The sequence below is a fragment of the Panicum hallii genome, chromosome 1 (assembly GCF_002211085.1).
Source record: "Panicum hallii strain FIL2 chromosome 1, PHallii_v3.1, whole genome shotgun sequence".
NCBI classification, from domain to species: Eukaryota; Viridiplantae; Streptophyta; class Magnoliopsida; order Poales; family Poaceae; genus Panicum; species Panicum hallii.
The window spans coordinates 46,612,897-46,684,985 of NC_038042.1; the positions used below are offsets into that span (position 1 = coordinate 46,612,897).

Below are 72,089 nucleotides of genomic sequence, written 5' to 3' on the forward strand. Positions count from 1 at the left end.
CCATTCTGGAAAGAGTAAGAGCATCTTGGTACCTTTGAACCTGGATGGGAAACTTAAGGATCGTAATATACAAATTTTTAAAGTTTATGGACTTGGATAAACAACATGAGACCAAGCGTTCCACTCTTTTCTTTTCTTTTTTTCATCTACGTCGACGATAGGAAAATATATCCCACGGGATTTTTCCGATCTGCGGAATTAGAGGATGCAAGACAACTAGAATTGTAGTTGTCCCCACGCAAGATGATGGGTATGGTAGTTTTGATATCAAAATTTGGTAAGATTCTTATTCGGTCAAGAAAAGAAATCAATCAGCCAATAGAATAGAAATTTATCTAAAAGGATTGAGTTAAATAAGGAATCGTGAAGACCACGGTATGACAGATTAAATTTATCTATTAATTAAGCAGAGTCCGTTGTTTCTTTCCTTTTATCTTTAAGAAAGTTTGTATCGTGTGTAGGATCTAGGATACCGACTAAAGGGGGGTGAATAGGCGGTTTGGACTAAAATCATAAGGGAAATCCTATTTCTATTTAACTCTATTTTAGATGAAGGTTTGCAACGTAGGGTGACAAGTATCAATTCAATCTCTAGTAATATAAATGCTCAAAGTAAACTGCGGTCACCCCTAATCCACGTTGAGGTGGATTCAAAGCTCCAACCGCTCCTGTATCAAGTCACACTTGATGGATGAGCCAACTTGGATCAATGAACCTCTCCAAACCTCAATTCCACTAGAGTTGCCCTTCACCGCTCCGGCAAGGTGAGCACGAGACCTCTCACAAGAATAACCAGGGCTCAACGGTTCCACAGCTCCAAGAGTAACAAGTCGATGACACTTGCTTGAAGACTCCCTAGTGCCACAAAGCTCAAACTCTTGATGCAATGCACTAGGATGCTCTCAATCTCACAAAGATGCAACCTCAAAGCCTAGTGAGTGAGAGCGAGGAGGAAGAATGCTCAAATATGTCAAGGAAGCTTTTCAAAGTGCCAAGGGAGTTCACCCATGGTCGGACATAGGTATATATAGCTCCTTCCCCCATGACTGGCCGTTATATTCAAATCAAGCGAAAACAAGGTATTCGCGGATCATCCGCCTCACAAGGACCGGACGGTCCGTCATTCAAACCAACGGCTATTATCAAAGTCAAACTGTGTCAGAAGTGACTATTATAACCCAGGCGGACCGTCTGCCTCACAAGCCACAGACAGTCCGCAGTTCAACGAAGTTCCAATACAGAACTGTTGAGTTTCTATCGCGATTCAAATTTTACCCGGCGGACCATCCGCCACCTAGGGCCGGACCGTCCGCCGTACATGGTTAAAGAAAACACAGAAACAACAAAGTTGCTGTCGTTGCGCAGCATCAGCCGGCCGATCGTCCGCCCCCTAGGGCCAGACAGTCCGCCGTTCACGGTCAAAACTTAGACAAAAACATTTGAGTTTCTGTCGACACACAGCAAGACCAGGCGGACCGTCCGCCATTCAACGTGAAAAGCCCACCAGAAACTTTGAAGCTTCTGTTGATTCTCTCGCATTAGCCGGTGGACCGTCCGTGCCCCAGAGCCGGACCGTCCATCGTTGAAAACTTCAGCTCGACCAGACAACTCGAATTTTGGCTAAGTCATGGAACGGTCCGCCGTACAAATGGCAGACCGTCCGCCTCTCAAGCGTAGTTACCCATTTCCAACAAGCGTTTCCTCTCTGGTCTTTCCATTTTTTCAAACACGATTTTCCTATATGCGTGCAATGCAATTGTTTGAGCGGAGTGGCACTATAGAACCATCAAGCAAATGAAATTGACCCCTCTTGATATACGGCTATCTAGCCTATTAATCCGGCCAAATATCATCCGCTAATCACCTCTTGACCGGTAAAATGGAAAAGCCCTATCTTATACTTTGCCTTGAGCCATCCGTCATGTATTCATAAAGAATATCTCCATAGCACATATTAAGGCTTAAATCATCTCCGGGGCTAACCTATACTAAATTCTTAAAAGAAATTGTTAGTCCACAACCATTATCAATAATTATCAAAATTCAAATTAGGGACCTAAATGCTTTCATCGTGTCCAATAAGGACTAATATCCATTCATGGGTATAAATATGTGCACCCGGGATCATTGTAAAATTATCTCACGATCAATACAACTTCTGGTGCATCGCCGCCCTCTTTTTCTAAGGTTTTTATCACCGGCGAAACTTGGCACCTGACATGGAGCTGTATCGCTTCGATCTCCGACGAAAGGGTAAGCCCTAAGTTCTGCGGCCCTGGCAATTATATCGGCTATATTAGTATTGTTCAAGGCTGCATTGCTTCGATCTCTTGGATTGCTCCTGTTCGGTTGATATACTTGCCTACCAGTTATCGATTCTTGTCATATCTTGTAAGACTGCATTGTTCGATCTCTTGCTAGACCTAATAGAATCACAATTATTTTTGCCTTGGTTAGACCTATCGGCTTATATCTTTATAACAAATTGATTTCTTTAATAAAAGCATCATATTAGCTCTCGTTAGCCAATAGTCTTTCATCTTGGCTTTATTTAAGATTTTATTGGACTTATATCTTGTAACGACTAGATCATCGGCTTGTAAGCTTTTAATTTATTGCCCTGCTGCCAACTTTATCTCGGTTAGATATGATCCGATTGGTGGTGACGGTAGTATTGTCTTGATGATTCATTTGTGATAAGATAAATGTTCAGAAATTGCTTCATCCTCATTAGATTACTAACCGATAACTTTTATTTGAGTAGCCGATACGTTATGTTTACATCGGGCATACAGCCGATACATGTTTTAACCATCAAACCTACATTTAATATTCTATATCAATATTGCCGAGTGAATTGGATTATCACTTTCATATCATTGTTTATCATAATTCACATAAGATATATAACCGATTGTTTAAAACCGTATTGACATCAGGTGGTATGGATACATCGGCTTATTGGCTGATAGGCTTTTTGATCATCTATTTATTTATCTTGTCAGTTGCAGGTCAAACTGACTGGCACGCCGTGAACCTTAAGATTTAGGATCTGCACTAAAATTAAGCAGGTCTCTCAGGCCAGTGTATCGCATGCGAGAAATCATCATCAGATCGCCACACATAGCAAAAGACTCCGATGTTTCCGATGTTATTGGCCACTGAGGTCTGAATCTCTGATAATAAATCGAAAGTCGCTCGAGGCTTGTGCATGACAGCTTCTACCTTGGCTTCTTGCAGGCTGGAACGGGAAATGCTGTTAGCCAGCACACGCAGCATATGGCAGCATGGCATGCAGTCATGCAATTTAGCCCTTGGCAAGCAGGCAATGCACGTGCATATGATTCACGCATATATATGCCATCAAGTACGGTAAGTGATCCCTATTCTCAAATGACCATGTTTATTTTTCAGTAAACGTGGCTAAACTAAAAGAGGAAGATATTTGTACTATTTTAGAAAAGAAAGAGATTGAGAATTTGCAATACGTCAGCAGATGGATGCTTGTATGCTATGAAATTGTATAAAGTGCAAATAGAACATATGTGTGAAGTATTTTCTCTATCTAAAATATTGGTGACACGTATATATATCTTGATATATTTTATAAAGTGTCCGGTCGGTCCCTTTATTCAAAATTTCTGGTTCCGCCAATGATTATCCTTTACGTTATTAATCGGCCAACTCTATGTCCACCGAGGCTGCGGAGTTTTTTCTGGTGATGTGCTTTACACGATGTGTGTGGCCGAATTGTGCTGCAAGCTAAAGCGTCTTAGTACAAAATTCCACCCTGTCGATGGAGTAGAGTCTAGAGACCCAGACGGAGTATCTAGTACGAGAAGTGTCGCGTGAATCCCGCTGGTTTGTTTGTACTCGAAGGATCCGTCGGGGATCCAGATCCACGGGCTGAATTCCGGACCAAGGAAAGCTCGCTCGCACGATCACAGCTCGAAAGCAAAGAATCCTTCCCTCCCGTGGCGTCCTGCTAGCAGTCGACGACCGGCTGGCCCCGACTAGCCTCGCCGTCGCCGGCTGGCTTCGCGTCGGTCCCTCTGCCAGCGAGCCACAGTGGACGGTAGCATCGGCTGCGCGGTCCACGGCGACCACCGCTTTTTCGGCCCGTCAGTGCGCGGAGAGCGGCGACGAGATGCCAGATGCGGACGGGCACTCCCCTTCCCCGTCGCACGACTTGTTTAACAATGGAAATGGAATAATGGATGGACTAATCCTCGTACGCAAAGCCAGCATCGCCGCCACGTCCGCACCTCACGACGGCCGCGTAGGGCCCCGGCCGGTCCGGCCCTGTTCCCCGGCCCTCGGCGCGCGCATGTTGCAATCATGGGCCAATCTTTGACTCCACAGCAGGGGAGGTCTGGACGGCCGGAGAGGAGACCGGGATGGTGGTGATAATGGAGGTGCGCGCACAGTGGAACGCATCGGAACAGTGGCCTCTTGCTCGGGCCTCAGGTGTCACGCCGGGGGCACCCGGCAATGACGGATCGGGGAGGCCGAGAGGGAGGGGTCGATACGGCGGCCGCGGCTTTATGCTCGCTTTGCCCGGCTGCTCCCCTGCCGGTGGGTAGCACGTAGGTACTGTATTCTTTTTCAGGCAGCCCGGGAGGGAGGGGAGAAGCAAACAACATAGCAGTCCGGTCCAAGTCCACGGCGAGGGTGTGCAGGGGAGGTGGCCGGTCCTGCCTGCTCCTGGCTGGCTGCCTGGCCGGGCGCACTAATGAGTGACGAGCGGCCTCGCGGGCGGAGCGGGTCCGTCACCGGTCGCAGCTCCGCTCGCCAATCCGGTCAAAAGGGGGCGCAGGCGCCGCAGTGGAGGTGCTGCAGCTATTTGCAGCAGCCAGTGGCAGTTGCCCAGCAAGCCCCTGAGCCCTGATGCCATGCTTGTCTATCTCTAGTGTGGGTTTCCGATCCCCGTCCCGTCGCCACTGCTCGTACGGATGCCATGCCGTGCCATGGTCCTCCTTTTCAAACCGCACGATCCGCCCTCTGTTTCACTGCCTGTAGTGTGTGCACAGTCACACGGATCGCGGTACCTAGCCACGATCCGCGTCCCGGCACCGTTCGTTCCAAATTGGGATCGGGATCACCGCGGTACGTACGCCGGGTCGACGCCTGAGACGATACTTGGGACGTCGTAACTTGGGCGAGCGTGCGATGGGCGCTACGAGAGCATGCGGCGGCGGCGTGATTCGCGGAAACTTGGACCAGCCGCGAGCGTGCATAGGGGACCGCGTACCAGCGTCGGACAGCGGCGGCGGCGCGGCTTCCCACTACGGAAGGTGGCGCGAACCGCGGCAGGTGCGAGCGGCGGCGGGCGCCAAGGTAGGAGCGGCGGTGGCGTGGAGGACGGGGCGCGAACGGCGACGGCCGCGGAGGCAAGGGCGCGCGGCAGCAACACGGAGGATGGGGCGGGCGCGGAGGCATGGGCGCGCACGGCGGGGGCAGGCACGAGCAGCAGGGGCATGAGCGACGGAGGCAGGCCCGAGCGACGGAACGGGGAAGAAGAAGAGATAAGGATGGGAGAGAACGGGGGAAGAAAAATGAGTAAATAGAATAAGGATATTTTGGATATTTAACCGTTAGAGGAGCTGTTTTGCTAATTGTACCGGCACCATGCTCCTCGTTCTACGTTCCGGATACGTCGTTCCAGTTCCAATTAACTAGGATGATCCCAATCTCAAACCTACTTACTGAAAATTTTGGGAATGTGAGCGTGTGTCCTCTGTCCTGTCCATTGTGTGTTCATGAGAGAGAAAGAGAGATGGAGAGGACGGAAACAAAAGAAAAACAATGGCGGAGGGGAGGGGATGTGATAATTTCACGGCAACAACATTCCATTCTGCAGAAGCATCCTGCAGCCTGCAGGAGGGGGCAGCCCCACTCCCCCACCGCCACCGGCCAAAGCTCCGCCTCTGCTGCCGCCGCGGCCCAGCCCAGCTTTCAATGCGCAATCTCCCCAGTCCTCTCGTCTGTACTTTCACTGACCCAAACACACACACGCACGCGCGCACGCGCCTGGTGGCAACAAAACAAGCAAGCATTGTTTTTTGCATGCGACCAGGGAAAATGCGAGTGAGAATGAATGCCATGCTACCATTGATCGAATCAAGAACCCATCCTCCTCCCCTCCCTGCCAACATTACATACGTACAAAACTGGACAAACATTAGGGAAAAAAATTCTACCGCGTTCCTCCGCCATTACATACACGCCGCCGGCGCCGGCGCGCCGGACGCCGCGGCCGTTGCGTTGCTCGCACGGCCAGGCCATACAAGCCGGCAGCTTCTCCCTTGCGTTTGCGGCGACTGGCGAGTGAGTGAGTGATCTTTCTCACTTCGCTCTTTGGGAACGCAATCCATCCATCACCGCGATGCAGCCGAGAGATGATGAATTGATGATGGCTGGTGGTGATCAATCAGTACGGTTGCAGGAAGTCGTCGGAGTTGGCGATGCAGTCGGTGGTCGGCCAGGCGGAGCGGAGCAGCTTCAGGAGGTGCTGCGCCTTGCGCTTGGCGCGCTCCGAGCACCCGCCCTGCACCATCAGCAGCAGCTGGCTCATGGCGCCCGCCCGGACCGCCTCCACCTGCAGCGCCTCCGATCCGCCCACCACGGCCACCAGCGCGCCCGCCGCGTGCTCCGCCGCTCGCCCGGACATGGCGCGCACCAGAGCCGTCACCGCCGCCGACCCGCCCCCGGCCCCGGCGACCACCGCGTCGCGCCCGCCCTCGGCGCGGCACAGCCGCTCCACGGCCGCCAGCGCGCGCTCGGGCTCCCCGGCGCCGCCCTCCGCCACGCGCCGGGCCAGCGAGGACGCGGCGCCGGCGGACACCGCGCGGGGCCGGTTCTCCTTGGCCAGGCACAGCGCGAACAGGCCCCGGATCCCGACGCGGACCGCGCGCGCGTGGGCCTTCTCCTCCACCAGCGCCACCAGGCCCTCCATGACCCCCTCGGCGCCGCCCAGCACCGCCCGGGCCTCCGCGCCCGAAGCCGACGCGGCGGCCTCCACGACGGCGCCCGCGTTCACCCTGGCCTCCAGCGGGCCGCCGGCGGCGAGGACCTTGCCGAGCCTGGCCACCCGCTCCTCCCGGCCCACCACCTCGACGGCCTCGGCCTCCCCGAGCCCGACCAGCGCGAGCACCGACATGGCCTCCGCCTGGAGTTCCTCGCTGGCCCCGGAGCCGAACGCGACTTCGACGAGCGCGGCCCTGGTCTCGTGCGTGGCCATGACGAGCCTGTTCTTGTCGGACTCCCTGGCGAGCGCCCTGAGCCTCCGGAGCGCGGGGAGGCCCGGGCCCTGCGCGACGAGGGAGCGGACGAGGTCCGGGTCGGCGGGCTGCTTGGGCGTAGGGATGCGCTCGACGCCCATGGAGCGGTGCGCGACGCACCACTCCTGGATGAGGCGGCGGAGGGTGTGGTTGGGGATGAGCGTGAAGTCGGCGAGCGGCGCGCGGGTGACGGGGCAGGTGGTGTTGCCGGTGGCGACCCAGGACTCGATGCTGGCGCGGTCGTAGGTCTGGCCCGTGGACACCGTGACGGGGTCGGCCATCAGCTCCAGGGAGATGGGGCACCGGAAGTACCAGGGCACCTGCACCCCCGCCGTGTCCAGGCCCAGCGCCAGCGGCACGCTCCCCGGCATTGCAGCCCCGCAGCGCTGGGTGGTGCTTGCTGTTGGCTTTGGATCTGGGCCGATCGAGCTGCGAGCTAGCTCGCGCTGGAGATGGAGGTGCGCGTGGTGGGGGAAGAGAGAGAGAGAGAGAGGAGAGGAGAGGAGAGGTGGTTGAGTGAGTGGTGGGTTGGTGGGTGGAGAGGATGGTGCTGACCGCGGGTGCGGTGGGGAGGGAGAGTGGAGGAGGAGACCGGCCGTTTCGATCGAGGGGGGCGGGACGAATGGCGCCGGGTATAAGTAGGCGGGAGGTGGCCAGCACGTGTGCGGGGTGGGGCTGCTAGTACGTGCGTGCGGGAGGCCTGGAGCTGGAGACTGGTAGTACCAGCACTCGGAGTCCCACGGGCGATGGGGTCCGATTGGGCGCCTGCCGCAGCGGCGTCGCAGCCGTTGAACCGGGTGGCCTAATGGCTGAGCCTGCTCAGCTAGTTCGATGGGCTGGGCCGGGCCGGATTGAAGCAAAGGCTCCACCAACAGTAACCAGCTGGTCCCTGGCACTCGCCGTGGGACCCGCAGCGCAGCGGGCCAGACGAATCTGGGAGTATTGTTGAGATTGCGCGCTTGTTGGCATCCCCCGCAGGCTCTGCCCTCGATCGCCAGGCAAATAATACAAGCCACGGGCGCACGCACCGCGAGCTGCGGCCAGCCAGAGCATGGAGCTCGCGGCACGCGGAGACGCAAGCCTGGGGGGATCGAAACGAGGGGCCGGGCTCCCCCAGCTACGACGTGATCTGCGTAGCGTAGCACGGCACGGCGGCAACACATGGTCACATGCGCCTTGTTCGCTAGCTCGGCCCCCCGTAGAGAATGCCTTCGCCACTAAAGCCCGATCGCCCCCTCCCCGCCTTTGGGTGGCGCTGAAGGAACAACGAACGGAGCCCGGGAAGCGGACGGGCTAGCCTACGCCGTAGGCAGCAGGTGTGAGTAGATGCCCATCGAGTGTCGACCCATGGCAAACGGCGGATTCCTTGAAATGTGGTAGCTCCGCGCTAACTACGGCCCTCACCTCCACGTCTTTTGCCTTTCTGCCTTCGTCGATTTCATCTCACGTCGGCTGCAACACTACCGGCCGGGCGGGAGGTGGACTGTACGCTACTCCAGTTGCTGAATGCAGCTCATCCCGGGGGCCATGGGCTCGCATAGTTCTAATCGCGCCGGGTACGTGCTGCTCGTGTTGTGCTTGTGCCCCTGCCCTGCACGCACGGTGACCACGCGTGGGTCAACGACATGTCCCGGCGCCGGCTCCACCTCCACCTGGTCTTTCTCCGGTCAATGGAGAGCAGCGTCGGTCGCCGCGCTGTCCGGCTCGTCGTTTAAACCTGTCCGCTTCACGCTGGAGGCGCCCACGATCGAGCTACTCCTACTCGGCTACTCCCTTGATTTTGATTTGAGGATGGAGCCTCCATCCATAGGCAGGGGCCAACTAATGACCTGGCGACAACTATTCGATCGGTGAGCGGCACTGCCTATAGAGTAGTTTCTGCACATTTATTATGCTGCATCTGCGGCCAAGCAGACAAATTTTTTATTTTTAGGCCCTGTTCGGAATGGAGGTTTTTCACAGGGATTTCAAAGGAATCGCATTCCTTTGTTTTAGTGACGTCATAAGCTGTTTGGAACGGAGGATTGCAGCTCCCCGTTCCCCTGGAAAGGGTTCCTTTCTTTCCCAAAATGTAGGAATTGACACATCCACTCCACACCATTGTTTTTGCGGCAGCTCGATGCGAAGAAGAGAGAGAAAGCGCGCGTGCAACCAGAAACGAGCAAGAAGCTGGAACAAGCCACTGGATCGAGCTGTCTTCCTGTTCCCTCCGCTCTTCCTGCAGAACCCAGCTCTAGCTAACGCCAACGAGGAGTTGAGGAATGAGAGGACAGAGGAGCTGGAGGAAGACGGAGCCTGGGACAAGCGCGCGTGCCGCTGTGAAAGAGAGACGGGAGGAGATAAGGATTGCTAATTTTCTTTTCTTTTCTTTTCTTTTCTTTCCAATGTAGCTGCTGCGTCGTCCAATTATTTATTTAGTTATTGATTGAGTCAGCGTAGAAAGAAAAAGAAAACTAACTAATTTATCTCTATAAAGATGCTCAGGTTTAGTTGGATGATTACTATCTAGCTGGTAATAGTTAATTCTGTTTGGATCAACTAAAGCTAATATTATTTGAACAATAACTCTAGCTGGAGCAAATCCTAAGACACCACCACTCCTCAAACTAAGTTAGTCGGGAAGACTTTTATCTTCGAAAATTATACTTGTTGCATAGTATTTCACTTGAATATCCGGCCTCATAGTCATACATACTTTACCATTTTTTTTCTAAAATAAATTTGTGTATCTATAAATGCTACGGGTGGCTTCAAGTTTCGAAATGCTTTCAATCTTTTGTTGGTTTTGTATCTATAAATGAGATACTCCTTCCTTTCTGCTATGGTTGCCCATGTTCTCGGGGACAAAACGTTTCAGAATGTGCGGATATAGTCATCTGTAGTGTTTTCCACTCACTACCTCTAAGTAAATGCTTCGAGAAAGAGAAGTGATTGTATCACATTGTTTTAATATGGGGCATGACTTGTCATTCACATTGGAATTTACTATCTCTCTCTCTCTCTTGCACCTTTGGACATTAGGGCCTGTTTGGATCCAGCGGAAAGAGAAAGAGAAAGTGCAAAACTTTTGCTCTTTTGCACTTTTTTTTGCACTTTTGGATCCAAACACCCCAAAGTGCAAAAGGGCAAATGCTATCGTAATTTTGTTAATTATAGATTAATTAGGCTTAATAGATTCGTCTCGTCATTTAGTCCTCATCTATGTAATTAGTTTTTTAATTAAACTATATTTAATACTTCTAATTAGCGTCCAAACATCTGATGTGACAGGAGCAAAAATTTACTATTTACCCTTTTACCATTTAGGGTGGATCCAAGCAGCCCCTTCGTAGCGCTACATATCCTATCCTAGTACCATTTGTTTTCCATCTGTCCGTTCCAAGCAAGTAGCTTTTCCTCACGTTCCCTACTCGTCTGGTGAGCATGGTCGCGCTGTAACCTTCGCTTCTACTGTTACGCGCTGAGCTGCTACAGTGTCGGCACAGGTGGCGTACGGGGGCCTCGCGAGCTTAAAGAAAGGGGTGCAGTTTGACCGTGCTACCCTGCAGGTTCAACGCACACGCGGTGAATGTCTCAAAGTCCATCCGTTCACGGCATCCCCCGCTGTAAATAACGGTTGCCAGAGCCGCCTGCACGCCCTAGTTCCCGCTGTCCTCGCGGTGCCCAAGATTATCCGAACGGCAACGCCTCGGCTCCCGGCCGCCCGCCCCCGGTCCGGTCCATCCCGTCCGCGGACTCCGACGCGCTCTGCCCGCACGGGCGCGTGGGTTTCCGGGCTCCTCGCTGCCCGAGTCGGCGTATTTCCTGCATTTTAGCTTTTTCTATAAGTTTCTTTACATTTAAACTTCAGCGGAGATATTTACGGAAATTGACCCTCTACATGGCGCTAAAGGTCGTGACGCTGTTTGTGTAACAGCACGGAGCTGTGATATGTGACGCCGTGCGTTTCCATATAGATTTCTACGTGGCGAGGGTCATAAGCACGGCGTTAAAGATCACGGCGCCGCGCTATAACAGCACGACGTCAAAGGTCATGACGCCTATCAATCATATATTTTTCGCTACTGTCACAAACATAACTGTAGCTTGGTGGTTCACGTGCATCCTCGGGAGTGGGAGGTTCTTGGTTGAATTTCTGGTGGGAGCATCTTTTTTTCTTTTCTTATTTAGCTTGCTCATAGCTTGCATCTTATTCCAAATATAAATGGCAACAGCTAATCACTGCCAGAAAAAAGATCTTTGCCGAGTGTCAAATATTTTGCCGAGTGTTTTTTTTCGGGCACTCGGTAAAGAGCTCTTTGCCGAGTGCCGGTCTTTGCCGAGCGTCTTTTTTAGACACTCGGCAAAGAAGCTCTTTGCCGAGTGCCTTTTTTAAGACACTTGGTAAAGATAATTTTCAAATCATATTTTAAAGTAGTAAATTAATTCAAATAAAAATATTTTTAACTACAAAGTTGTATAACTCATCAAGATGTACAATTCTTATTTTGTACATTTCTTCATTTGACAAAATAAATGTATATTTGTTCACAAAACATATATCTCTCTCGTAGTTTATGAAACTAGAAGAGAGATATATAAGATTTGTGAATAATATTAGAATTATCATGTCAGATGAAGAAATAACAAAACAACCAAAATAAACTTTGTAGATCTTGAGAAGTTATAAGATTTTACAGTTGGCAACATTTTAATTTGAAGTCATCTTGTCAACAAAAACTACATCTGAATATAGAAAATTTAAAATTCGAATTTTGCAAATGACCTCGAATGGAAAAACCATCAAAATTAAAGTTGTAGATCTCAAAATGTAATAAAAGTTTGTAGTTGATAACTTTTTGATTTGAAATCATTGTGTCATATTAAAATACGTTTGATGTTTTTAAATTTGAAATTCAAATTTTGTAAACGATCTCGGATGAAGAAACTACCAAAATAAAAGTTGTAGATCTCGAAAAGTTATGCCACTTTGTAGTTCATAATATTTTCATTTGAATTTATTTACTATCTCAAATAAATAATTTACACTCGGTTAATTATAATATGTGGAGAATAAAAACGTAATGTTGACACACGTGGTCCAATGGTGCAGTGGTAGAGGGAGTTGTTTGTGTGCAGGAGGTCGTGAGTTCGAAACCTATCATCGACAAATTATAAAAAATTACTGAAAAAAATATGCATTTTGCTGAAAAAATGGGTGACTAGTTGGATGTGCATGCCTCCCCCAATAAATTTGTTTTTTTCTGTTTCATTTTTTTTGATTTTTTTCGATTTATATTTTGCCGAGTGCTTCTCTTTGGCACTCGGCAAAGAAAGGCACTCGGCAAAGACGGTAGTGAATTGCATCTAGCAGGGTGATAAAAATAAAATACTAAAACTAACTACATATGAGGGAGTTAGCGTTAAATTTTACGGCTCCGTGCTGTTATACAGCGGCGCGATAATTTTTAGCGCTGCGCTGAGGGTTCATCTCCACAAATCTTTCCGCCTGTAAAAAATTTTAAAAAGAAAGCTAAAATGTAAAAATATACCCCGTGTCGGCACCCGCGCCCAATCCGGACCGCCCATCCGTCCGCCGGGCGGCGGGGGCCTCGCGAACCCTCGCCGGTCAAACCGGTCAATCCCCGCTCCCGGAGCCGCGGGCCCCGTGCCCCGGCGAGGAGAGGGAGGAGAACTGGAGAAGGAAGCTGGAAGCCTCGCGCCCCGCTTCCGCACGTTGCTGGCAGGATCGCGCGCTCGAGACCCGGTGGCGACGCACGGACGGGCAGGCCGGGGGACCACCGTGCTCCGGGCGCAAATATTCCCGCCGGGCCCCACGCACGCCACGCACCCACGCAGGTCGCAGCCCGTCGTCGTCCGTCACCCCGGTCCGCCCCGCGCCCCCGCCCCTCGCCTACCGATGCCGCCGACACGTCGGAGTCGGATGCCGCCGCGGGCCCCGCGCTCCTCATCCATAGCCGCAGCCACGGGGGGCGACGTGTCGCCAGCTGGGCGCCCGCGCGGGCGTGCGGGACGGGGCGCCGGTCCCTGGCGCGTGGGTCCTCGGGCGCCTATGAGTAGGGCAGGGGGTGTCCCCGGTCAACCGGGCAGCGCGCGGGGTCGGGCCGTCGTGGGGCTGGGGGCCGGGGCGCACGTGCGGGACAGCTGGTGCGAGCGCTCCGAGTTTTGACCGCATCGTGCTCGGCGTGGGGGCTAGGCTCGCCGGCCGGGTACGGAATCCTCGGCCCCCGCCTTGGATGGCGCCGCTCCACTGCACGAGGGAGTGCTCGCTTCTGCTACGGTGGTGCTGCATGATCCTATCCTCGCCGTCCTCTCTCCATCTCTCTACTTGTCGTTTCTGTTTGGTTTTCTTACCAGGCAGCTCCGGATTAGAGAGTTGACGCACGCGCGCATGTGTCGTCGGGCCCGCGCGCATGTGAATGCACCTCACCGGGTACCTTGACAGTGCTGTAGCAAAGGTGTGCGTCCTAATCATTGTTTGTCTTCCTGTCGTGATGAGATGCACATTACTCTTCCGACGATATTTGAAGCCCCAGTACCGGATTCCGGAAAACAATGTGGCCTTGACTAACGCAAATCTGGATAAAGATAGCTCTGGGTGCTCTCCATGTGCCAAAAGTGCAGTAAGAGTTGATGGAAAAAGGGCCGTGCTTGATTTCTACGTAATAAAGCCGAACCAAATAACAAACTGGTTTAAATTCAATCATAACGTGCAGGTATGCATGGAGTGGGCCGCAAATGCCGTTGCTATCTTCTGTTCCATGCATTATTATCTCTCCATGTTTTTCTTATCTTCTAACTCTTGTTATGCTATGATTGCTCCTCCTTTTCGTACACCAAGTAGACACTCACGAAGCTCCCTTGTTCACTACAATAATGGCCATGTTTATTTCGTTGTGAGAAAGAGGGGATCGCCGCCATGCTGATTTCGTTGGTCTGCTCAACGCACAACATAATCTAGGCTATCTTGCTCATCAGTCCACATGAATGATCGCATCGCCTCCACATGTAATATATGCTGATTTAACCTCCGACCAAAAAAATACTTGCGTTTGATCAGATCTTCTTTAGGCCTTATTCGTTTCGACCGGGATTGGCCGGGATCGCTGGTCGATCCACGTGGATCACCCTGGCCTGGTTAGAATCCAGCCCACGATTGAAGTTGTGTTCGGTCAAACCCCGTCTGGTTGATATCCCGCCCACCCCTACGAGTTCCTATCACCCCAGCCCGGGATTGTAGGATCACTGGACCAGTAAAGAGGTCTAGACGGGGAGGGGGGGTGAATAGGCCTGTAAAAACTCAACTCCAAATTCTCGTTAGAGGAGAGTGGGGCACTGCCGTGCCGAGTGTGGCACTACCGTGCTCAAACAGAACACAAATTACAGAATTCAAGAACTGCCGAACCAAAAGTAGATCGAGTTAATTTCTAGATTTCCTGCAGGTGTCAGCAACATATATATGCAACTAAAACAGGGAACACCGCAGTAGATAAATAGATCGGTCTCAAACCTTGAGCAAGAGAGTAACTTAGCAATAAAGTAAAACAGCACGCAAGATAGGGATTTATCCCGTGGTTCGGCGTCGCCACAAAGGCTGGCCTAAGTCCACGTTGTTGAGGCTGCCACAAAAGGCTTGGGCTTCACCACAAAGGTCAGCCCGTCCTCGTTCTCAAATCAAGAGAGTGAACTCTTGAGATGAGGAGTGATTTTACTAGCTGCAAGGGAAAGTTACAGACCTCCCAAGGCTGCTACACGGAGGGGCAAGCACAAGGGCGACCACTAGCCGGCTAGGAGCAAACTCCAAGAGTAACAAACCCTAGAACCGCCGGCCAAACGCAAACCAAATGCTCTTTTGAGTGGGGGAAACAGTAGATCTGCTCTCCAATCGAAGTTTATTGCCCTTTCCCTCAAGATTTGGTGTGTGGATGTGGAGATCCGTTTGGGGGAAGAGGTGGGAGCAATGGAGGAGAGAGAGAAGAGTTCTGATTCTTTCTTCTGCGAATCTGAACGTTTGGGAGCCCTGCTAGGAGGTCAGTAACCGTTGGGGAATTTATACCCCTTTGGTTCCAACGGTACATTAAGTGCAGCACTGCCGCACCAGGGCGCGGCACTGCCGCACCCATCAAAACAACTCTGCTGGATGTGAAATTTTGCTGGCTGTTTTGGTTGAGTATGAGGATGTGGTTTTCAGGATTTGAGCATTTGGTTCAACAGTTGGACAGTTGTTCTTGGATCCCTCTTTATAGTACGGCTTTCCTTAAACTCAATATTCAAAATATAAAATAAATTAAGCCTTCATGAGTCAAGATAGCCATCAAATAGATTTGGGGGATCCTCCAACCTGTACATCATCCTCTTTTTAAATTAACTGCATGTCATCTCGATGAATCTCATTAGTTCCCTAATTAGGTGGTCATCAACGCCAAAACCCACAAAGAGCTTGATTGCACTTACAATCTCTCCCTTTTTGGTGATTGATGACAACCCAATTAGAGCTTACAAAAATATAAACTATAACTGAGAATTTTTCGAGAAATGGATGTAGGAGCCTCCCCCTAAATATATGAGTTGGATTTGAATTCCAATTTTGACATAAAGGTCAAAGTTCATATATTTAGATGTGATTAGGGGCCTCCCCCTACATCCATGCCTGCTGTGGGGTGGTGAACACTGTGTCAAAATAATTACGTGATGCATGTGACAGTTCAGAGCATAACAGAATCTGGCTGTTGCAATGGGGTGCAGCACTGCCGCACTCATTTGCATCAGTCAGATCAACATGAAAAATTCACAACAAGACATGTGTGATAGATAATATCCCTAGCATAAATATGAAGTACACTACAGCACATAAACCGATATAGATGGAGTCAAATAGGTAGCAATATTATACAAATAGAGTTTTGATCGACTCTCAAACTCACAACCTAACATCTACTCTCATCGGTTATGACATGAAGCGCAGCTGCAGCATGGACACATCATCGAACAAGGTTTGACCCCTCTAATTTTCTCCCCCTTTGGCATCAAGTACCAAAAAGAGAAGAGAAAGTAGAGGAATCACTCATCATCAGAAGAGGAATCCCTGGAATGCTGTCCTGAGTCACTGCTCTGCTCTGTCCTAGAAAGGTCAGGCAACTCAAACTGAGGTGGGACAGGAGCAGGTGGAAATGGTGCAAGCCCTGCACGCCCTCTGGTCTGTCTGATTGACTCTCTGAGCTCCATCCTGGTGTCATAGGCTGTCTGAGAAGCATAAGAGCAATTTCCAAAGATGGCTCTCATCCAGACTTTGACTGTGCTACTCAGTCCTCTGCCACTGCTCCTAGAGCGAGACCTAGAGTGAGAACTCTCAGGAACATCCTCACGACCTCTGGAGGTGCCACCAACTGTCCCTGTGGCTGCTGCATAAAATTGGGTCTTCTCAATATTATAGACAGTGTGGAAACCATCCTTAGGAAATATATAACCAGAAACCCTCTCAATCATGAACATAAGGTAGGGAGCATAGGGTAGACTCCTCCTAGCATCATCCATAGCATAGGCCAGCTTCACCCAAATAAACCTACCAACATTAAATTTCTCACCATCAGGAAAACGAGCACGCAAGTTCCTCACAAAGCCACAAATATCTGAAGCTGCTCCATCCTTAGTATCAATGGTGTTCCTCAGAAGATTGTTCATGACATAATAGTAGCTTTTCAGACCACTTCTCTTGCCATCTGCCTGGCTGGGGTCTCTCCAACAATGGCTAATGTCACTGACCCTGAAAGGATTATCCTGGTGAATCCTGGAGTAAGTCCTGTGCATCTGCCCAAAACCAAGAATCTGACAGAAAGTGATAAAGCTAACACGGTAGTGTCTACCATCAGTCATCCAGTGGATCTCATCTGAATCTCTGTTCCAAAAGTATGTGGAATGAAACTGAGCAAGGATCTCCACATTCCAATTATACCTGAAGCCCATGATATTAGTCAAGTCATATTGCTCACAAGTGTTAATTGCAGCATTGAACTCGGGCTCATTTCTATCTCTCATAGCTGCCTAATCAATATAGTGCATCGTGCAAATCTTGCCCTTCACAGAAGCATAGAAGTTGGAATGGAACCCATCCCAAAATCTATGATCAACGGCTAGACTCTTTGGATTTGTATAAGTATTGATCTCTCTAGCATCTGCCACTTCCTTAAATTTTCTGTAATAGCTTTCAAAATGGTGATTTGCTGCATTCTTTGGAGCTGTGAGGATAAACTCTTCTGTCCTCAAGACCATATATCCATTGTTGGCAATTGCAAGGTGAGAAGGGGTGCCTTAATCACCTTCAGGAGGGATGGTGTACCCAATCTGCTGCTGCAAATCATCCTGATGCATGTTCTGCCTGAGATTTTCTCTGTCAATTGACTCTCGAGGGGCTGCACTGCTGCTGGATCCCTTCCCCCTGCCTCTGCGAGCAAGCTGCTTCCTAATTGGCTTCCTCTTGCCTCTTTGATCATCTCCATGCTCCATCTTTCCTTTACCACAATCTCTGATTCAAAGTCTAAAAATATTATGATATTTGCTCACGAATTTGAGAGAATAAACATGGGACATAAAGACCTGACTTTGTAAAGAATAAATCCAATCTATTTGGTTATCAATGACGTGGATGAAAGAGGGGTTAAATGCTGTTTGAATCAACACAAAACATTGATGTTCTATCTTGGGCAGCACTGCCGCCCTCCCCTTTTTCTTCCAAATCATGGAACACCAAATTGATTCGATTTAAACCACCAAAATCAATTCTAAATACCCCACATTGCATCTAGAAACAGAAATCCGAGAGCAAGAACATCACATTGCACAGATCGGACACAAACAGATTTGGTTAGGGTTTCACCTTGACTGCCCGCGTGGAATGGAGAGGAAAGGAGAGAAGGGGTCCGGCCAGGAACCCTAGCCCTTGGGTGCTGTCGAGCAGGAGGACACCCAGGGGCGGCGCAACACTGCTGTGGCAGGGGCGCGCGGCGGCCGTCACTTCGTGGGCGCGCGAGAGAAAGGGAGAGCGCACGGTCACGGGCGACGGGGAGAAGAGAGAGAGACAGAGAGAAAGAGTTACTGCGGGGCCAGAGTGGATAGGAAAGGATAAAAACGGGCCCCCACAGAGAAGAGGAGTCACGGGCGAATTTTTTAATAGAAAACCGTAAGTGCGGCACTGCCGCACCTGCCCAGAGTGACCAGTTTTAGCTACTATCTAAATGACTCTATTTATCTTAGATGTGGACATATATTCTCCAGATTTCATGACCAGAAACAAATAATCAATACAAGCTATGGTCAGGATTTTTGGAGCTAGTTTTGCAATTAGTTTTTGAAACCCAATATGATGTTTTATTTTAAAATTCGTTTCCTACACATACTAGTTGATCAATCAGAAGGTGTGCAGGAATTCAAACCACGTTACGAGAATCAAGTATATTTAGCTCACTGCGCAAAGCACAAAACCTTGACTCATCAAGAGGCTTAGTGAAGATATCGGCTAGTTGTTTTTCAGTGCTCACATGGCGAATTTCGATATCTCCTTTAAGTTCATGGTCTCTCTAGAAGTGATGACGGATGTCAATGTGTTTGGTGCGAGAGTGTGATACAGGATTGTTTGCAAGTTTGATAGCACTTTCATTGTCACACAAGAGTGGGATTTTTGAGTATTGACATCCGAAATCTTTTAAGATTTGCTTCATCCAAAGTAGTTGAGCACAGCATGCACCGGCTGCAACATAATCGGCCTCGGCAGTGGAAAGGGCTACACAATTTTGCTTCTTAGAGCTCCAAGACACTAGGGACCGTTGAAAGGATCGATGGACCAAGAGGGGGGGGGGGTGAATTGGGCCTTTTTCAATTTCTAAAACGAGATAAAGCAATCTTAACCTATGCAAAACTAGAAAGGCACCGATTCACCAACCGGGTAACTAAACTACTTATGCAAGCTAGGAAGGATAAAAAGAGACAAAGCCTAGCAAGGTAGAGCTAACTAGTGATCCCTAAATCAAGCACATGAATGAATTGCATGAAAGATAATGCTTGAATAAGTAAAGTGGACAAGGGACAACTGGATTTTTTCCCGTGGTATCGATGTGTTGGCACACACCCCTAATCCACGTTGTGACACTCACAAAGAGTATTGTCACCTCCCAAGTCACCAAGACGAGGGCGCTCACTAAGAGTCTCCGTTCACCATCCCGGTGTGGTGGAGATCAAGCCACGTACAATCTTCTTCTCCGGGCTTCCACAATCCTTGGCAAGCTCCGCGAGAATCACCTCGATCACCAAGATCGCCTAGGTGATGCCAATCACCAAGAGTATCAAGCTAAGGCCTTCACTTGAGCAAGAACCAATCACCAAGAATGGATGCACACAAGCTTCTCTCTACTCAAGTCCTTAATCTTGCTTCTTGAATGATTGAATGAACAAGTGTATGAAATGATGAAACTCAAGGTGGCTCTTGACTATAGTATAAGTGTTTTGGGTGTTGCGTGGTGTCAAGAGAGGTAGAATGACCCATTGGAGGGGTATATATAGGCAGCTCACACGAATAGAGCCGTTGGAGAAAAAGCTGCCAGAAACTGCGAAGCGCCGGTTAATCCGACGTCCCTCCAATAGCCATCGTCGGTTTAACCGGTGAATGTAAACTACCCCTTCTGAAAAACTAGCCGTTACAGCTTGGGCAGATTAACCGTCGTTGCATCGGTTTATCCGGTGAGTGCAGTTATCCATTGATCAACTGAAAAACCAAGTCACTGGACAACTGCACCGACGTCCAATTTCAAATAGCGTCGGTTTAACCGGTGAGTGTAGTTGTCCACTGATCAACTGAAAACCAAGTCTCTGGACAACTGCACCGACGTTAAATTCAAATATCATCGGTTGAACCGGTGTATAGACTTGTCCAGACTCTGCTGACCTCGTTTAACCGACGTATAGAAAACTTGAGGCGTCGGTTAAACCGGTGTTAAGGATTTTTCTGATTTTGAGTTTTCTGACTTGAGTCTTGAATGAAATCCAAATATTTCTTGAGATATAAGTTGAGAACCACTTATTTGAGCTTCTAGAAACCTGAGTGACCATTGTGTGCATCCATTTTCAAATGACCATGTCCATGCTCAAGTTACTAAGCCTAAACCCCTCTTAATAGTGCGATCACTACAAAACTATAAAACCTATACTAACCTAAGTGTCCTTCTCATCCTTATGACACTTAGGACTAGAAAGATCCTTAGTCTTGACATATTATTGAGTTAAATACCGAGATCGCCTTTTTGAATAATGAAAGTTAGGGGCCTCTTTTGACATATAACCAAATGAGCGATAATGATCTATAAAGCTGCACAAACTCATTAGTCACAATAATGGTTGTCATTAATCACCGAAACATACCTTGAGGGCCTAGATGCTTACAACCGTCCAAGGAATTGACAAGTCCCCGAAGTGCTTTTTCTATCTACTTTGCAACCGGCGTAATCGGAATCCGAATACCCAAGTAGATTGAACTTAGAGCCCTTGGGATACCACAAGCCAAGGTTAGGAGTGTGCACTAAATATCTCAAGATTCACTTAACGGCCATTAAATGACACTCTTTCGGGTTAGCTTGAAATCTAGCACACATGCACGCACTAAGCATAATATCGGGTCTAGATGCACAAAGATAAAGTAAAGAACCTATCATGGAACGATATACCTTGGTCTCCACGGGTGCTCCTTCTTCATCAAGATCAAGATGTCCATTGCTTGGCATGGGAGTTTTGATTGGCTTTGCATTCACCATGTCAAATTTCTTTAACATATCTTGGGTGTACTTAGTTTGGCATATGAATGTCCCTTCCTTCATTTGCTTGATTTGAAATCCAAGGAAAAACTTGAGTTCACCCATCATAGACATCTCAAATCTCTTTGTCATGGTCCTACTAAACTCTTCAACATACACATGATTAGTACTACCAAATATTATGTCATCGACATATATTTGACACACAAATAAATCATTGCCAATTTTATGTGTAAAGAGAGTAGGATCAGCTTTGCCTATTTCAAAGCCTTGTTTGAGTAAGAAATCCTTAAGGCATTCATACCATGCTCTTGGAGCTTGCTTAAGCCCATAGAGCGCCTTATGGAGCTTGAAGACGTGGTCGGGGAACTTGGGATCTTCAAATCCTGCTGGCTGCCTCACATAGACCAATTCTTGAATTGGGCCATTTAGAAATGCACTTTTAACATCCATTTGGTATAACTTGAAGTCATGATGAGCAGCAAAGGCTAAAAGTATCCGGATTGCTTCAAGCCTTGCCACCGGTGCGTATGTTTCGTCAAAGTCCAAGCCCTCAACTTGAGTGAAGCCTTGAGCCACCAATCTTGCCTTGTTCCTTGTCACCACACCATTTTCATCTTACTTGTTGCGGAAAACCCACTTGGTGCCTATGATGTTGGTCTTGGGTCTTTCTACCAAGCTCCACACTTGATTTCTCTCAAAGTTGTTGAACTCTTCTTGCATTGCCAAAACCCAATCTGGATCCTTAAGAGCATCTTCAATCTTGGTTGGTTCCTTGGGTGACACAAAAGAGTAATGTTGGCAGAAGCTTGCCAAATGAGATCTTGTTGTCACCCCCCTTCGGATGCTTCCAATTATGTTGTCAATAGGGTGATCCCGTTGAATGATTTGGCATAGTTTAGGATGCTCAACACCTTCTTCTTCTTCTTCACCTTCAGCTTCTTCTTCTTCAAATATGGGATCAAGATTGACCCCCTGAATTGGTGGTGCAGAAATTGGTGAAGCTGTTGCCGAGGTAGAGGGAGCGGCACTACCGCTCCTAAGTGCTGCACTGCCGCACTGTTGATTTCCAGCAGGAGTGTGCTGCACTTGGTCAATGAGTACGTCAGCGGAATCTTGTGCAGCAACAGCTTGTGGATCCTTCCCATTTGTGGCCTGAACTTCTTGTGGCCTAATGACGCCGATGGCCAATTGCTTGATTGCCTCACATGGTGGATCCTCCTTTCCTACAACACTTGAATTAACTTGCTCTATTTGAGAGCCGTTAGATTCATCAAATGTCACATCTATTGTAACTTCAACTCTACCCAACGTTTTGTTAAAGACACGATAGGCATGCTCATTTGATCCATAACCAAGAAGAATACCTTCATCAACTTTAGGAGCAAACTTAGAGGTTCGGGGCCTTTTGTTTAGAATGAAGCATTTGCACCCAAACACTCTAAAGTATGATACCTTTGGTTTGTTACCAGTGAGAAGTTCATATGAAGTCTTTTTAAGTTTCTTGTGTAAGTAGAGGCGGTTGATGGCATGACAAGCGGTGTTGACGGCTTCACACCAAAAGATATCCGACGTCTTGTACTCATTAAGCATCATCCTTGCCATGTCAATGAGTGTCCTGTTCTTCCTCTCTACTACACCATTTTGTTGAGGGGTATATGGGGTTGAAAACTCATGCTTGATGCCCTCATCATCAAGAAATTCTTCAACTTGGGTATTTCTAAATTCGGTCCCATTGTCGCTTCTCACTTTCTTGATAGGGAGACTGAATTTCTTTTGTGCCCTTCTTACAAATGTCTTTACCTTGTCCTGTACCTGGCACTTATCAAAGACAAAGAATACCCAAGTGAAACGGGAATAATCATCAACAATAACTAATCCGTATTTGTTACCCCCTATGCTAAGGTAGGCAACCGGTCCAAAGAGATCCATATGAATCAACTCCAAAGGTTGAGTGGTGGTCATGATGCTCTTTGGTGGGTGAGGTACGCCTACTTGCTTTCCGGCTTGGCAAGCGCTACAAATCCTGTCTTTATCAAAGTCAATATTGGTTAGTCCAAGAATGTGATTGTCCTTTTGTAGTTTGGCCAAGTTCCTCATCCCAACATGAGCTAGTCGGCGATGCCATAACCAACCTATGCTAGATTTTGCCACTAAACAGGTCTTAAACGTAGGGTCACTTTTGTTGAAATCAACTAAATAGAGCTTGTTCTTGAGGTGACCTGTGAAGACAATAGAGGAATCCTCTCTACTAAAGACTTCCACACCCTTATCCGTAAAGAGACAATTGAAGCCTTTCTCACAAAGTTGTGAAACCGACAACAAATTGTAATAGCAACTTTACCAAGACCAATCACATCCCCCTTTGAGTTATCACCAAAAATAATATTCTCATTCGAATCTGTAGTTGAGTAATATGATGAGAACATACTCCTTTCTCCGGTCATATGATTTGTACATCCGCTGTCAAACACCCAACTTGATCCACCGGAGGAGTATGCCTACAAAACAGATTTAGTTCCTTGATTTAGGTCCCCAAATATTTTTGGGGCCTTGCATATTAGTAACAAGAATCTTAGGAACCCAAATAGAGGTGTTAATATAAATATTTCTGTCCTTACCAACATATTTGGTATACACCTCCCCCTTGCTGTTGTTCTTCAATACAAAGCATGAACTCAAGCTTTGTCTATATGCATAAGCCTTCAGTTGATAAGTATATCTGTTTGTGGTGGCCCAGATGGTATTCTTCGGCTTCTGGGGCTCATTCTTCACTTTGTACACCTGATTCTTGGGCTTATCATGAGCAAAGGAAAAGTAGGTGACCTTCCCCTTTCTTGGGGTTGTGACACTGCCGCCCTTCACAACAGCACTGCTGCGCTTGACAGGCTGTGCTGCTCGGGTTGGCTTTTGTGTCAACCACTGTGCAGGTCTATCTGTACCTATCTTTTCTTTGCTGATGAACTGAACACACTCAAAACCATTGATCACTTTGCGACCATTGGTTTTGTTACCCTTTTCATGACCAAGTCCATTTTTGATGTGAGGTAATCTCCCATCCTTGTATTTTGGCTTCTTTTGTTCATCTTTGCCACTTTTGTTCAGCATAGCATTGAGCCTAATAATCTCCTTTTTCATTGCCTCCATGTTTGCAAGGTTAATGGAATAAACATTCAAATCAACATTATAACATTTTCCACAATCTTGACTAGTGGAGGGAGTAGAGGTGTCCTTTGCTTTAGAAGGATGTGAGGTGCTCTACCAAAGAAGGTTATATTGCATCTCAAGGTCCTTGTGCTTTTTATCTAAGACACAATACTTGTCATTGAGTGCAATATTTGCCTTCTTTGTGAGAGCATGTTCTCTTTGCTCATTAGCCAAAGCTTTGCGCAAAGAGGACACCTCACTTCTCTCTAATGCAAGAGCTTCCTTGCAAGCAATGTACAGCTTTTCTTGTGCTAAGAGATCATCATCTCTAGCTGCTAGCTCAGCTTGTACACTCTCTAAGTCCTCCAAAGTTTTAGTGATGAAGATTTTAGTTGAAGAGTCTAGTTTTCTAGTTATCTAATTTAGTTCCTCATCACTAGAGACATCATCTTCACTAGAGCTATCACTAAGTTCACTAGAGATATCACCAAGAGATGGTGAGGGAGGAGATGTGGCTTTCAGATTTACCTTCTCACCCTTTGCCATAAGACAAATGTGAGAGGAGTGGTAGTCATCATCATCGGACATGTTGTTGAAGAGTCTTGGTGTTGAGGATGTCTTTTGGATGGCTACGGTTGCAATCTTCACATCCTCTTCACTTGACCCCTTGCTCGAATCCCATTCATGCCCAATGTGTGCCTCTCCCATAGGCTTCTTCTTTCTCTTATACTCTTGTTTGTGCTCATGCTTGCTTTCATGATTGTCCTTCTTGTAGTTATTGCTTTTCTTCTCATAAGGACAATTTGCTATGAAGTGCTCGGTGCTGCAACAATTATAGCAAGTCCGCTTCTTCTTGTTTGTGAACCTTCCTTGCACGAGCTTGTACCCATTTGATTTCAGCCCTTTGTGATACTTTTTGATGAATAGTGCCATATCATCAATTTTCTTGAAATCTGCCCCATAGTCTTCTTCTTCACTTGAGGAGGAAATTGGATCATCGTTTTGTTGCATTTCCTTCTCTTTCTTGGGCTGAGAATTAGAAGTTTGCTTGCTGCCCATTGCCTTGCTTGAACAGCCTTGTTTGCTTGATTTGTTGGCCTTGAGAGCTACATCTTTGATTTTCATACCATCCAACCTTGCTTGCAACTCACCAAGCTTTCTTCTCTCATTTGCTTCTTCTCTTTGCATATCGAATGTCAAAAGTCTTCCAAACACATCATTGGGAGTGAAGTGCTCAAACTTCTTCTTGTCTCTAATCAAGATGACTACGGTCTCATTTCTCGGTGAGTAAGTTTCTAACATGATCTTCACTACCTTGTGGTCATCAAGCTCATCACCACCATAGCCTCTAATCTTGCCCACCAAAATCATCAACCTATCAAACATCTCTTGTGGTCCTTCTCCATCAACAATGACAAACCGGTTGAGCTTGGCCATCAACAAATCAATCTTTGCTTTTCTTACTTTATCAACACCTTCATGTGCTAGATGCAAAGTGTCCCAAATCTGTTTTGCAACATCAACATTCAAGAACTGACGAACCAAAAGTAGATCGAGTTAATTTCTAGATTTCCTGCAGGTGTCAGCAACATATATATGCAACTAAAACAGGGAAACCGCAGTAGATAAATAGATCGGTCTCAAACCTTGAACAAGAGAGTAACTTAGCAATAAAGTAAAACAGCACGCAAGACAGGGATTTATCCCGTGGTTCGGCGTCGCCACAAAGGCTGGCCTAAGTCCACGTTGTTGAGGCTGCCACAAAAGGTTTGGGCTTCACCACAAAGGTCAGCCCGTCCTCGTTCTCAAGTCAAGAGAGTGAACTCTTGAGATGAGGAGTGATTTTACTAGCTGCAAGGGAAAGTTACAGACCTCCCAAGGCTGCTACACGGAGGGGCAAGCACAAGGGCGACCACTAGCCGGCTAGGAGCAAACTCCAAGAGTAACAAACCCTAGAACCGCCGGCCAAACGCAAACCAAATGCTCTTTTGAGTGGGGAAAACAGTAGATCTGCTCTCCAATCGAAGTTTATTGCCCTTTCCCTCAAGATTTGGTGGGTGGATGTGGAGATCCGCTTGGGGGAAGAGGTGGGAGCAATGGAGGAGAGAGAGAAGAGCTCTGGTTCTTTCTTCTGCGAATCTGAACGTTTGGGAGCCCTGTTAGGAGGTCAGCAACCGTTGGGGAATTTATACCCCTTTGGTTCCAACGGTACATTAAGTGCAGCACTGCCGCACCAGGGCGCGGTACTGCCGCATCCATCAAAACAACTCTGCTGGATGTGAAATTTTGCTGGCTGTTTTGGTTGAGTATGAGGATGTGGTTTTCAGGATTTGAGCATTTGGTTCAACAGTTGGACAGTTGTTCTTGGATCCCTCTTTATAGTACGGTTTTCCTTAAACTCAATATTCAAAATATAAAATAAATTAAGCCTTCATGAGTCAAGATAGCCATCAAATAGATTTGGAGGATCCTCCAACCTGTACATCATCCTCTTTTTAAATTACCTGCATGTCATCTCGATGAATCTCATTAGTTCCCTAATTAGGTGGTCATCAACGCCAAAACCCACAAAGAGCTTGATTGCACTTACAGGGATCTCTCCCACGAGTCTAACATCGTAGAAATGATCCCCGCGTCAAGTTCGCGAGACTACGCGAAGGCCAGCGTAGGCGACACGCGTGGTGTGGCGACGCTGCAGCGGCTGCCGCGGTGGCGGGACTTACGCGACGGCGACACGGCGATGCTCCCTCCGGCATCCTTCCCTCCCCTCCGTTCTCTTCTCGCCGGTGATCATTGCCGTCCTCTTCGTTCAATTTCCCTTGCTGGCCTTGAACTAGGGTTCTTGGTTCTTGATTCTTCGTCCGGCACCGGTGATTTAATTTGGTTCGGTCAATTAGCGAATTCATAATCCCCATCGATCGGATCGAGCTCTTGATTCGTTTTTCTTTGGTGAATTGATATGGACGAGACAGATTGAGTTAGTGCATTGTCCAGTTACTGGCAAAACACCTTGTATTTTTGTATGTTATCTGATGACTGATGCTATTTAGTTCAATGCCCACCGTTGGTCAAACCGACGATGATTTTTCAGGAAACCAGCACTAGCCTAGGAAAGCACATCAGATCCAAATTCCGTTTTCTCTGGACATCTCTTGGATCTCACTTGATATAAAATGCATATGTCCAATATGTTGATCCATACAACATCCTCGGTTTGACCAAAGTTGGACCTGCATGCTAGGTAAACCAGTGATGTTTTTGGTTTTGTTGGGGGAAACATCCATTGATTGGCTGGCTTATGGTGTTGATTGGTCCAATTCTTAAAAAATAGAACTCCCGTACAATCTACGCGTTCTAATCGGACATTTAACATTCACAGGTAAAAATTACTGCAAATTTTACCCATTTGAAAACTCAACTTTGCTGGAGTCTTCAACTTCTACATTGCCAGTGGTTAGTTTTGTTGTGCAAGCATTTTCTACCTGCGAAAGGTCCGACAGTCATGTGTATTGGAAACCTAGTACTATGTTCTAGCCCAGCAATCTTGCGTAGTTGGTTCCATTTTCTAAAGAAAAATAAATTAGACAACCATGTCAACAGCAATCTAATGAATTCTAGTGGTAGAAGGGGATTTTTTGATGCATTAGCCTGTCCACAGCCAGCCTTTGACACTTTAGTCAGATCCTTGGACAATAAAGGTTTGTTGCTTCGTTTCGTATTGATGGAGTCACCAGCTTTTTAAATAAAAATCTGTACTGTTTGGTAGAGTTATCTATGATAGGGTCCTTTTGTGGTTGGTTTGTATATTCGATATGTAGCTTTAATAACTCACAGTTTCTTCTGTTTTGGACTTTTGCTTCTGAATGTTAGCAAAAAAAAAGTATGTTTTAAATAGACTTCCTCTATGTAATCCATGGCTGCAATGATCCTCTTTTCCATGCCCTTGCTTTGTTCTTGTTATGCAACAGACCCATTGATGCGCATAAAAATGAGGGTAACCAACAAGTAGATGGGTGATTTCCAAAAAAATAAAATGAGAAAAAGGTCATGTAGCCATCTTGTTTGTTTGCAATATTTGTGTTTCACCTCTCCCTTTGCCCCCCTTATCCATTTATGTGCTCTGCATTTGTTTGTAATAGTTATGAGTAATCATATAATTATGTTTTTAGAAATCAATAATAGTGTTTGCATCTTCTTTTATTAGTCATTGGCTCATTGCACCAGTAAATTCTGCTAACGTTTTTCCAGCTAGTATATATCTTCTTTTGTCAGTGATAACCTGTAATTTGACATGCTTTTGTACAATCACTTTCTACTAATACATTGCTTTTTGTTAATATTTGCAGTTGTCTCTGGTGCATAGCTGTCTTTTTCATTTCCACTGCATGATGCTGAATATTTGTACCAGAACTATAATCTATTCTAGCTATAGTTTGGTGTTTTTTTGAAATAAAGCTTCGGTGATTTCCCTGCAGAAAAAAAAGGATTGCCACGACAAAATGTTGATATGTTGTTTAGATCAAATCTTCATATTTGAAATATCATCTGACACTAACTTCTGAACTATAATAGTGTGACAACACTGAAGAAGGCAACTAAGCACTTCAACAGTGGGAGGATAGTTGGGAAAAAATGACTTCTCTCCCCCGCGTGGCGACACGGGGGCCATTGCCCCCCCCACCCCAAGCAGCAGCCCAGCTGGTCGCTATTGCCGCCGGCCCTCCTCCCTCTTCTGCTCCTTTCCATCCTCTTTCCCTCCATCCAAGCTTTCTTCTTCTACTCATCTCTTGCTCCTCAGATCTGGATCTCGTGTACTGCCTTGTTGCTATACTTGGGCATGACGGTGCTTGCTCACTGTGGCGCACTGGGCGGCGTGGGTTGCAGAGTGATGGAGCTATGGTTGCGAGGGGCACTCTATGGCGTGGGTGTTGTGGCGGCCTCCCGTGCTAGCGGCGGTGGCCTTCTCGCCATGCTCGCCTGGGCTGCTCCTCTAGTCATCATGTCTTCGCCTCTGGTTGCTCGGGTGGCCAGATCTGGGCCCATTTGGTCGGGATCCATCTTTCTTGCTCCACTCCGGTCGCAGCCAGGGAGCGGTATTTTCTAGTGCTACTTCTGCTGCTTTTTAGTGTGTTGCTGTCGATCTTGTGGTTTCTACTTGTTGTGAGCAAGTGCCGATGCAGGATCTGAAAGGACCTCAAGATGCCTAGAGGGGGGGTGAATAGGCAAATCTGCAACTTAAAACACTTTGAACACGGTAGTAAGACAGATGTCCGGATACTCCGGATATTGAGTCCGGAGTTTCTAGAGATAATGTCCGGACTATCCGGGTACGAAACAAACTACACAAAAACAAAGATAATGATGTTGTAAATTAGATACAGTATATTTAGAGGGACTAGTGGTACCTTTGGAGTATTTCTCAGCAGTTGTCTTACTTCTGAGACTTGTGTAATGGTAGATCGACCTCAAACCCTAAAAGGTTAGTCTCACAAGCAAACAACCACAAAGACAAGCTAGAATTGCACGAGTGAGACACAATTTTTTTCCCGAAGTTCACTCCCAAAGAAGCTACGTCTCCGTTGAGCAAGAATTCAAGAGACGGTGCTCAAGAACCCCCATGCTCCTCTCCCAAGGGTGAGACCAATGCTCAAACCCAAGATCACTTACTATGAATTCCTCGGGGAGAAATGATGATTACAAACTTACTGTGATGCTCACAACTCAATCCCGCAATCACAAGCGACGCCTAACCGTCTAGGAGCTTGAAGTTCCAGGAGTAACAATCTAGAATCCACGGGCTAGACTTGGATGATGTGCTCAAGAGATGGAATCAAGGCTTACTTGCACAAATCTTAGCTCCTGCAACAATCTCACTTCAATCCCCTAAGAAAATCACTCAAGAATGGAGAAAATGGGAAGTGAGAGGGCTCTCTTTAGCTTATAGGTAGTTTTGGTCGAAATGGGCAAGAGAGAGGGAAATGAGGGGGTATGGGGGGTGTATATACCCCCTCACCCAGAAACTAGCCGTTGGGAGAGGGGTACCCGGAAACTCCGGGTATATGTCCGGATACTCGGTGTCGGGAGACTCCGGACCAGTGAGTTTTGCGGACTGGTAACAGTAACCCAGAGACTCCGGGTATACGTCCGGATACTCCGGACACTCTGTCCGGACATTCCGGACAGGAACCCGGACACTCCGGGTTAGACAATGAATTCCGCAGGAAGTTCTTTTTTAAGTGGTAGGATTGTTTCTCATAGTTTTTGTAGGTTCTCTTGAGCACAACTACCATGTCCATGCTTGTGGATCAAAGTTCATCTTGATAGTACGGCGTTCCTATACTCATTTTCAAAAATAAAATCTAGTCTTTTAGTACACTTAAAAACACCGCTTTTCATATCTTTCTTGAGGGTTCACGCTTCGTTATATACTTTGCTCAGTCACCCTTAGCACCTGCACACATGCTTAATAACATGATTACATGTACATGTGCTTTGTCATTTATCACCAAAATCCACTTAGGGGCCTAGATGTCTTTCAGGATCACCTTGCGAAAGTTTTGTTCAACTGTGTGCCGGCGTCGGCGATGGCGACGCCTTTGGGTGCCGTTATCTTGTTGGAGGCGTTGTCGTGGTTCTTCCTGCATACCATGAAATTCTTCAGGTGAAAACCTACTTCCGGTTTGCTGGACGGGCAGCGGTGGCACCATGTGCGTCGTGTTCTTCTTGAAGACGTTGCTTTGGAGATCCATGTATGTATTCGTGGCTGCGAGATACAATTTGGTCGCCTTCCGACCACAATAGGCCTAGTTTAGCTAGGTAGTTGGTCTTCTGACGTGGTTTTTGCTCAGTTTTCTCTGAATTAACTGAGTGTTGTACGGTTTGACCTCGTTTCCCTTCATATGAGGCAACTTCTTCTTAAATGATGAGGTAGTGCTTATGCAGTTCTACCTTCTATTTCAGAAAAAAGACAGTGGGAGGATGATTAGGACAAGGACGTCAATGCCTTGTTCTTTGCCTCGTTCTCCATCCCCATGTCAGGGGATGGCGCCGTCGTCCTCATGCCCTGCCCCCCGGATGCGCCGAAGGCGGGCCTCTCACCGAGTTGGTAGGCTCCCGCCTCCCCATTGCTGGTCGGGAGGTCGGGCACCCGGGCTTCGGTGTTCGTCGGGCTCTTGGTGGGGCCCGCTAGCTCGGCGGGCCTACCTCCCTTACGCCTGATAGTGGAGGGTGACTCGGTATCCGTCATGTCGAAAGGACGGAGAGGTGGTGTGGCCGGCGTGTCTGTCGGTTGCGATGTCATGATGGCCCATTGGACCTAGGTCTCCTGCCGGTCCTCCGGTCAGTAGGCGGTGCCCCTACCCTAGCTGTCGGGGAAGGGATACGCGCATGTCCCATCGTATCTTGGGGAGTTAAGGCCCCGCCGCGCCTTCCCCAGGTGTCCCTGCACCCGGGGCTCCCTATTGAGGCCGGTTCATCCCTCCCAACCCAGCCGCGGGGCGAGGGGTTGGAAAGGCGCCACGTGGCCTTCACCTAGCTACTTCTGGGCCGGGGGGTTTCTTTCCGCCGCTGGGCCTGTATCGATTGCGTTCAGCACTGCACTGGATCGGATTGCCCGACAACGCCTTGCTAATCCCCGCTTAGGCCCCTGAGGGCCGCTCTTTGGGATATCTGTTACCTTGACCCGTCACAATTGTTATTCTTCAATGGAGTCATTAAAAAAAGATGACTTTTCATTTTGTACCTAGAGAAATCTTTTCATGTAGCGATGAGTAATTAAACACACGAGTATCCACAGAACGATAACTTTAAAATATACAGAGTGCCGTGCTTAGCCTGGCACGGCACGAAGACGTGCCGGCATGCCGTGGGCCATGCTTGGATATAGTAAAAAAATTATTGTACCGCTACGGCACGGCATGATGTGCCTCACGTATCTAGAAGTCTAATATGCCTCACGTATCTAGAAGTCTAGAGTTGACATGGCACGAGTCACGAGAGGGCCGGACCCACCTCTACGTGGAACCAGTGTGTCATCCCAATTTCCACCTATAGAGATCTTATTTCCACCAACGCGGACACCATGTTGATCTTATTCACTGCTGGTAAAATAAAATAAAATAAAATATAACCAACAGGGGGGCACACTGCAGTTCGGATTTGGACGGTGCCTCGCTGTTTGCAGAGACCGATGAAACAGCGTTAGGATAAACCTGCGTGTCCGCGCGTGCCGACCACGGTGTGAACGCGGCGCGAGCGCAGCTGTGCCCGTGCAGGGACCGAACTGGAACCCGCGTACCCATCAGGCGTGCGCCACATGTTTCACGGAGAGGTAGCTTTGCAGCGCCGGACTTGCAGTCCAACTTGGAGTGCGACGACATGCAATGCAACAATCCAATCCCCATGCAGCGGTCAATGCGAGCACCGACACTGGTGCTTGTTGCATGCATGCCCTGCAGGCTGCTGCAGCGTCGTGGACCGGGTGGTGGTGTGAGCGGTGAGCCTGTCAGGAGGCCAGGAGGGCCTGTAGGCAAAGGCCCTGGGGCTGGAGCTTTCACAGTCTCACGTCACATGCATGGCACTGGCGTCCAAGTCCGAGCGTGCATCAGTGCATGGACGGCCCGGAAAATCTTGGAGCTCTGCTGGTGCCTGGTGCAGATAAATAGCCTCCGGGGATTACTCTAGGCTGGCACGGCCGTGACTCTTCCGGTCCACCCTACTGTACGCTGGACGGATGGGTGATAGGTATTGAAAGGCCTACCCCCTGGCCTCTGGGCAAGGCTGGCGTTGCATAAATTCCGGGTACCCTCTCCGTCGGGACTTGGACTTGTGAGGAAACCGTCGTGTCACTCATTATCACGGTAGGAGCTAGCAGCAGCAGCAGCCTAGCAGGGGCGCCGGGCTCTCTGAACTCTGAAACTCTGACGATGTATGGTTTTCTGAATTCTGATCGATGCTAGCATGCTACAGTGGTCGCGGCCTGTGAACCCCTGAACCTTGACTGCTCGTGAGGCGCCGGTCGCTCCAGCGCGGGGCATCTCTGTGCCACTGAATAAACTAACAAGGTTAAACGAACACTCGCGGTCGCGGCTTCTTCCGGCGGCCGCCTGGGCAGCGCGGGGCCTGGCGGCTCTCACATCACCTGATCACCCGGCATCTAATTGGCCATCAGATCACTACGATCACATCACGGCCGCTGCACCGCACGCGCTCGTCTGCGCACTCCAGGCGACCCGCCACGCCCGGCCGGGTCGGCGCGGGGCCGGGAGCCAGGCAGCGGAGAGCTGCCGGAGACCCGCGGCGGAGCGGACCCTGGACTGGAGGAGCATCGTGCGCGGAGAAAGAAAAGCTTAGGGAGTCGCGGGAGCGAGCCGAGGAGGTGTGCGTGGCCCAAGTGAGCAGGCAGCGGGGTGCCGCCTCCGTTTTGGCCCGGCAGAGCGCTCCGGCGCCCACTCGCCCGGACGGTCCCAGGCTGGCTGACTGGCTGTCGTCGCGTCGCATGGCACCCACCGGGAAAGGGAGAGAGAGAAGGCGTCCCGGTCCGGCGGTCCCCTCCCCTCAGGCCTTTGACGGTCGTCGCCTCGCCTGCGGGCGCGGTACTTTGCCTGCCGCGGGCTCGGAACCGCATGCCTCTGCCGCCCTGCCTTCCGATGCCCGGCCTCTGCTAGTCTGCTGGCTCCCAGCCTCAGGTGGTTCTGAGCTCTGATCTACGGTCTCGTCGCGCGTCTCGCCGTCTCATCGGGACGGCGTGCGTGGACCAACCGTACGAGAACATGCTTATTGTGTGCTTCATGTACCTTGCGCTAATCTAGTAAAAACTTTCTTTGATTCCTATATATCTTCCATATCCTGTATGTTTATTTTTCTTTTCTGTACCGTTGATTTCCATTTGTTGCTCTGCGCTTATGCAGCTGTCCTTTTTCTTTATGAGAAACCTATACAGTTGCCCTGCTATAACATGATGACTTCACCACACTTCTATTTTGGCTCTCGATCTGTAGCAGGAGCAGGCTAACACACCCCAGTATATACATGGGCCAATTCTGCTGTTTAAGTGAATAACATGGGCCTAAAGAAATACATTGTTAATTCGAAACCCTGAAAGTGCAGAGACTCAACTTTTGTGCCTACATATGGCCCGGAGCACTTCTCAACGTGGGCTTTCTTTTTCATAGAACAAACTACTGAACTTGCCACATAAATTTTCCACACCATATTGTGATCTGGAACCGGAAAATTCTCAACACACTTTCTTTTCCCCCTAGAAGAGGCCTGGCAGGTGGCAGCCCAGGCGGCTCTCACATCAACCGCGTAGGGAGGGCATCGATCACTACGATCAAGATCAGGCCTGCGCGTGCAAGTGCAGTGCCGCCATCGAAGAGCTCTGTGCCCTCTGCTCGCTTCCTCACTTTCAGTTCCAGGTGGTTGCTTCTGATCCGCGGTCTCATCTCGGCCCATAGAGACCCGTCTGAATGTCTCGCAGCAGCAAGGCGCTCACGAGATGAGACCGGGTGGGTGCTCCAAACTTCGCCACGAATTCTGGGGGATCCGGTCCAGTTCTGGCTGTGCAAACCGTGCACCGCCGCCCGTGTGCGCGTGTTATCCAGGGCCAGGTTGTGGCCCGCCGGTCCGGCCGGTGGTGGGGAACTACTGGGCTGAAAGTAATCAAGCCCAGATGAGGTTTTCTCGGCCCAAAAGTGATCTACTCTTTGTATGGGCTTTGAATTGGTAGGTCCGGTAGGAACGAAAGAAAGGTCGAGAGGGAATCGAGCCATAATTTCTCTTTCAGTTGCGTCAACTCATCCGGCAACGCAGTCTTCCTTCAGCAGATGCCTAATTTTCCCCCACAAGCCACGTCAGCGAGGTGCAGAGTCTTTTGCCGATGAAAGCTGGATGTAGATCCGGCAGCAAAACTGGGCTGCCCAGTCACTATTTCACTTAGCTCCCGTTCACGGAAACCCTGGGTCGGTCCCTCGTCACCGTTTCACTCGGCACAGATGGTTTGTTGAAACAGTAGCTCAATCAATCCGTCAGATCCATTTTCCATTATCTCGAGCTGACGTTTTCATTAGAGTGCACTACTGAACACTGATGCCCGGACATCGTATGCATGTATGCCCGGAGATAGGTCATGCATTCACTGCCTTGTTAATTCTTATGATATGAAATGGTGGCCCGCAAGACCTATCGTCAGCCTGCGTCAGTTAACGGCAGAAAATCTTATTATTTTTCAGGGACAAATCTGTGTCACGTCATAAATAGTAGAATTTTCTCGTACAAAATTTCTTAAAGCAGCTATTTTCCTTTTCTGAAAGGAGGCTTTTTTAAAAAAAAAAAGTTTTCCATTAGCTTCTTCGTAAGCAGAAGATATACTCCCTTGTTTTCCTAGGCAAGGACAGACAGGAGATAAATAATTAATTTAACGGTTTCACTGACGTAAGCAGAAGATAGACGTAGCCAATAATTAGCAGCTTCGTTCGCCCCACCTAACGTTACGTGGACGGAGCGCGCATAGGGGATAGGCACGTACGCATACATATTTTAGCGCTTGCCAACCAGTCTATCGCTGGTCGGGTGACGATTCGCAATGGTTCCAGCGACTGATTACACTACCCAAAGACATGACTTGGGATAGTTCTGAATTTTCCCTCTTTTTCTAAATTCTGGATTTTATTTTTGTGGCAATAGACCTGGCCAAGAATGACGGTCCTGTTCCTGAAAATGCCACACCAACTTCTTGGAAGATGGCTATGAGAATGTACTGCAAACTATGCACTGGATCTTTTTTATATGTATCTTTTTCTTGAGGCGAATGGCAGGCGCTCTGCCTTTTCGTTATCAGAGTAGCAAATATGTACAGGTACTAGCCTGGATAGGATCTCACAAGATCTGTAACAACAGAAAACTAAAAGCGATGGAAGATCTTGTGAAATCTCCCATTGTCGTTCTCACCGTTTTCTACTTACGAATCCTTTTCACGCAAGGAAAGTGAAAAGTTGATTAAAATTTTAAAGAGGCCACATAACCACCAGGGCGAGCTAGGCTGATTATTCTTTTTACAAGGAATGCTTGAATGATGTGGAAGTGGAATTCATATATAGCTTGCTAGCTAGCTATATTAATACTACTGCTGGTAAAAAAACTGATGTGGCAAGATGTGAGAAAAGGGATGAGACACTGCCGTCCCAACCACCATAGCATAAACAACACACATCCCAACCTGCAGCAGTGCAGCTGCAGCAGCCATTCCACCGGAATTGATTATTGGACGGGCATGTTCCTCCACCCTTGTTACCACGTGGCTGGTAGTTACCCGCGATTCCTTCCGCTGCCATGCCCTAGCTTCCAAAGCAACCGACGCAGCATACGGCATCGTACTAGCTAGCTAGCAGCTAAGCCTTCTCGATCCGTTAGCTTAAACTAGTCGCTAATGACCAATCATGCAGCTCGATTAGGTACCCATCGCACGCACATTCTATGCCTGAAAAAGATCGCACCCCCTTTTTTTTCTGTTCAGGATTCAGGGTCATGACAAGCATTCAGTACGCCTGCGAAAAGAGGAAGATGCTGAAGTAGAGGTACCGGCGCGGCAGTGAGTGTCCATTTCCTGAAGAAGCCAATCGATCGATCGATCTTTGGTGCCTGCTGGAAGAGCTAGCTTGAGTGAATGCTGATCAGCTGATCCATCATCACAACTCGAAAGGGAAACCACGCACGCTACAGCGATAGACAGCTTCCAGATTGTACTGGAAATGGCTGCCACAACAAGGATTTCTTTTCCTGTTCATCAAGTACGAGTATATTTATGCTCTGGACGTGCAGATTGCACTAAGAATTTCCCGTCCAAGATTTCCATGGATTTAACAGGCGGCAGCCTGGATGGTCAGGTTGTAATCTTTCTTCTTTATCAATAAAATAGGCACAATCCTGTGCCCATTCGTTCAAAAAAAACAATAGGTGGGTCACATAGTTGACCTGAGTGCTCATTGATCAACTCTCTCCCTAGTTGCATTGGTCAGCAAATGGTGCTGATTGGTCAATCAAACGTGTCAAAGAAAAACTTGAAAGAATACCGAAATAAATCAGGCTGAAATCTAGAACTGACAATATGGTAAATGTCCTCTAGGACCACTCATTATTTAGTCAGTGCAGGTACCACGAAAATAGTCTTCAAACGCGAAACTTCTTACAACTCACATTATAGTTTTAGCAAAGAATCCAGTGGCGGAGCCCGGTTAGAACTATAATAGGCTCCAGACCCTCTTGCCAATGAGAAATTGGTGAAGAGTTCAGCATATATCTGTTGCATGCCTGCTAATTTTGCATGGATGCATGCATATCTTACAGACATCTCTTCTTCATCGGGCCTGCTAGAGATGTGGAACTTAGCTCAGCTAGCTAATGGAAGCTGTGAAAGCTTTGCCAACTGGCTTCCCTTGGTTCCGCCGCTGACAGAATCTATACATTTAAAACAGGATATTAAGAATTTGTACGAAAAAAAATCTTGAGAACTTATATAGGGACTCGAGCAACAACTTCTATCCATGCTTAGAGTACACATGGCGCACGCGGTGGTTGTTGTACGTACTCTGACTTGGAGCGCGCGGGGGAGTCAGAGTGGCCCAGCTTAGCTCAGCTGACCGCAAATCCGGTGGCGGTGTGTCTCGTCTCGGAGCTTTACAATGATCCGCTCCTGCCAGGGTGTAGGACCTTCTTGAAATATAAACTGCGCACTGCATGATAAACGCTATCCCCACCTCACAACACAAACAGTTGCTAGCCTTCGGCATACGAGTTGAAATCCTTAGCCCTTAGGATTCTTGTAAAGGCATCTTTGATGCTTACATGACCTTTTCTTTTGGCCGTCAGCGATGTGTTTTTTGCTCTGTCTTGCCGGCAAGGAGCAATGGCGAGTTCAAGCTCTCCAAGTATGATGTCATGGTCATCGGTCGTAATCGGTTCTAGAGTGAGCAGTCTCGTGAACCCTACAAGTGCTAAAATCTGAAATAATAATTTTACAACCATCAGCATCCAGAAAAGGAGTATAAGCGGGCCAAGCAGGGGCATCCTAGATCAAGATTTAATTCTAGTACACATATAAGAAAAACCAGTGGAGTCATAGGGGGTGTTTGTTTCCCATCTAAATTATATAATCTAGCTTATAATCTATAATATGAAACAAACATACTATAGATTATAGCTAGATTATTCCAATCTATAAGCTAGATTATTATAATCCAATAAGCTACTCTCCTCTAGCTTATAGATTATAATCTAGATTATATAATTTTGGGTAGAAACAAATAGGGCCATAGTTCACTGAAATATTATCCTAAGAGGTTGTGCCCACTAAAAATGTGTCTTTTAGGCCACGTTCGGATCACAAGGAGTTTTATCAACTATTCTAAGAAGTGAACGAACACCTAAAATTCGTACGGGGTTGCAATAAATCTCTTCCTTACAAACGTATCCTTTGTGTGTTTATTGTTGCAAGCATCTAAGTCATTGAAAGGGACAACTATCAGCATGATACACTGTAGCTGGGGGACCTCTAGCAATAACACCTGCAAAGACATGGCGTAAATTTGTCATTCAAAAGAAAAATGAGAAATAGAAAATGTGCAACATGCTCTCTCTCTCATGCCAGCTCCTCCAGTAGACTATCAGTAGGCCCCTCCTGACTGTATTCCATCCACCTCACAGGAAGAGGACCAGATGCTCCTTCTCCTTCACTTGAATTATTATCCCCCTCCCTGGTGGCTTCTCTCTTCCACCTCCATGCATGCAGAGGAGCAGCGCCCTCATTACTTCCCATAACTCAGCCTCCATTCCTCTTCTCTGTCCTCCTGACTCCCTGTCCTGATCCTCTCTCTGGTCACCCTCACTTCGCCGGAGCACTGCTTCGGTACATCGCCAGTACAGCGCTAGTTCGTCGGTTTGGCCAAGGATCGGCCCTCGTCACGCCAGCCGCCCACCGCCACCAGCCACACCATCGCTGGTCTCCTCGCACCAGAATCCAAAATTTTCATCACACCAAACCATCCACTCCCTCACTTTCCCCCCAAGCAAATCCGATCTTTACAACCGCATTGTTGCCAGCAACAGCCTCCTTACCTTCCTTTCGCACCCGGTTACCCACCCAAATTCAATCCGCTGCGCTCAAAGTCGCGGCATTTGCTACTGTTTCATCCGCAGGTCCAATCTTTACCGCCCGATTCTGCTCAAAATCCGCCGTACTTGCGTCCATTTCGGTCCAGAAAATCCGACCTCGATGCTGTTTGCGCATCGGAGCCCAGTCTTCGCCGCTTAATTACGCTCAAGAACACGAGGAAATCCGGCAATTCGCAAGAAGCTGTGGGTGGGGCGGTGCCCTGGCTTCTCGCGCCCCGCCGGGTCCCATGTCGGACTCGGAGCTGTCCCGGAGCACGGTGGTGTTCGGGCTCCGCATGTGGGTGCTCGTCGGCATCGGCGTCGGCGCCGCCTTCGTGCTCCTGCTCGTCCTCATCTCCGTCCTCTGCCTCCTCGCCTTCCGCCGCCGCCGCCGCCGGCAGCGGCCGACCAACCCCGCCCAGCAGCTCCCCACCACCGCCCCTCCCAAGAACCCCGCGAATGTCAAGGCGCCCAAGGACATCCAAGAAGTCCCCTCGCACGCCGCCGCCGCTGCCGCCCCGGCGAAGACGCCGCTCGCGCAGGTGCTCCAGCTCCCCACGCCACAGGTCTCCGAGCAGATCGCGACCGGCAAGGAGCACCGCATCACGAACCCGGAGCAGCAGCACCACCCCAGCCAAAGGAGCGACGGGCCTTCGCCGCACGGCAGCGACGAGAGACGGGGTGGGCGAGGTGGCGCTGCGGACCACGCGCCACCGGCGGTGCCGGAGGTGTCCCATCTCGGGTGGGGCCACTGGTACACGCTCAAGGAGCTGGAGACGGCTACCGGGATGTTCTCCGATGAGAACGTGATCGGCGAGGGCGGTTATGGGATCGTGTACCATGGTGTGCTCGAGAACGGCACGCAGGTCGCCGTCAAGAACTTGCTCAACAACAGGTATCGAACCACCAACCACTACCAATAGCGGTCAACTTCATGGACTGAAAATTTGCATTCACTTGGCATTTTCTATCTTAATACCTGACAGTGCAGCTTAGGTGATTAGTTGGTAGTTGTTTGTTAATGCTGAATTTTTAAAATGCTTGGCATTGTGTTGATGGCCATTGTGTTAACTCAGTTCGCTGATTTCGGGTTTAGAGACCACATTCAGCAGGAGATTGCATTTCATATTCCAAATTGAGAAGCTTGTGTCGGACAAATAAACTTCACTTATGTTTTCTAGCTGGTACCTACAATTGATTTTAAAAACAAGAAGTAGGAACAAACCGAGACCGAGAGCGAGACTGCGAGAGGAAGATGGATAGTTCAGCAACAGGGCTGAATTTCTGTAGAAATTTTCTGTGTCTGAGTTTCTTCAGTGTACTTCTAAAATTTAGAAAATTTCTACTGATTTGTTAGGGGTCAGGCAGAGAAGGAATTCAAGGTTGAGGTCGAAGCGATTGGGCGTGTGCGGCACAAAAACCTTGTGCGCCTTCTGGGATACTGTGCTGAGGGTAATCAGAGGTATTGTCTTGTATGTGCACATAACTTGCATAGCTTGTTTATATTATAGAATCAGTAAGTTTGATGATATGAATGTTGTTGATGTGGATCTTATTAGGATGCTTGTTTATGAGTATGTCGATAATGGGAACTTGGAGCAGTGGCTGCACGGGGATGTTGGACCCGTAAGCCCTCTTACATGGGAGAACAGGATGAAGATTATACTGGGAACAGCAAAAGGGTGTGCGCCGTTCAGCTTATTCTCACTGACGGAATTTTACAGTCATTCTATATGTTGCCTAAATTCTGCCATTCTGTAGGTTAATGTATTTGCACGAGGGACTTGAACCGAAAGTGGTTCACCGTGATGTCAAGTCAAGCAACATCCTTCTGGACAAGCACTGGAATGCTAAGCTCTCAGATTTCGGACTCGCAAAGCTTCTTGGTTCAGAAAGGAGTTATGTTACGACACGAGTTATGGGAACTTTCGGGTCAGATTCTATGCACTTTACTGCACTTTTACGCTTTTAGCACAGGCTGGGTGTGATGGATGGACACTAATTTTTTTCTTAATAATTACAGGTATGTTGCTCCAGAGTACGCAGGGACTGGAATGTTGAATGAAACAAGTGATATATATAGTTTTGGAATTCTCATTATGGAAATAATATCGGGTAGGGTACCAGTGGATTATAACAGGCCACCAGGAGAGGTTAGTCATTGCTGTGCCTCCATATAGCCAGTGGTATCTTATGAGCTTGTTCAAGTGCATTATAGATCTTCTGAAAAGTTCTGATCATACTTTTCAGGTTAATTTAGTTGATTGGCTTAAGACAATGGTAAGCAACCGAAATTCTGATGGCGTTGTGGACCCAAAGATCCCCCAGAAGCCTACTTCTAGGGCAGTGAAGAAGGCTTTGCTAGTGGCATTGCGATGTGTAGATCCTGATGCTCGTAAGAGGCCAAGGATTGGGCATGTCATTCACATGCTTGAGGTTGATGATTTCCCATACAGAGAAGTAAGTTAATTCATAGAGTCAATATATTCAATTACATCTCAGGAATATGAATTGGGCTGTCAATATGTTTTGTGTCTCTATCAGTATCATGTGTGGTAAAGTTACTTTTTTTGACCCTTTGTTGATACCGTAGGAGAATCTGAAATAGTCACTATTATTCTTTTAGTTGCACCATACATGTGCCTCCTGCTTCATTGCTAAGTTTACTTGCTTTGGTTTCCACTACGAATTAGGGAACATCTTGACAAAATCTTTAAAATTCTTTATTCCATTTGAAGTTGCTTATCTACTCAGGACCATTTTGCCAGCTCCAGATACGTTCACCTTGTTGCACTTGCACTGATTTATGTATCTATTGTTGTTGGTTTCAGGATCGCCGGGGTAGCAGAGCACCAGGGCAAGCAAGAGCACCAGAGAAATCCGCAGGTGGATCAGGTCACCATGAGACTGACAGCAGTGCAAATGGTGGCACACAAGCCGAACCCTTTAGATGGAGAAACCCAGATGCTTAGGTGTTGTCGGATTACTGATTCAGAAAGTCGAATCCTCATGATCTCTGAAGGAGAACAGTATCTGCTGAAGCCGCGTACTGTTCATTTCGCTGCCTTCGTCCGTTCGGGGTGGCATCCATGGATCTCACCACATCATCTGTACATGTCAGCAATATGATTTAGCCCCTAGTAATTTTTCCTGCTTACTTATATAGATAGAAGAAATATGTATGTATGGTAAAACCCATGCCATTTAAATTAACAGTGGGTATTTATTAGAACCAACCCGCCCGCCCCCGCCCCCCCCCCCCCCCCCACCCCGGTACGTCCGGTTACGAAATGGCATATGATTTTAAGCTGAACTTGTTATGCTATACTTTTTAATGTTCCCAAGCCAAAGTCAGAAAATTGGGTGTCAGTTTGAATATGTGTTTATTCAGATGGCCCACAAAATTTCTTTTCTGAAGTGAGTAGTATCCTTTTCACTCTTACTAACTTTTCTTTTTCTGCGGAGTGCATGAGTAAACCTATCCACTCGTAGAACACTTAAACTCCTCTGCACAGCTGAACCTGGAGGGTTTGTCACTTGCTAGCGCATCTACCGTTCGAAGGTATGACTAGAATGTGCAGAACTGAATGAAGGCGCTCACTTTTTATTTTTCTTGCTGATACCCTTTTGTGATTGGGAGCTGAAAATATGTGCTCGTACAGAAACACAATAATGAAAGAAGGAGGTGCTAGCATATTTTCAGCAACGAAACAAAACGGGCGTCGGCCTGTCTGAACAGGCGAGCGAGGTCTACATAGACTACATAATCATGGCCTGACATGCTTTGCAAGCTGCCAACGACCAATTCCAAGCCCAGATCTTACAGGAATGCGACCACATAACACACGCCAATCAGTACGCAGCTTGACCAAGATGCAATCTGCAAAACCGCAGCCACAGTGCTCCAGCAACCACCAGAGAGAGGGAGGAGAATCCAAGAGACGGGACAGGTGGCGTCCACGTCATCGCTCCATCTCCCGCTCCTCGTTCTGCCGCCGTGCCACATGCCCCTGCCGCTCTCGCTTTCCGGACGCGCCGCCGCTGACGGGTGACGGCGACGCGGGCCGCGGAAGCAAGGGGCAGGCGTTTCTGCTAGGTTTTTCTCGCCTTCTTCTTCTGCACTAACTCGTGTTCCGACGGCCGCGCCGACTGAAAACGCGGGCGAAGGCGAGCGACAGCGACGGGAGAGCGTCGGTGCGCCGACGGCGACCGCGCAGCCGCTCGAGCGACGTCGACGGGCCCTTTATTTCGTTTTCACGTTTCGTTCCGCGCCATCCTTGTTATCAGGCTCGTACGTTCGTCCCGTACGCATACCCCCCTGTCTCTCTGCACGTCGATCCTCGTATCCATGAGCACCAAAAGGTTAGTAGAGCTAGAGCAAAAGCACAAGAGGCTAAGAGGATCTTACTACACTGTCTCCCGTCAGAACAACATCATATTTCGGTTGTAAACTAGCAAGATAGGCGTGGCTAGTATGGCTTTTGTTATTATAATAATATATTTAAGTAACATATAAATTTTTTTCTCATAAATATTTTTCCCTCTCAAAGCAGTATGCTATATGCATACGTAGGCTCCTTTAAATTATTCTTCTCCTTATGTCTCCCGAAGCAACTATATCAATGTGCTATCTTTTTTTCTTGCATCTTGAGCAATCTAATTTCCTTACAGCCGATTAATATTTTGGTGCACGTATTCTCCATGGACATTTTGAAATAGACCTATGGTCTTTGATATTCTCATGCTCTTTTATTTTGGCTATATTTAACTCGGTATGTATAACTTGTGGACATCATGAATTGGATCGCGTTGATATTCTCCTGCTATATTTTTATTGCGTTTGGTCCAGGTTCTTCTCACAGCATTGAGCTATGTGTAGGTTATTCTTCTGTTGCTATTCTCAACAACTACACCAATGTGCCATTTTTTTCCCGTGCCTTAAATAACCAATTTTCTTGCTAAAGATCATTATTTTCGTGCATGTGTAGTGTCCATGAACCTCATGAACTGAACCTACTATCCAGTGTTCTTTTTAGTCCTGTTTGACTCTTCCTCTATAGTCTATGGATATCATAATCTGGACCTCCCCACCTTGATATTCATAGGCTTATTTATTGGCTATGTTTACCTTGACCTCCACAGCTTGCAGTTGCAGTAGTGCCTTATTTTGCACTTTGCACCTGGACTTGGTCTTCGTCGTGCTGTTGTTCTAGGTATGGTTCTCTCTAGTCGTGGACCTGCTCCATCTTGATCTTCAGAGTATCCATGTTTGCACTCAAATGGTAAGGTTCACTTCTACATTGTGATGCTCACGTCCTTTTGCATCGTCTTGATCTTTACCCATAGGATTTCTATTTTACTGAGAGATCACTTGCCCTTAACAGGATGCCAGAAGTTGACCTTATAGTGCTCTCACTTTATTTTTTCAATTTTAATCCCAATTTGTGGCACAATGCAATGATGATGTTATTATGATCGCAGTTTGTTTATTATGCACTAATAGTTATGCCTGGTGATCAAGATATAATTCTAGAAAGGTTATTAAGTTATCACTTAAAATGGTAAGCAAGTTAGTAACGATAAAGATAGATTAGATATTGCACAAATAAAAGTCACATAGTTAGTAACTTAAAATGGCCTTGTCGTTGGTTAAACTGAACCGTCTATCAGAAATCGAGATCAGATTCCCGAAATCGGTCAATAGAAGTCGCATATACTCGTTTTGTGTCATTACGGGTCAGGTGTCTCAGCAGTAATGGGATGAGTGCCTACATTTGTTCCCCTCTTGCCCCTCTTGTTGCTGTTGCTGAGTTCGGCTCCTCAATCAATCTCACTAAAGACTCCTTCGAAAAGAGTCAGATAAACGGACTGAAGATGTGCCATGCGAAAGGAGACGATGATTCATGAAAAATAATCTAGCATGCTCCATGGCTGGCTTTGACACATATATATTTATCATTTTTCCTCTTTTAAAACTAATAATTACTAGGTAAACTTGTATTCATTAGAGTTATATGACAACCCGGCACATTCCAAGGAGCATGATGTACCTATTTAGTACTCCAGTCATGGAATCAAGTGCTAGCCCCTCTTGGTAAAAAAACTGAAGGAAGCAAGGAACGTGATTCACTATAGATTTATATTTTATTATAAATTTATATATTTTAGTCGTATTTGTATGGACTCTTTGAGTTAACCTATACAATATGGACTCTTCGGGCTAGTCTAGATCCTTTGATCTTCATAAAATCTAAGGGTATATATTCTTCTATTTTTTTTATTAACGTCATAATTTCTAGACCCTCTCGACGAACGTAGCGGCTTTTTCTTACACTCTTGAGTTGAATAACACATGTATTTTCCATGGGTTTTCATATCTATTTTAAATCCTGAAATTTCACCTAATTATTATTCGTATTCCACAGGGACTCTTTGGTTAACTGCTAATTTTCTTAATTTTCTAATTCTAAATTTAGCTATTTACTAATTATTTTCGGTATGGACTGTTTGGTCATATCCTATTTTTTTCTTAGTATTTTAATTCCGAAATTAACTATTTTATTAATCATATTTGATATGGACTTTTAAGTAAGTTTAGACTGTTAGATTTTTATAAAATCTGATGGTGTAAATTTTTCTCTTTTTTATATTAACGTGTATTAATATAATAGATATATTGGGTGCTAGAACAGTAGATCAAATCGTTGGCAAAGGCTACCAAAAAAACGATTTGCAGAAGAAGCGAACGGAATCGAAACTGGAGGACAATCCTATTTCCACGGCCTTTTTGCAGTCAAGCCCGACCCAGCCCGTGAGACTCCCAAACTGGGCCGGACGAAGGCCCAAACAAGCAATGAGCACACGTGGGTGCGCCAGAGACCCTGGTGGAAGCGCGCACAGGCGGTGGATGGAGGAGCGCTATATTCAGGAGGGGGTGCACAGCTGTAACTCATACCTTTCTCGGTGTGCACTTCGATATTAAATTTATTTTATATAGGGAAGGGACTACCACAGTTGCTTGCCGCTGAGGTTTAGGCGTTGCCCAGCCATTGCACTGCTGGTCGGGGGCCTGGCGCACCCCAACCAAATCAATTTTAAATTTTCACGTTCGCTGGGCTTTGTATCGCTGGCATTGCTCGGATCATTCCAGGCTTGGCCCATCTAGGCCTTTTGGCTTGGAACTAAATCAAGGGGCCAGGCCTTTGAAACTTCTTGGCCCATGGCCTGTCCATAAAACTTGGCCTATGGCTTGGAACTAAGCCAGATATTATATATAATATATATTTATATATAAGTGCATGTTAAAATCTATGAATCTAAAAAATACATACCAAATATCTAAGTGTATACCAAAGTATATCCAAGTGCATACCAAAGTCTAGAAAATATCTAAATGCATGCCAAAATCTATGAAATATCTAAAATGCATGCCAAAATCTATGAAATATCTAAGTGCATACTAAAATCAAAATCAAAACTGATTTATTATATTTTGGAACGGAGGGAGAACTGCTTAATACTACCACTGTCCGATTGTGGCTTGAGATGTCTGGCGTGTTATGTATGAGTACATGATATAGTGTACGGTGGGCGCCGATGACAGGATCTGGTGCATGCTTGCAGGTTTCAAAGGCAGAAACTTGAGTTCAGGGATTGTTCCAAGCTGTCACAACACTTCAGTCAGTTGTTAGCAGCAAGATTCTAAGGAATCATGTCAGCTGCAAGCAAGGGATTCGATTGGTCGTACCCTAAACAATTGCTTTCAATATATGCAGAGGGATTCCATGGCTTCGATTGGTTTGAGAAAGAAAACAGGAACAAGTGAAACTTGATCGCTGCCAGTGAATCTCAATGTCTGATGACTGCATCAGCAGTTCAGCACACCTGGTGAACACATCGACTCTTGCTTCGGGTTAAAAAAAAAAAGAAGGTTTGGGCTTGGTGAACAGAGCACTGCCACAAGCGCAGTAGTTCAGCGGATAATGTCGCAAGACAGTGCAGAGTGCAGGCACAAAGCTCTTCACCTGTTTCACCAAGCTACAGTGTCTGGTTCAGAACTGACTGACGCTGGACAGCCAAAAGGGCGTGTGCAAGTGCAACAGAGAAGCCATGGAGCGTCGCACTTAGATTGCGGGGGCGTGCACGTCCAAAGCTACGTCGAGGGAGCAAGCAACAGCAAGGTATCAGGGGGCACCAGCTGACCCACCCAAGTAAGCTAGGAACCCCGCGCCGTCGTCGGCTATAAGGCCGGGAGCGCTTCGTCTTCCTCTGCCCCCGATCGCGTCGCCTGCTCCTATCATAGCGCTAAACCTCTCCTGTCTCCTCGGCTTCCTAGTCCAAAACAGAGACACGGCCGTCGGTCGCCATGGCGGAGCCTGGCAGAGAAACTATCGCACCGCCTCCGCCACCGCGTACGAGCGAGCCGGCGCCGCTTGCCGTGGTGGAGCCAGGCGAAGAAACTACCACACCACCTCCACCTCCGCAAGCAACCGAACCCACCGGCGGCGTTGCTTCCGCGCTCGGCCCCGCACCGCCCACGGCCGAGCCGGCTCGCCGGGCGCCGCCGCAAGAGAAACCTAACGCTGCTGCGGTTGGCCAGCCGCAGCAAGCGACGGCGGAGGAAGACAGGCAGCCACCTAGGCCAACCAAGGCAGAGGAAGTGGCCGCATTGCCTCCGCCATCTGAGACGCCGTCGCAGGAAAGGGCGGCGGCGGCGGTTGAAGCCGAGAAGCAACTGCCTGCAACTCCTGCACCTGCACCAACACAGCTACAGCCGCAGAAGCGGCTAGAAGGCGGCGCTGCGGAAGAAGCCTCCTCGGTTCACGACGAGGAGAATGACGCGGAACCGGCAAGGGTGCAGGAGGGACGTCGTCGGTGGCGACATCTCCAGGCCGCCGTGTGCTTGGTCTTCCTCCGCTGCAGGAGGGCTCCGCGCGGAGATCAGAGCACTCCACAGTCTCCACTGCCCGAAAACAGAGGAGGCGAGACGAAGTCGCCGGCGCTGGCCGGCAAGCCGCCGATGTCAAGGCCGAAGGAAAAGAAGCCGACGCTGGCGCACAAAGGCGATACAAAGCCGTCGTCGCCGGACGGCAAGCAGCCGGCGTCAGGGCAGGAGCAAGTGGACACATCGCCTCCGCCAGCCGAGGCATCATCACTGGATCTGGCGGCGGCGGCAGCTGATGCTGGGAAAACACTCGCTGCGCCACCACAACAGCAGCCGCCGCAGGAGCAAGAAGTCGGCGCTCCCGAACAAGCCGCCTCTATCCAAGAGGAGAAGGACGCCGCACCGGCAAGGGCGCAGGAGGGACAAGAGGAGCCGGCGCGTCGTCGGTGGAGATGGCTCAGGGCCGTCGTGAACCTGCTCTTCCTTCGTCCTAAGCCCAAGGACAAAGAAGGCGAGGCGACGCCATCGGCGCCGGGCCGCAAGCAGGCTGTGTCGTCAGGACTGGAGGATAAGAAGACGACGCCGGCGGAAAAGCTACAACGGAAGGACGATAGCCCTGGAGGTGTTCCCACCGAGCATCAACCACAAGGGAAGAAGGCTGACGAAGGCGAGATGAAGCCGTCGGCACCGGACGGCAAGGAGCCGGCGTCAGGGAAGAAAGAGCAGAAGCCGGCGCCGGAATCGAAGCCGCACGGGAAGGACAGCACCGGCGTTGTTCTTGACAATCCTGAAGTGAAGCAGAAGGACGAAGGCGAAGGAAGCAAGGGACAACGACACCATGAGACCGAGGCGGCGCCGGCAGGGGAGACCAACCCTTTGGTGAAGAGGTTCCAGAAGGCAGGCAAGCGGCTCCTTCGCATCCTGTCGTGGTATAAAGGGCACCGTTCCTCGGGGGTGGGCGGTGAACCTGCAGGGGCAGCGTCGATGGAGCAGGGCAAAGGTGCCGACGTCGGCACCAAGCCGGTAACGGCGGATGAAAAGCAAGCGGCGTCTGGACAGGAAGAGGAGAAGCCGAAGCCGCCCCACCCAAAGTGGCCACGAGAGGAAGAACGGCTTGAGGAGATCCTCGAGGGTGCTTTCACAAAGCTTCTTGCGTCGGAGTACCACCAACTAAGCAACATTAGGCAGAAATGCCTCCTCACCTTCTCTGTCTTCGAGCTCGCCTCTGAGGTGAAGAAGCAAGTCATGGTCTACTGGTGGGTCTCGGAGTTCAACCTGCAGCACCGGAGTGATCAATCAGCTAAATTAGCTGCAGACGTAGCGCCGGCGGAGATAAGAAGAAGTAAGACCCTATGGCGGGCACGTGAAACTGCAGCTCCTGTTGGCGGAAACCACTTACCAACGCCACAGGGTAAAGTCAAAGATGGTGGTAATCCTGACGCGGAGGCGGAGGGCATCTTCTCCGAGCTCTCTAGTCATGGTTTCCTCGAGCCGATGAAAAACTGGTGCAGTAAGGTGATCCATGGCTGCAAGGTGAACCCCATGGTGCACTGGATGCTGAAGCGTCGGGCGAGAGATGATCGCTTTGCCGACTTGGACGTGAACGGCAGCCCAGCGGTCTTGCAACGCAATTCCAGCATCCTTTGCCTGACAGCAGGCAACCGTTTCTTGCTACAGTGGATGCGCACGGAAGATGAGTCACAACAGATCGAGAACAAACAACAACCCAAGACAAGAAGTACAACCTCCTTGCATAGCCCAACCTATAAGGCTCCAGCCCAGGTATTTTTCAGCATTTACATGACTGCTATTTATCGATCCAAACAAGCCGAAACCCCATAAAGTTATTACAACATTTTGTTATAGGAAAAGCCGAATACTATGATTTTTTGTCTACTAACTTTTATTAAAAAATATTTTTCCTTGTAATACGTTGCAATCTGTCTAAATGTTTTTCACTTTTCTTTAATTATCTATTATAGTATAAGTATGCATGGTATAACCCACATTTGATTTTAATATCTTTGCAAATCTAAAAAGTAGTATTTATGATCTTATTGGATTGTCTATTTCAATCTAGAACCACCAAAGTAAAGGACTTTTTTTCTTATTTTAAAATTTCTAAACTATTTTTTTCTTATTGGGACATGTACAGGGGTCGCATAAGCTTTAGTAGTTTAGCATGCAGTCGTATGGTTTGAGTATACAATTACAATGTCTAAGGCGGCTTCCAGATGTAACATATTCCTAAGCAATGTGCAAGATAACAATCACCTAACTAGCAACAAAAATAAACTGTAATTTTGTTAGCATTATCATTTTATAGTTATAAATAAATTGTCTAGGCCTTCATGTTTCTTGATATATAAGGCAGATATACCTACAGTACACCCTATTAGGTTTCTAGCATGTTATGTGATCTTCCCATTTTGTTGGCAAAAGATATATACGTTTTTTTAGAAAAATATAGATGCATAAAATCATGACCTTTGTATATCTAATTTATTTAGGACCTAAAAAACATTGACTATGAAGAGATAGCAAAACTATTCAAAGGGAAGCAAGTAATCCTCAATCTGAATGCACATGTGTACCCAGTCTCGAAGTCCACGTTCTCGCACCTTGCAGACTGCTTGGTCGTGCTGCAGCTTGGCCGGTGGTGTAATCTTGATGACAACACATACATGGAAGTGGACGGCCTAGAGTCATTGAGTACCATTGACTCACTTAAGAACCTCCGGTATCTTAGCCTACGTGGGTTGTCACGGCTAACGGAGCTCCCAAAAGGGATCCGGTGGCTTAAGAAACTTGCAATCCTTGACATGCGTGGTTGCCAAAACCTAGTCAATGTGGCATCAGAGATCACCAAAACACTGAAGCAGCTTACCCATTTGGACCTCACTGAGTGCTACATGTTGGAACATATTGGCCGAGAAATCACCTCGCTCTCAGAGTTGCGGGTGTTTAAGGGCTTTGTGTTTGCAACTGGAACACAAGGGAATAGGGCATGCCGATTGCAGGACCTCGGGAGGTTGAAGAAGCTCCAAAAGCTCACTGTTAGCATCACCACTGACGCTAACGTAGGGAAGGCTGAGATGGCAGAACTTAAGCATCTGGTTAGCCTTCGTAAACTCATGATCATATGGAGTGAGATACCAAGCATATTAGATGGTGACTCGGATGTGATGAAAAAGAGGCGGGAGGATCTTATTGAGAAATGGACCAGCTTTGAGCTACCACAAGAGCTTTGGAAGCTGGATCTTCGATGCTACCCCAAGAATGAGCTAAAACTCAAAGAGCATAAGAATCTAAAGAAGCTCTATTTAAGAGGTGGAGATTTAGAGAGGTTTTCTATTGATGAATCAAAACTTAGCAATCCCTCAGAAAAAACAAACCGCATCAAGACATTGCGTCTGAGGTACTTAAAAATTTTTAATATGAAATGGGAAGAAATTCGTTTATTATTGGAGGACATTGAATATGTGGAAATTGTGTCTAAGGATGAAAAGCTTATGAATGATGTGGATAAGGAAGAGTGTAAGCTTGTGAAGCAGAAAAAGATATCATATTCTTGTTTGGATGAGAATGGGGTATGGGTGAAGGATAATAAGGAAGAGGAGAACCTAAGTTCAATTGCACAAGCTACCAAGAAAAAAGAAGCTCAGGGTACCATCGAAAAGAGCAAAGGTGCACTATGTAACTTGCAATATATAGCAATGCAAATCTTCTCTCTTAAATACAATAATATAACTCTTCTCTTAGTTTGGAGTTGGTTATTTAATCATATTTTTCCTAGTTTCAGGACGTATTGAAGATCCTAGGACTAAAGCTGCAAGCGTCATCAAAGATGTTAATAAGGATGACAATAACAATGCTATCAAAGAACAATCAGGTCTTCCCTTCTCAAAATATAAAGTGATCTGAATTCAAATTATAAATTGTATGATCATGCTCAAATTGACAATGATATCCTCATTCAATTTAGAAAGCAAAGAAGAACAAGTGGTGACCCAACAGTTGAAGACAAAACCAACTCCCATAGGGTAGAGAGCACAGTCATCTTTTTATAATGATAGTACAGGTAAATCACAACCATACTATATCATATCTTGAAGTATACAAAATGCAAGATAAACTAATCTGCACATTGTGTTGGCACAAGCTAACAAGAATGCTTGGTTATACATATATGTAGAGATCAAAGGACGGGAAGGTCTAGCACAATGCTGATCCTATACTAGGCATTACGGAGGAGATGATGTATCCATAACACTAGAGGCTCCACAATACAATATTCTTCAAATGAAAAGAGCAGTTATACTTGTCAGTTAGCGGTCGTGAGATTCAAAAAGCAAGCTGCCCTCCAAGTTATACATGTCTAGGATGAGGCAGTGGCGGAAGACGCGACAAAATTAAGGTGTTGCTAACGCGAAGAGGACAAAATTTACAACACAATCTAGACCAAACTAATATCAAAAAAATGTACAATGAAAGCGGAAAATACCTTATAAAGAGGTCATCGTGATCATTATCCATTTACATTAGGCTATAGCTCTTAAATCTGAAAAAAAATAAATATAAGTTAGGCAATTACATTTGTCTAGTGAAATCTATAAAAAAACGTTAAACTTGTGAAATAAAAAATACCTCTAGTTACGTCTAGGTCTAGGAGACCTAGGCAATTGCATTTGTCTAGTTTTCTTATTTTGAAATACCTTTTTAATTTGTTAAAGATCAAATCCTTTGAATATTTCTCTTTCTATGTAGCACACCATCAAGTCATTCAACTATATATCAGTCATCTTGTTGCGCAATTCAGTCTTAATAATTTTCATAGCCGAGGAGGCCCTTTCAACAGTTACGGTTGCCACTGGTAACAACAATGCCAACTCAATGAGACGATAGACCAATAGAAACACAATATATCTCTCAAGTTGAACCATTGTTTTTGATAGACTCGCAAGATCATAACAAGCCTTGAATTCTTCAACTCTTCGCACATGAATAATAAAAGTTCTTAGTTGATCTTTTATAGTCTTGCGGTCATCAAAAGAGAAATCCTCATGATAGATATCTGCAATCCGAGCAACCTTCTCCACATCAAACTTAGAGAATGAATTTTTTGGATCAAGGCAAGCAAAACACACAAGCAACTCTGAAGATAGCTCATTAAAGCGATGATCAAACTCCATGGTGATAGAATCTATAGCAGCATAGAAGGTATCCACACGATAAAAATGTTCTTGAGTAATATTATTTCTCCCACCTTTCCTTGATCGGCCAAACCGTGGCACAGCATCACACATATTTGGTATTGGGATATCATTTGCAAGGTAAAATGCTTTAGTTTCTTCCAACAATGGCTCCCAACCCTCACTTCTCAAATTAATCAAACGTGTTCTCACATCCACAACCAACGACATAGCTTGGACAACATTTTGATCCTTCCTTTGCAAGAGAAGAGAGAGTTCATTTGTGATACGAAGGATTTGCAACATCATCTTCATCATAAACACAAAGCTGAAACACTCCATTTTTCCAACAAAGCCACCTGCACCAGATGGATTGCGCTCATCTTGATGCACAATTTCTAAGACTTCTATTACTGAATCCCACATTGATTCAATACGAAGCAAAGTCTTATAGTGAGATCCCCATCTTGTATCTCTGGGTCTTGACAATGTTGTTGCTTGTTGTTTGCCTCTCCCTGATGAAATTTCTCCACTCTCCAACTTAGATAAGAGATTCAAGCAATGCTTATGCAACAATAAATCCTTCCTTTTGCAAGAATCACTAGTGCTACTCACAATCAATGTTACATACTCAAAGAAATCCTCAAGGGATGAGCAACATTTTGAGACAGCAACAACTACCAATTGCAATTGATGAGTAAAGCAATGGATATAGAAAGCATATGGGTTCTCATCTCAAATTAATTTTTGAAGACCATTAAATTCACCTCTCATATTAGAAGCACCATCATACCCCTGCCCTCGAAGTTTTGCAACAACTAATCCATGATCACTTAACATCTCAACTAATGCTTTCTTCAATGACTCTGATGTTGTGTCCTTCACATGCTTGATATCCAAAAATCTTTCTATTACTTCTCCTTTTTTGTTGACAAATCTCACAACTATAGCCATTTATTCTTTGACTGATATATCACGGGATTCATCAACAAGAACGGAGAATAGACAATCCCCCATTTTTTCTTTTATTACCTGTGTGACTGCTTCAGCACAACAGTTTGCAAGTTCTTTTTGAATCATTCCAGAAGTCATTTTGGCATTTTTCGGACACAACTCATCAAAAGCTTTTCTAACCTCCTCATTTCTTTGCTTGTACCAATCAAGAAATTCTAAAAAATTGCCCTTATTTAAGGAAGTGCTAGTCTCATCATGCTCCCGAAATAGTTCACCTTGCAATGCAAGATAACTTACAATACCTAAGGAAGCTTCCAACCGGGTCTCATATTTGACCAATGCATCTTGACTGTAACTTGACATTCTATGACTTACACTTGACCTTTGGTTACGAAAATCATGGAATGCTGTTGTTGCAATATTGTGTATGCTATTAGGCCCACCAACATGTTTTGGAAATGCCGTGTACACATTCCTCCACTGTGAGAAGCCAACTTTTATAAATGCATCATGACAAAACTTCTCCTCCATCCGATCATGTTTGAAAAGATAACAATAAAAGCAATAAGCCTTATTCTTCTCCAAACTATATTCCAACCAACTATAATTCCTAAACCAATATTTTTGAAGACTCCTCTTATCATGTGACTGTGGAAATATATGACCAATTGGTTGAGTCGGACCTTTAGCTATGAAAGCTCTTCTAACTTCATCTCTAATATTAGGTGCAAAATGATCAATCGGAATACGAAGTCCCGGATCAGAAATAATATGATCCGGGTTGAATTCAGTTATACCTTCCACTTCTTCACCATTAATTTCTTCATCATTGCCTTGATCATGTGCATTTTCTTCGACATTATCCTCTTCAGCATCAACATGTACATCCTCTTCAACTTGTGCAAGTGGAGGAGCAATGTTTTCTTCCACATCTTCAGATTCGTGATAAACACCACTACCATGAGTGCTTGGTCCACCTTGACTACTGCAAGTAAAATAGCTGTAAATCCCTGTAATCAAACAACAATATGTATTAGACATTACAGCAAATTCGAAATCAAACTCATGGAATGGATCAATGGAATCAACAATTGCTGTCAAATGGCAAATATACCTCTGGTTCTTTGGCCAATTCCCCTCCCCCTGCCCCTCCCCCTGCCCCTCCCCTGGTTCTGGTTGTTTCCGGACATGGGAACGGCCGAACGGGGGATCTCCGGATCTGGGACGGGCGACGGCGGCTGTCACTGCTGGATTCAAGAACTAAAGCCAGATAGGAAATGCATATGGTAAGTTTTCCTCTGGAAACCAAAATCATTTCTGAAATGAGAACAGTTGGTACTGAATTTTCATGATATGACCTGCCACGGGCGGCGGTGGCCTGGCGCCCTGGCGCCGTACGGGCGCACGGGCGCACGCGCGGCGGCGACCTGGCGGCTGGCAGCTTGCGGGCCTAGCGCGTGGCGGCGTGGGGCCTGGCGCCCTGGCACCCTGGCGCGTGGGCGCGTGGCGCAGGTGTGGCGGCGGCCTGGCGCACGGGCGGCGGCGGCCTGGCGCCCTGCGGCGTGCGGGCGGACGGGCGCACGGGTGACGGCGGCCTGGGCGCGTGGCGGCGTGCGGGCGACGGGGCGGTGTGCGAGCAGGTAAGTTTTTTTTTAAGCGCTGCTAGGACCTAAGTGCTACCCTTCTTGGGCTGGGCCAAGGTATTGCCCAAGCAATACCGGGCCACATTGGGCCCTCCGCCCATAGGATGAGGCTAGTTGATCGAGTTTCCATTCTCTAGTGTTTCTAATTTGAGATTCTTTTCTTTTTACTTTGCTCTAAAAGTATCCAAAATCATTATACATAGGGAAAAATCTAATTTACACCCTCGAACTATCGTAAAAGTTCAATTTTCAACCCTCCACTACAAAATCGGATAACAAGAGACATCCAACTGCCAAAACCAGATAAGTTTGGCCCTTTGGATGGTTTTTGGATAGTTTCAAAGGTGGTTTTGTATTTTTTCTAAAAATTAATAAAAACCTAGTTAGATATGAAAAATAAAAACTAATTTATTTTAATCAGAAAATATGAAACTAGTACAAATTTTTTTCTAAAAATGTAAGCTATTGTTGTTGCTCTGTTCATATCTTATTTATTAAAAAATAATAGACATAACTACAAGAAAATAAATACTATAAGTATGAAAAAATAGATCCGAATAACTGACATGTAGAGTGCCAATAGATAAGTTACATTTTTAGAAAAATACTAGCACCTGTTTTATATTTTTTTGATTTAAAATGAATTACTTATGATTTTTTAGTTTAAACTTGAATATTTTTAATTTTCACAAAATGGAATACCACCTTTGAAACCACCCAAAGGGCTAAATTTATACGGTTTTGATAATTGAATGACCTCCATTATTCGGTTTTCTATTTAAATGTTGAAAATCAGATTTTTGTGATCGGTTTAAACTGGACTTTTCCTTTATACATATTCATTAAGAATCTAAAAATGAAGCTTGGTGTGCATATATCATGCTCGCAAAAATAAATGAGCATTACATAAATAAAATCAGAAAGACTATGGAGATATTTTTATGTGTGCATATGTACGCTTTGCATAACCTAAAATAAATAGAACAACAGAAAATCAAAAGGAGTTTAGTTCATTTATATCTCTCCATTCTTGCAATCCAAGAAAGGACCTTCCCTATGCTCCTATATATAAGTGGATGCATGAAGTCAAGTATTTGCACCATGCAAGATCAGCAAAGTTGGAAGCATAAAGTCAAGTGCATGCAATTTTTAAAATCGTATTGTTGCAAAAAAAAATCCCATTGTTTGTCTCTCACGTTCCCTCACTTGTAAATGCAAAATCTCTAGAGCACAACAACTAATAGATCGATTGCATATGATTACTAGCATTGCAAAATATGCGTTTCTCCAAAATAAGAAATACTGAGCATAGATTGTAGCTTAGCACGACTTGATAATAAATGGATTGATGCTCAGGAATTTCAATAGAGAATGTATGCACAGTTGGCTATCTTTCTTTAGTACTACTTGGAACGTAATAACAAGGTGTAAGCATCACGCATATAATGTATTAAAGAATATAATTACCAGTAATCATGCAATCCATTTACTCATGAGTCATTATCATTTATTTGTAGTCATCTAGGTTAGGCTCAAATCAAAGAGCGTCTATTGGCTCTTTGAGACCATACAAGCTGCAGCTGCCGTTAGAGTACTCTTTCGTGTCCAACGAGTAGAAGATGCACTCTCTAACACCATCATGGGTTTCAGTGAAGGTTGGCTCCTGTACCTTGTAGCAGCTGAAGCCTTGTGCCAAGGACAATGCTGACCTCAGGGTAGCCTGCATACGATCCCAGAAGACGGCTCCGCCCTCCAGCACCTCCATCTTGGACCACGCCATCCGCTCCCGGGCGAGCTGGAAAATGTCGATGGGTTCCTCCAGTTATGTGTATCTCCACACGATGATCACCTCGCGCTTCCACTCCGCTAGGAATGCAGACAGGCCTTCCCGTTAGGAAAAACATGACTTAGAACTTAACTTACACAGTATATAGCACCTAAAACAACATAAGCACGACCTATAAAATATGAGTAAGATTTAGATCTAGACCAGGTGCGACGTTTAATGCAGATCCAGGCATGGCTGATGTCGGGTCTAACGAAGGCATTTCCGTAGTCGTTCTCCTCGTAGTTGTTCCCGGCGTAGTCGTAGAAGAGCGGTGCGGGTACCATTGTCCTTCAGGCCTCCACCAACACTGTCCAGGGACGGCGGCGGAGGGCAAGTGACGGCCTTCAAGTCGCTCCAGCACCGCCAGGGATCGGGCGGCTGAAATGGGGCGGCTAGGCTTTGGCTAGATTAGATTAGATTTCAAACTGCCAGGCTCCACTATTTATTATGGCGCTGGGCGACCTGGGACCGCAACCACGAGTCGGTTGCGCCTCCGATCAAGATGTGGGACGGGACTTATCACGTTCTTATCTTTTCCCCATTTCTTTTTCTTTCTCAGCGTTTTGACCACCGAAATATTCCAATATTCTCCCCTTTGGTCTTTTTCTTTCTCTGCGTTTTGACCACTGAAATATTCCAATATTCTCCCCTTTGGTTTGAAGGTCTAAAACTGATGCCATTCTTAAAGTAGAGTTACGTAAAGAGATTGTGTGTCACAACACTGTACAAATTCCATTGCAACACAATTATCCACAATGCACAAAACCACTCATCTTAATAGGAGATGGTTGACATATGACCCTTTTAATTCCAAGATCACACATTATTGAATAATCCCGTGCCGGTGATTAGTTCATGAAAATATATTGGGTGGTAAGCCTTTCGTCAGCGGATCCGCGAACATTTCCTTAGTACTTATATGCTCTAATTTAATAGTGCGATCCTGGACTCTGTCTTTCACAACATAAAAATTAATGTCGATGTGCTTGGCACCACCACGCGTTTTGTTGTTACTAGCAAAGAAAACTGCTGCCATATTGTCGCAGTATAACTTTAGTGGTTTGCTTATTCTGTCTACCACTCGTAATCTGGGAATAAATCCTTTAAGCCACATAGCTTGCCCTACAGCCTCACGTTTGTTTGGAGCTTTTTCATGAAATTGCTCCATTCGCAAGTGTGAAGACATAACCTGATGTCAACCTTTTAGTGTCAACACAATCTGCAAAGTCGGCGTCTGAATAGCCAACTACTTCTAAGTTCTCAGTTCTTAACTGCCTTCCAGTGGTCCATACCTGGATTAAACTGAAATCTACCAAGCATCCCGGTAATAAATGCTAAGTCAGGGCGCGTGCACACTTGTGCAAACGTAATGCTTCCAACAGCTGAAGCATATGGAATCGACCTCATTTGATCAATTTCTAATTGATTTCTGGGACTTTGAAATTGCCCAAACTTATCGCCCTCAACAACTGGAGCAGCTGTGCCTGAACATTGGTGCATATTATATCTTTTAAGAACTTTTGAGAGAGTCCTAACGCACCCTTGGACCTATCTCGATGAATCTCAATGCCCAGTACATAATAGGCATCACCAAGATTCTTCGTATCGAAGTTTGATGAGAGAAATTCTTTTATCTTATGCAGCAAGTTCTTATCTCTACTTGCTAACAAGATGTCATTCACATATAGTACTAGGATGATGAAAGAGCTCCCCTTGATCTTAATACATATGCAGTTGTCCACTACAGTTTCAAAGAAGCCTAATTCCTTGATAACTTCATCAAACTTTCAAACTTAAGGTACCATTGTCTGGACGCTTGTTTCAACCCATAAATGGATTTCTTTAGTTTGCATCCTATCAGTTCTTTGCCTTCACAATGAAACCATCTGGCTGTGTCATATATACATTCTTATGCAAATCGCCATTAAGGAACGCAGTCTTAACGTCCATATGATGCAGCTCGAGATCAAAATGAGCTACTAGAGCCATAACGATTCTAAATGAGTCTTTCTTCAAAACAGGTGAGAAGGTCTCAGTATAATCAATTTCTTCTTTCTATGTGAAGACCTTAGCCACAAGTCTTGCTTTGAACCGTTCGATTTTCCCTTTGTAGTTGTATTTTATTTTGTAGACCCATTTACAACCTACAGTTTTGGCTACTCTAGGAATTTCTACTAAGTGCCATACCTTATTTGTGCTCATGGTTTTCAGCTCTTCTTCCATGGCCTCAATCCACTTGTGGGAGTGCTCACTACTCATAACTTCCTTAAACGAGTTCGGATCATCAACCTTCCTCATATCGTGTCCTTCTTCACTCACATACACGTAATCATCGGAGATAGTAGTTTTCCTCTCCCGTGTTAATCTTCTCAGAGGTTGTGGTTCCGCCATTAGAAGAGGCTCAGCTATAGCTTCTTGCTGTGCCTCTTGTGCCCCAGCACCGGCCTGACCCTGTACTTCCTCAACAGGTTCTTCCACAATTTTATTTTGATACTCATTAGTTACAGGCAGTTTCTCATGCTCACTTATGACAGGTGCTTGCTCCATATTTTCTTCTGGAGGATCAGCTACTTGAGACGGTGTTGTAGTTCTAAAATAGGCACATAATGATCCAGAGTCGTCGATGACGCATCATGAGTTCGAATTTCCTCAAGATCGATTTGCCTACTCTCAGTGCATCCATTTCCTCTAAGAACATTGCATTTCTCGTCTCAACAAACTTAATAGTACCCTTAGGACAATAAAATCGATACCCCTTCGGCTTATCTGGATATCCAATAAAATAACAGCTTTCTATCTTAGTGTCTAATTTTCCAAGGGACGGATTATATAATTTCGTCTCAGCTGCACACCCCCAGATATGTAAATAACTAATGCTGGGTTTCCTGCCAGTCCAAAGTTCATAAGGGGTTTTAGGGACTGACTTACTTGGAGCATGATTACTTATATGCGCGGCAGTTTTCAGCGCTTCCATCCATAAACTCATTAGCAGTGTAGAGTTACTTAGCATACTACCCACCATGTTCATTAGATTTCTTCTCTTAGCTACACCATTTTTCTGAGGTTCACCAGGAGTACTGATCTACTATTCTATTCTCTTGGAGAAATCTGGCAAAGGGGCCAAGGATTTGTCCATATGTAGCATGTCTCCCATAATATCCGCCACCTCTATCTGATCTTACCACTTTAATCTTTAACTCATGCTGGTTTTCTACTTCAGTTTTAAAGATTTTAAACTTATCAAGTGCTTCAGACTTTTCTCTTATAGGGTAAATGTATCCATAACGGGACTAGTAATCGGTGAATGTAATAAAATAACTAAAACCATCCACTAATTTAACACTAAATGGACCTCAGATATCAGTATGAATTAATTCTAATATTCCTGAACTGCACTTAGTTCCATCCTTTTTAATTTGTTTTGCAAATTTTCCCTTAATACAATTAACACATTGATCTAAGTCAGAGAAGTCTAATTTTGGGAGTATCTCTTCTCTAATGAGACGCTCCATTCTCCCCTTCGAAATGTGGCCTAAACGAAGATGCCACAATTTCGACGAAGTCTCGTTACCTCTCTTGCGCTTATGATTGATATCGCTTACATTCATCACATAGACATTATTATTTTTGGGACAATAAGTAGAGCTCTCATGTAAAGGTGCATGACAAATAATATTACCATTAAAACTTATTATACATCTGCTGTTCCTAAAAGTGCATGAATAACCATCACGATCTAACTTAGAAATAGAAATTAAGTTTCTCTGAATGGATGGTACATAAAATACATCAAATAAACGTAGTATGAAGCCACTATGAAGTTCTAACTGAAGAGTCCCAATGGCCTCCACTTCGGCTTCAACTCCGTTGGTGACTCTAAGACTTCGAGTCCCCCTTCTTATAGTCTGCACGCTAGACAATCCCTGTGAGGAATTTGTAACATGAATGGTGGTACCAGAATCAATCCACCAAGTACTTAATGGAAAGGTGCATAAAAGGACTCATCGACTATAGAAATTATGTTGCCATTACCTTTCTTGATGCACCACTGCTTAAACTTTTTGCATTCCTTCCTTTTATGGCCCGTGGTCTTTTAGTGGTAGCAGAGAGGACTCTTGGAGGAAGACAAACCATCCTTCTTAGGAGCGTCATAAAGTTTCTTGTCCTTATTTGCCCTGTTGGAGCAAATAACCCTCTTGTTCTTGCCCCTATGTCCCTCATGTCTCACGACGTTGGAAATGTCAAGGTTCTGAGAGTGTATCCTCTCCTCCTCTTGAGAGCATTTAGCAATGAGCGTGGTAATGTCCCACTTATTATCACTTGTATTGTAGCTTATCTTAAAGGGCTCAAAAGCTGATGGAAGCAAAAGCATCACATGGTTCAGTAGAGTCGCATCATTAAGGAGATAATCCAGGTCTTTAAGCTTATCCCAGAGGTCAATCATCCCCAAAATATGCTCCCTTACACTGCCCTGCCCATTGTACTTCATGGACACTAACTTAGACATGAAAGTCATGGCATTGGCCTTAGAAGACCCCTTGAAGTACTCTTCAATCTTTTCCATGAAGTCCTTAGAATTCTTAGACTTCTTCCCAAGTGCTCCCTGATGGACGAGCTGATGGTCATGTTCATGATCGTGAGGGCCACTCTATCGGAGCGCTCCCAATGCTCCTCGTTCCTCAAGTAGACAGCAGTGCGATCAGCTAGGGTAGGATCTTCCTCCCCTACAGTGGATGGTGCAGCAACTGGTGCAATAGGAGCGAGCTCTCTCATGGAGTGGTCCTTATCCATCATGACCAGAATGAGGTTGATCTCATGCCTCTACTTAGCGAAGTTATCACCAAGGAGCTTCTCCATGCTATTAACGTAGCTTACAATGGTGGAGGGAGTGGCGTGTGAATGGAAACAAAATAAATAAACTTTAATCAGTAATGACAACAAAATAAATGAAATTTAATCCACGTTGGCTAGATTAAAAACATCAATAACTTAAATTTGCATCATTCTTGGCAAAAGCAAATAAACTTAACATCTCATGAAGCAATTTTGCATCACCGTTGGGCACAAGCAAAATAAAATGAATTTAGCATAATTAACGCAGCGGAAACTTAATTTTGCATCACCGTTGGGCAGAAGCAAAATAACTTAAATAAACTAAGCATGTTATGGCAAGCAATTAAAATCAATGTTGGTCAGAAATTAATTAAATACCTAAAATAAAACTAAAACTATTCCAAATAAATTTCACGTTGGATCTATTTACTCAGAACAACATCTCATATTTCTCATGATTTATTAAGTGTAAAAAAGGCTTGAAAATAAATTTACTTAGTGCTCATATGAATTTAAGTCGAAATTACACTGAAAAAACCAAATTAGAAATGAATAAACTAAATAAAATAGAGGAAACCAAAGGAGCTAAAACTCACTTGGGCCCTCGGCCCAAAAACCTTCGGCTGGGCCACCAAACCGGCCTAGCCGAGCGCCCCGCTCCCCCACCCACCTAGGCCCTTGGCCTAGAAGCCAACGAGCGGGCCGCCGAAGTGGCCCAGCTTGGGCGCCCGCCACACCCCCTTCCCCAGTGGTTCAATATGAGCCGTTGCTCAGATCTGACGGTTGGCCGCCAAGATCAGAGGTATAAAGAGGCGCCAGCTCCACTGAACTCTAAACCTAATCCCCATTCTCTCCCCTCAGCCACCGGCTCCTTCTCCTTATGGCCGGTCTGTTGGCCGGTCCAGGCACCGCCACCTCATTTGCCGGAGGTGGTGCTCCATGGCCGCCTCTCATGCCCCGCCACCACGGGTGCAGGCGTAGCCGGAGCACCACTGCTAGTCGGCGTCGTGCATGGTTGTCCTTTGACCGCGCCGCCTCTTTTCATGGCCAGGCCGTTGATCCGGCGTAGTCAAGCCTCGCAGCCGAGCGCTCTTCATGGCCTCGCGCTGCGACAGCGTGGCCCGATCGGCGCTCGGCTTTGAGCTACTAATGTGTCGCCATCTCATCCACGCGCTGCAGTGCTGGCCACGGTGGCGCCACCGGTTACAGCGCCTTTACGGCGGTCATGGAGCCGGCGTGCCACCGTGGTTCGTTCAGTCTCGCCGCCATTTCTCATGCGCGGGCTTTCGGTGGGAACCTTAGTGCCCCGCCGACCTCATGGTGCGCCGCCGCAGGAACCTTTGAGCCCCGCGCAGCCTCATGGCACGCCGCCACGCGACGCCCGGTAGTACGTTTTAACTTAGCTAAAACCGGGCGCCGCCATGGGGCTTCTTATGCCAGTTCTCATGGGGTTTCTGCGGTTTTGGGGTGGGTTTTCTTTGGATCTGAAGATTTTCTACTCATTTCTTATTCTATTCCTCTCGGATCTAACTATTTCATGCGCCATCTGTACTTATAACTGATAGATCTACACTAAAACATGAATAAACTGAGAACTTATAACTAAACTGAGAACTAAAACCAAACAAGATCTAAAACTTGACAAGATCTATAGGCTCTAATGGCTCACGGATAGGTGCTTAGGAGAAAGATACTAAATGTTAGGAAAACATGACTTAGAACTTAACTTACACACGATGTAGCAGCTAAAACAACATCAGCACGACCTATAAAACATGAGTAAGGTTTAGATCTAGACCAGGTGCGACGTTTGACGCCGATCTGGCCATGGCTGATGTCAGGGATGATGAAGTCGTTTTCGTAGTCGTTCCCGTAGTTGTTCCCGGCGTAGTCATGGAAGAATGTGGTGGGTACCGTCATTCTTCGGGCCTCTAGCGGCACTGTCCAGGGATGGCGGCGGAGGGCAAGCGATGGTCTTCAAGTTGCTCTAGCGCCGCCACGGATAGGGCGGCTGTAGTGGGGCGGCTAGGGTTTGGCTAGGTTTCCAAAGTGTCAGACCCCACTATTTATTATGGCGCTGGACAACCTCAGGCCCGCAACCACGAGTTGGTTACGCCTCCGATCAAGGCGCGGGATGGGACTTTTTGCGTTCTTATCTTTTTTCGGTTTCTTTTGTTTCTCAGCGTTTTGACCACCGAAATATTCCAACACCGCTCCCCCCCCCCCCCCCGCCCCGCCCCGCCCCAGTGGCGGTGGCCTCGCTGACGATAGGCTCTATCCCGCCAAGGACCCTCCACGCCGTGGTTCCGGGGTTGAATACTCCAAGCTTGCCATCCCTTGCTTGCTAGGTAGTAGAACTCTCCATCAAAGAAGAGGGGGTTGTGAGTGGCCAAGAGGAAACCGACCTCACATTCGAAATCCCCGTGTTGCTCCCAGCTCGCTTGCCCAGGTCTCCATGTCCTAACTGCAACGGTGTCGTGGTCGGAGAAGGAGAATCCTTCGATGATCATGACCGTGAAGTCGTGCGACCCCGGCGGCCGGCGTGGAGTAGAAGGAGATTCCTTTGAAGAAGTGCTCGTGCGACCCCGGCGTGGAGCAGAAGGAGATTCCGTTGAAGAAGAGCTCGTGCGCGGGTGGAAGCACGACCATTGCATTGTTGCCGCGCTTGAATGGGTTCATCAGAAAGAAGGAATATTGGCACCTCGAGACGAGGAGCCATCCGTCCTTGGAGTCGTGCAGCATCAACGATGCCGAGTCGTCTGGCACTGTGACGCCGGGGACACGCGCGCTCAATGTGTACCTGTTCTTGGTCACCGGGTCAAAGACGTCGAAGGAGCCACCATTTCCACCTCTTGGTTGAGCGGGGTCATGAGCAACGGCCATGCCTTGGTGTCCCCGATCGGTGTCGAGATTCACTCCAGTCCTTGCAGACGGACTTGAGGTGCAAGAAATCGATGGACGATAGCTTGGGAACGACATGCTCCACCAGCAGGTCGGTAGGGAGGCTGGACAAAGTAGAGGTCGCCGCCGCCGCCCTCGACGGGTGATGCGGTCGCAACAAGATACGGCCGCGTCCGTTGCTGGCTAGGAAACGGCGGGAGTATCTTAATGTCAGTCCTCTCGACAAGGGGAGCTGCCGGCGCAGGGCCGGTCGCGTCGACCACCACGGAGTAGGAGGCGTTGGTGGCGGCGTATATCTTCCCTCCGTGGAAGGCCACGGTGCCGTTGAAGACCTCGCTGTCGACCTCGAACGTGACGTCGACCTGCGACCACGTCTCGTCACCCACACGGCAGTAGCGGAGGTACGTCTCGCCGACGAGCCCCAGCACGACGATGCAGCCCGGCGCCGTCGGGGCCGGGGAGGAGAGCGCGCAGTTGAAGAGGAACTCCAGGTGCGGCGGGTCCTCCGGCATCGTGGGGAGAGGCACCACGGTCGTCGTCGCGTCCGGTTCTTCCGACGGCGGCGGCGCGGCGAACAGCGTCGTCAGGAAGCACCCCCTCGTGGCCTCGTCGAGCACGAGGAACGAACCAGTTGCTCGAGGTGCACGCGACGCACCGCTTCCCTCGCGCGGCGTCGATGACGCCGCTGCTGCCTGCTGGGGATCTCCTGCAGGCTGTCGTTGCAGGGGTCGACCAAGGTCGGGTTGCGTCCCTCGAGGTCTTCCAGGGGTGGACCGCGTAGGCCGCCAAGGTCCGGAACTCGGCCGGGAAATCCATGTGTTCGTCGCTTGCTCAACTCTCTGGCCGGCGAAGATAACTCCAATCTGATGCCGTGTTTTGAGCTCTCTGCAATGAATAGGTTGGTGTGAAACGAATCCAACATGGAGTGATCCGGAGTTTGTTTCCTTTCTTCTCCCGGCCGCTTCGTGATCTGGTGTTTATGCGACATGGAGCGTGATCGTCTTGTAAGCCGGTTTCGGATGGGCCGGGCTCAATCACCGTACCTCTAGGCCAATGTGCTACGTTACATTGTTGGAACGCGACAAAATTACTACAAAGCCAGGCCCAGCCCACGGCACAAGGTACGAAGGAATTCCTCGTAGAAAACCTCCGTCGCTTGTATTGCCGTCAAAATATTTGGAATGATATATACGCTGAACTACCATGGCTGAAGCGATACAGAAGTTTTCATTTGAGATGGAACTATGACTGGTCTTTGTTTATAGGATATATGGCGTGGTGCTCAGATCATTGCATATATTTTTCTTGCACTAGGAGAGACGCACGTGCCACGTGTATTGAAAACCTATTAAACAGAAATTTTATATTTATAGAAAGTCTAGTAAATAATAATTTTATATTTTATAGTAAAAATGTTTATATGACAAGGATATATTTTTAAGAGAAACTTTGTAAACAAGAATATAGTAATTGACAATTTAGTATCGCAAAGATTAAAAATATCCGGTAATAAAAAACTTAACCCATACTATAATTATTTATATTCAACAATTTAGCACATGTTTTTGAAAGATCTAGTGAAAAAACTTTATATTCATATATGAAAATACTTAATACAATGAACAGTAACAAAGAAACTTTGTAGCACTGAATTGAAATAAAAAATATTCATGATCCATGTATGTCTCCCATATATGCCAACATATACATTAGCAACTTTTATTAATGATTACATAATAATTATTCAAGCATTAATTATAGTGTTAATTAAGTTTCCATAGTTGTTGATGTATTCATAGACATCCATCATCCCTATTGTAAGAGTAATAAGTAATCAAAGAACAAATATTTCAAATATGGCCAGAGCAAGCAAATCCAATGGAAAGCAACATTAATTTTGTTCTTCTCTTTATAGTAAGGAGAAAAATCCAATTTATTGCATACATGCTATTGTAACTCTGTTAAAAAGAAACTTTTAACGGAAAGCTAAATGCCTGTAGGTTGGTATAGGAAAAACAAATTTATTGCATAATGCTATTGCAATTCAGATTTATTTTACATGGTTATATGAATTTAATTAACTTGTTACAATCTATCTCATGAAAAATATTTATCATCTATACTCAGGCTATAATTTCTATTCACGATCTTGCCCCCAATCTGATCATCAACATTTACATCCTTTATTAGCTTGGAATGTTGCCTTATCATTGAGCTAATCAAGCATTAAAACATCAAAAAAAGAGAGTTAACAGTATCAATCCATACGGAAAATTTGCACATGAAAAGCTAACGGTCAACAAAACTGTTTCAATATAAAGGTGATTCTTGTTATCATGAAAATAAAATCATGATCATAAAGCAAGAGTAGGCTATCAATTTCCTTAATTGAATTCTATTATGCATGCATAATGGAATGTGGACCATGGAAGCAGGCATTTTGTCTTACCTGACCAGCCCAATCAGATCCTGCAAAATTGCTAGTAAAAATATCTCCGGTGTAAAACCAAATGTCCATACGGAAAAAGCAATGCTAATATCTCTCAGACGGGATAAAAGGCTAATCATATCTTACATATTTATGATTTAACTGCATCAAAATATAATAAACAAGAAACCTTAATATAAACAAGACAAATGTGCCAACCAAGAAGTAATGCTAGAAGCAAGCTTCCAAGCAAAAATAAAATGTCTGAAATCTGCTTGAAAATCTTTAAAATCATCTTATACTCACAAAGACTTACAAAATCAACGGAAAAGTACTTTTTGAAAAGAATGAGTGAGTTTGCTATAAACACTAAGTAATCCATTGAGGGTCCGAGGAGGAAAATAAAGGACCCTCCTGCTTCACGAGGGCATGGATCACCATCACCGCATCTGCCTTCTTTGCCAACGATGCGACCACATCCACCTGGGATGGGGTGGGCGGGTGGCGGCCATCGGAAATCCAATACGACAAAGAAGAGGAAGGAGACTGCACCTGACTGGTAGAGTGGTAGCAGGGAGGGGCAATTCATGGCGATGGTCCCTCCGTTCAGTGCTAGGCATCTCCTCCGCTCGGGATGGAGCCACCACCGTGTCTCCTCCATTCAGAATGGGGCTGCCGTCGTTGCGTCTGCTTTAGCGGAGAGGGCAGGGAGAACGGGGCAGGAAGGGGCAGGGAGAATGGGGAACGCCGGCGACAATGATCAGGGAAACGCGAACGATGTGGGACACCGGTGACCTAAGACATGATTTCAACGCCCTGATAAACAGCACCTCTTGCCTAACCAACAACATAAAACTGCCATAACAACAAACATTGCAATATGGGCAGGAGGCAGACTTTGGCGTTGGATGCGACGTCCTGTTGCTCTTGTAGCCGCAGATGCTTGGCGCAGCTTTAGCACCCTTTAGATCGGTGGAGAGGTGCTGCCTTGTAGAAGAAATCAGATGATAGCAGCCTCTTGGCGCAGCAACGGCAATAATGGGGTGAATGATTAACTCTAAAGGTGTATGGCTTCATAGGTGCAGTGATGGAAGGCAGGAAGACATCATGATTTTGGAAAGATTTCCTACGGCAATCAGGCCGTCTGCAATTAGCCCCTTGATTGATTGAAAGGGATATCTTGATTTATACTACTTAATTTATACCCCTCCATTTATACTACTCTATTTCTATTTGCCCGTGCGAGTGATTCATAAGTAAGGAAAGAAATATACGAGGATCAATTTTTTCCCTTAATTGTGTGTCTTGATGTTGTAATAAGCCCCTTGATTGATAGGGATATCTTGATTTATTTAGTATGGAAAGAATCTATACTGCTTAATTTATGCCCCTCCATTTATACTACTCTAGTTTCTATTTGTGCATAAGAAAAAAATTATGTGGGATCAATCGTCTCTCTCTTAATTGTGCGCGTGAGGATGCTCCATGCGGTGGGTACACCGGGTGGGTACGTAGAAGGCTTTGGTAGAAAAGGTTTTAGTTTTTGGGTGGAATCATTTTTCTTCTTTCAAAAAATGAGTCTCCACCACTTTTCATCAAACCTCTAGAGCTAGCAAATGGAACCTCCGTGAGGAATACGGTGGATCTAATTTTGGTGAGAAAGGATTTCAATTGTTTTAACTTTATAGTATAGATTATTATGCAGTCACACTATCAGACCCAGTGCGGCTTCTTATCATAGTTCTTTGAGTTACTGAGCTCCAACCACATGTCACCCGAGTATGGTAGATGGTAAATTAGCAAGGACTGCACAACATATTCCAAGATTATCTAATAGATACTCTCATTTCTATCTCATATTAACATCTCAACTATGTTAATATTTTTTAGGTTATTGCGTTCTTGCCCCTACTTTAAAATTCAATTGTGATTTTACCCTCACTTTGGCTCCGTGTGTAATTTTACCCCTACTTTTTTACTTTAAAGACTCTACTTACCCGTACTCCATGGACCCCTACTTTTTTACTTTAAAGACTCTGCTTACCCGTACTTCATGAACAGTATGTAACGATGTCAAATGACCTGGGAGAAGACAAGTTTGCCCTCGTGAATATGCCCAAATGTAGTGATTTTACCCCTATTTGATATGAAATATTTAGACAACATTCCTAAAAAGAAATTTTCTAACCAATGACACTTTTAGAATCTGAGCAATGATTGACAAAATTTGTCAAAATTTGACAACATCATGACTCCAAAGCCATATCCATATCAAGATAAATAACATCCCATCATATATATCCAACAACAAAAGTATCAACCAGTAGAGAGATAAACCACCGAGTAAAATCCACCACCAATCCTCAAACTTGTAATATTGTATCGTCCCGGTCCCTGAACTTAGAAAACTACATCTAGATCATTGAAGTTCTAATTTTTCATAACTGTTGTTAAGCTGCTTGCGTGGCACGCTATGCTATGTCAGGGACCCGACAGGTAGGCCCATGTGTCAGCCCCATCCCTCTTATCCTCTCTCTCTCACGCACCCTTCCCCATTGCCTCGTGCGCTGCTGCATCAGCATGAGCAGCAGCAATTGAGGCCGCATACTCGCATCCTCCTCCCGCTCGCCTTCTGCGTCACCACCAGCCGCCAAGGATATTGGCGTCGATGTCGGGTTCGGAATGGGACTCGTCCTCCACGGGGATTTGGCCGCTCGACGGTGCCGGTTGTAAAACTACCATGAACAATCCGGCCCCTACTCTATGGCCGGCAGAAGCTCATCACGTCGTGGCCGCCGCTAGTGCTTCCGACGGGGAAGGGTCCGAGGGCGGGCACGGCCTAGAACGGAGCTTGGCAGCAGGTACGGGCGGCTCAGCTTGCAGCGTCGAACGCGGAACAACAGCGGCTCGAGTCAGATGGCAAATTAAGCAGGGTCAGCACGGCGCTCGCCCTGCTGCGGCCGTGAGCTCGCCTGCCACCTCACCCGAGAGCTCGCCTGCCGCAAAATAGGGTCAATGGCGAATCGTCAGCGCCTCGCCGTCCGCCTCCCTGAGGACCCTCTCCACCGCCCTAAGCCGCACTTTTTCTCCATCCTCCAACCGAGCCGGTTGCATCAAGCTATTAGGATCTTGTCCTCTTTGTTTCGTGGATGAGGGAGAGCATGGTGAGCAGCAGCTCGCGGCTGCGAATTTGGGTGCTCTTTCATGTTCAGTTCCATGGATTGATTTGTTGCTTCCGATTGTCTGATGCGCGCGGGTTCCACACACGAACGCACGCCTAACCACGCTGCCCGTGCCTGCCTGATACCCGCCCTGGCCGCGCCCCGCCGCTCGCGGCTGGAATCGCCGCCGCCAGCTAGGGTAAGCCCCCATGGTTTGAAAGAGGAGGGGATAGGTTAGAAAGCCCACAATGATGGTTGAAGGTATAGGAGGCATCTTCATCTTTTCGTCCTATTACAGACGGTTTTCTCTTTTTTTTAACTAGTAAGGTGCATGTGCGCACATGAGAAAAAAAACATAGAAAGTTTCTTAGGTAAGAAAGGTAACCTTAGTCCCTACTCAAACATCACTGAGTCAAGGTTATGTTAGAAGCCATGTTTACTAAAATGGATAGAATTTGAGCTAAACAACTAAAATTGGAGTTCAGCACCAAATTAGGCCTATCCTGAATTGCCAACATGGGTAGGATTTTTTTTTCTTTAAGGTGGAAAGGAGTGTGAATCTTGTGAGTTGTGAGATTTGAGGCTAAGTGACACTAGCAAATAAAAACTGGGGTTCTCCACAGGTGTAATCACAGCAACATGTTTGTCTTCTACAATTTACTCATTTCTTCTAAACCATGTATAAGTATAACCAATTAGGCAATCACCTCAGAATTTCAATTGCTACCAAAGAATAGCTATCGAAACATGGACCGTCAAATTTCAGTATGCGCCACAGAACAGCCATACAGCATGGTGCGCAATGGCCCAAAGCTGAATTGCAATAGGCATTACCTTCCTACATGCGCGTGCAGGAGGTGTCGAAGTCGTCGGGAGCAACCCTGGCGATCCACTC

At 46.7% G+C, this 72,089-nt stretch overlaps 3 protein-coding genes across 3 annotated transcripts in view; 1 reads left to right on the top strand and 2 right to left on the bottom strand.

Annotated features, from left to right (window-relative positions):
• Nucleotides 1–6,088: 6,088 nt before the first annotated feature.
• Nucleotides 6,089–7,793, bottom strand: LOC112901066 (U-box domain-containing protein 26-like). Its single transcript, XM_025969898.1, has one exon. The coding sequence runs from the start codon at nucleotides 7,649–7,651 to the stop codon at nucleotides 6,431–6,433; it is 1,221 nt and encodes a 406-aa protein (XP_025825683.1). The 5' UTR covers nucleotides 7,652–7,793; the 3' UTR covers nucleotides 6,089–6,430.
• Nucleotides 7,794–38,926: 31,133 nt separating this feature from the next.
• LOC112879002 (probable serine/threonine-protein kinase At1g01540) lies at nucleotides 38,927–42,602 on the top strand. Its single transcript, XM_025943316.1, has 7 exons — nucleotides 38,927–40,265; nucleotides 40,728–40,832; nucleotides 40,930–41,052; nucleotides 41,132–41,302; nucleotides 41,394–41,523; nucleotides 41,621–41,830; nucleotides 42,202–42,602. Exons 1-7 carry the CDS (start codon nucleotides 39,619–39,621, stop codon nucleotides 42,340–42,342), a joined length of 1,527 nt encoding a protein of 508 aa, XP_025799101.1. The 5' UTR covers nucleotides 38,927–39,618; the 3' UTR covers nucleotides 42,343–42,602.
• Nucleotides 42,603–71,795: 29,193 nt separating this feature from the next.
• LOC112881107 (trafficking protein particle complex subunit 12) overlaps nucleotides 71,796–72,089 on the bottom strand; it is a 1,313-nt gene continuing 1,019 nt past the window's right edge. Inside the window, exon 1 of the mRNA XM_025945838.1 lies at nucleotides 71,796–72,089. This exon is cut by the window's right edge and continues 1,019 nt beyond it. Within this exon, the coding sequence (XP_025801623.1) occupies nucleotides 72,033–72,089 (57 nt within the window). The 3' untranslated portion in view covers nucleotides 71,796–72,032.

What these genes read in the sequence shown, in the direction of transcription:
- LOC112901066 (XM_025969898.1), bottom strand. Translation starts at nt 7,651, where the DNA reads ATGCCGGGGAGCGTGCCGCTGGCGCTGGGCCTGGACACGGCGGGGGTG.
- LOC112879002 (XM_025943316.1), top strand. Translation starts at nt 39,619, where the DNA reads ATGTCGGACTCGGAGCTGTCCCGGAGCACGGTGGTGTTCGGGCTCCGC. An exon ending in TGTGCTGAGGGTAATCAGAG is followed by an intron (nt 40,833 to 40,929) that starts GTATTGTCTTGT and finishes GGATCTTATTAG; the next exon opens with GATGCTTGTTTATGAGTATG. An exon ending in ATAACAGGCCACCAGGAGAG is followed by an intron (nt 41,524 to 41,620) that starts GTTAGTCATTGC and finishes CATACTTTTCAG; the next exon opens with GTTAATTTAGTTGATTGGCT.